This window comes from Podarcis raffonei, chromosome 5 (genome assembly GCF_027172205.1).
Source record: "Podarcis raffonei isolate rPodRaf1 chromosome 5, rPodRaf1.pri, whole genome shotgun sequence".
NCBI classification, from domain to species: domain Eukaryota; kingdom Metazoa; phylum Chordata; class Lepidosauria; order Squamata; family Lacertidae; genus Podarcis; species Podarcis raffonei.
In genome coordinates, this window is record NC_070606.1 from 26999745 (window position 1) to 27060692 (window position 60948).

General features: G+C 44.0%; 1 protein-coding gene and 3 long non-coding RNA genes across 4 annotated transcripts; 2 read left to right on the forward strand and 2 right to left on the reverse strand.

The window, feature by feature from the left end:
- Positions 1 to 3507: 3507 nt before the first annotated feature.
- Positions 3508 to 10899, reverse strand: LOC128413853 (uncharacterized). The gene is made up of 3 exons (XR_008330492.1): positions 7848 to 10899; positions 6909 to 7005; positions 3508 to 4210 (listed from the first exon to the last, which is right to left on the reverse strand). It is a non-coding gene; the product is annotated as an uncharacterized LOC128413853 (long non-coding RNA).
- A 20911-nt stretch (positions 10900 to 31810) lies between these two features.
- Positions 31811 to 42322, reverse strand: LOC128413854 (uncharacterized). The gene is made up of 5 exons (XR_008330493.1): positions 42206 to 42322; positions 38671 to 38756; positions 33896 to 34077; positions 32414 to 32760; positions 31811 to 32009 (listed from the first exon to the last, which is right to left on the reverse strand). It is a non-coding gene; the product is annotated as an uncharacterized LOC128413854 (long non-coding RNA).
- Positions 35125 to 35625, forward strand: LOC128413852 (60S acidic ribosomal protein P1). The gene has a single exon (XM_053388296.1). It carries the CDS (start codon positions 35239 to 35241, stop codon positions 35578 to 35580), a length of 342 nt encoding a protein of 113 aa, XP_053244271.1. The 5' UTR covers positions 35125 to 35238; the 3' UTR covers positions 35581 to 35625.
- A 4218-nt stretch (positions 42323 to 46540) lies between the features above and the next one.
- LOC128413411 (uncharacterized) lies at positions 46541 to 56336 on the forward strand. The gene is made up of 3 exons (XR_008330330.1): positions 46541 to 47139; positions 54106 to 54253; positions 56095 to 56336. It is a non-coding gene; the product is annotated as an uncharacterized LOC128413411 (long non-coding RNA).
- The last annotated feature ends 4612 nt before the right edge of the window (positions 56337 to 60948 follow it).

Sequence of the window (60948 nt, forward strand, 5' to 3'; positions counted from 1 at the left end):
GATGAACCTTTCCCTCAATTTTGCCTTTTAGTCTACTCTCCTTTTAATTTGCTTCTCCCGTTTTTCCCCTACTTCAAATCCCTTCTTTCCTTTCTGTCAAATAAAGCATTTTTCTTTCTTCCCTGTACAGCCTATTGCCCTATTTCCTGAATTTATCCTATGTCTATTTTTATAATTGTATCCAAGTATTTTTTTTTAATAATTGTATCCAAGTATTTTTTTAAAATAATTGTATCCAAGTATTTCCTTGTAATTGTATCCAGGTAATTTTAACTTGTATCTAGGTATTTTTCTTGTAATCGTGTCTTTACTACTTGTAAATGTGAATCCCTAAGGTGACCCTTATGCAATTGTTACATTGGGCGTCTTTGCAATGGAATTGGCCCCTTTGTATCCTTGTGCCTTATCAGTGTTTGTTCAACTTCTCAATGATTGTAACTACTTTCAGGAAAATAAGAATTGGAACCCATGTATTCAAATTGCATCACTTTATTGTAACCACGAATGTTATTTTTAGCCTCAACCTAATCACTTCCACTCAGCTCCTCTTCCTTCTTCCGTAAAGTGCCAGACGACTAGATCCATTTCCTTTGACCCTGTGGGAAGAGGAATTCCACTGTTAAATAAAACTCTCGTCCCTATTGTTATTCTAAAAAAAAAGATTACTATATCATTTGCCATCAGTCCCTGGATTTGTAGATATTACTTTACTCATGTAGATAGGATTTGCACCCCGAACCTCCCTTTTGCACCCTGCTCACATGTACCTCCCCCTTACCTTGTAAACTGATGAACCTATGACAAATAAGACCACCCGCAATTGCGACTGTATAATTTCTGGACTTACTTTGGGTGGGTTTCCTCATACCTCTTGTCACCTTTGCGTAGGGAACCCGGTTGCAACCAGATAAAGGATCTTTGCTTTTAAAGGACAACTTGCTTCTTTCTCTCCTTGGTTGGACATCACTAGTCTTCTCCAACCGTAGCAGACCCCTTTGGGGCCCCGAACCAAATTCTCTGTGTATTACATCACATCCCCACACACTCCTATGCATATTTACGCAGAAGTCCATTGCATGGAAGTGAGAGCTGGACCATAAAGAAGGCTGATCGCCGAAGAATTGATGATTTTGAATTATGGTGCTGGAGGAGACTCTTGAGAGTCCCACGGACTGCAAGAAGATCAAACCTCTCCATTTTGAAGGAAATCAGCCCTGAGTGCTCATTGGAAGGACATATCCTGAAGCTGAGGCTCCAATATTTTGGCCACCTCATGAGAAGGGAAGACTCCTTGGAAAAGACCCTGATGTTGGGAAAGATGGAGGGCACAAGGAGAAGGGGACGGCAGAGGACGAGATGGTTGGACAGTGTTCTTGAAGCTACCAGCATGAGTTTGACCAAACTGCGGGAGGCAGTGGAAGACAGGAGTGCCTGGCGTGCTCTGGTCCACGGGGTCACGAAGAGTTGGAAACGACTAAACAACAACAAGTCCATTGTGTTCAGTGGAGAGTACTCCCTAGTAAGAGTGAGGCTTGTCACCTAAAGTTGGATCTGAGGCATATAATACAGCAGGAAATGCGACTCGGCCAAAACACTGGCCTTGAAATTATATTAACACAAGTGTTCCTCGCCACTAATTCCCTGCACAACTGCTAAACTAGAGCATAGAAAGATAATCAAAGAGATTTTCTAGGTAACAAGCCAAGCCAAAAAGATTACAGAGATTTGGGTGGAAATGTTAATACTTGCTTCTTCCACAGTTCAATAAACGAGACTTACTTCACGCCCCATGTTAGAAGAGGAAGCTTTGTATTATCTGAACATGAGAGAGTTTCCATCCAGTGATGGTTTGAAGATTTTAAGATGGAGAATATCTGGATTCCAGTTTAATACTGTAATTTCACTAAAAGCAGCTCGTTTGATGCGAATATTTCTCCACTGCTGCTTCTTTTTCTGAGTGTCCACTGCAGTCTTTAAAAATTATTGCAGAACTTGCTACACGAAGAATTATCCTGAAATAAATTCTCAACACCTATTGGAAAAGAAATCTCAAACACTGCAAGCTTTGCTGATGGATACTGCATAGCATGCCATTGGATTAACGGCTACTGTCCACACTTGGCAAAGCACTATAGCATGTGTTTAAATTAGTAAGTCCCAATCTCAGCCTGGGAGGTGCTGTAACACAACAAGGGACTTTAGCGGTGGTGGGGAGGCAGGAAAAATCCCATTGAAGCAGCTAGGGGCTGGTGCCTGTAGTAGGTACCCGAAATTAGACCCAGTGGAGGCTGGTCCACTAGGGTGAATTGAGAACTGCCCCATCAAGGTCAGACTGCCCTCAGCTGGCTTCCCCCAGCCTGCATTCTTACAATGACTGAAGAGAGCGGCAATGCCTCTCAACTTCCTCCATCTTAGTCTCAGTGTGCCCTTTGTAGATTCAGCAGGGAGAAGGAGGAGGACAAAAATAGAATTAGTTTGCTCTGCATCTTGTTGACTCTGGCTTACCGTGCTCCCTACCTACTTCCCTGCCAAGCTCAACAGGTGTTAGCCACCACTGATTACACCTCGCAAGCTTACTTGAATGGAGGAATCCTGCCCTCTTGCAAACATGTCTTGCGGGAACAGCATCTCTGCAGTTCCTGATATCTCAAAATATCATGGAGGGAGATGAGAACTGTAACAAGGGGATATGCCTGGAGAAGGCTTTAGTTTTAATAATTTTAGGTCTTTTAGTTTGCTGTGCCTTATTATACAAACGATGTTTTCATTGTACCTTATATTTAAATTGTCTCATCGAAACTAGAACTGAAGCAACTGGAGCTGGAATGGTCTATGAGGGTCATCTAGTTCAACACCTTGCAATGCAGGAATCTTTTTCCCAGCATGGTGCTAAACCCACAACCATGAGATTAATAGTCTCGTGCTCTATTGACCGAGCTACCCCAGCTTTGGTTGTTTTTCATACCAGCATTTTTAAAAATGGGTTACAGAACCTTTATTGGCTTGAATGGGAATCAAAGCCTGAATGGTTTGACTAAAACTTATTTTCCACTGCAAATAAATAAGTTTTTGACTAAAAGTTATCTTCCACTGAAAATGGAGGCTTCTCAGAAGATCTGTTTCATCCAATGTGTTGACAGCTAGCAATGGAAATTTGTCTGCATGTTGATTCTATTTTAAAACATTTTTCTCTAAAATGATGGGCGCCTTTTATTATATCCTTGCCAGTAGAGTAATTTATGTTAAACTCACAGTTTTCATTCCCTAGCAATAAGGGAGCCCCAGATTTGTACCAGAGAATTTATTAATTCAGTCCAACTGTTTAGTTGAAGTGTGAATTCCCCACAATAATATAGATCTTAATTTTGTACCCATACTCCTGTTCTCATATCAGAACTTGTTAGGTTGCAATCCTAACATAGACAGGGGGTAGCTCAACCTAACCTACCTCATAGGGTTGCTTTGAGGATAAAATGGAGAGCAGGAGCAGAACCAAAATGGAATTGTTTGAATGTGTCATTTACCTTTTGGTTATATTTTAAAGAAAGTTCTGCATGCAAACTTTGCATAATATTTTCATGGGTCTGGACAATGTTTTTTACTCCATGAGGACTCCATGAGGATTTTTAGCACCTACTTGCTTCAAACTGTGCAATATGAATATCTGCAGTCCAAGGCCTATGGAGGGCACCAGGTTGGAGAATCCTGGTGCTAAGCCACTGCTGCTGCTGTGTGTGTGTGTGTTTGAGGTGTGGGAACTCTCGTCTCTCCTGACGGAGCTAGAAGACTCTGGCTGCTGTGAATACGCTTATCTTTGCATTGTGTATAATTGTGTATGTTTGTCTGTATGTCTAATGCATCCATAATAACCTCAATTACCTAGGCTGTTAGCGTTATCATTGTGATTTTAGGCTAGCAGCTCAGCTCTCCCCCTGACTTTCAATGATCCAGCAACTGCAATACCGCACCAGAGATTGTAGGAATACACGCAGCAGTTACTTACAAAGCATCAAGGCCAGACATTGAGCAAAATGTCTTGGCAGCACATAATCATAGACTATAGCAAAGATGATCCTTTCCCTTTCCCTTTCCTGCATGAATTTATTCACTTCACAGTTTGTTTCCGAGCCACCCAGCTGAATCTCCTTTTCTGACACCTTCATGAAATCTTTACTGATTGTTCTGTTTCCATGGATCTTTGTGTTTGTTTCTGTGCATGTGAGATGAAAGGAATATAGAGTCTAGTATATTTCTAGTATCTAGCCTGAAATTGCATCTCTGCTTTTTATTATTATAAAACAATACCATGCATCCATTTCACCTGCCTTCATTTAATCTCATTAGGCAACTAATTCACCATCTGAACTACACACACATTTAAAGCAGAATCTTATCACTTTAAACTGTCACTCCTTCTCCCAAAACTATCTTGGGAAACAGTAGTTTGTTAAGAATGCTCACAGTTGTCAGGAGACCCTTCCCCACCCCCCTCACAGAGCTATAAATCCCGAGAGCTCCCTGAGAAGAAGGATCGATGGATAAACTACTCTGAAAATTGTAGTTTAGTGAGGCATGGCCAAGGTGGTATTTGAACCTTCCTCAAGCATGTGTCTCACATGCCGGCCCCATGAAGCCTTATGCCATATCCGGTCTATTTGTCACAACAACCCTGTGAGGTGACGTTCCATGACAACATGCGGCTGGAGATGTAATAAGGAAAATGCTTCTTTGAAACATAGGCTGATTCAGTGTCTGATGCTTACAAATATTTGGAGGAAAATACTAAGATGTAGATCAGGCATAGGCAAACTCAGCCCTCCAGATGTGCTGGGACTACAACTCCCATGATCCCTAGCTAACAGGACCAGTGGTCGGGGGTGATAGGAATTGTAGTTCCAAAACATCTGGAGGGCCGAGTTTGCCTATGCCTGATGCAGAAATACTACTTTGGGGGAAAATATTAAATTGTCAGATGATACTATTATCCAAACCACAGGTGGTTTGACAGCAGGTCAACATAAATGTACTCTTCAGGCTCTGACTTTTAAAGACTGATATTGATTCATTGGAAAGATAACACCCTGCCCCCCTTTGAATGATGGATAGAAAATATGACTACTCTTGCACCAGAGTGAGAAGGGGGGGAGGGAGAGAAACAGCAATGTTTTGTCTTTTTTAAAAAGCAAAGTTAAGCGTATCTGTAGCATTATACCTAACACCTAGGTTCCTACAATTCTGAAAATAATCTCTTCGAGTTGTAATATAAAACCAGTGAGTAAGCCTGAGACCTACAGTGTGCCCTTCCTAAATGGTACCCATGTCTGCTAATGAAGATGACATTTTGATCAGATGGAGGAGGACAGGGGGAGGGATTATTTTAAACTCAAGGCGCTGATGCCAGTTTGACCTTGTTCTAAATATGGCCACGTTATGAATAAGTCATCCAGATGACTTGCTTTTTATACTTTGTCCCCAAATGCTAACCCACACAGGAGTATCCTTTGTCTCATGTATCAGTTAATCCCACTTAATTGCTGCATTGCCACAGTAGATTCAATAGCATCAAAACCAGACTTCTGAAAACAAGGTTATAGGCACATTTGGGAGCTGTTATTGAGGAACAGCACCAAATAAAAGCAGACAAACCATGGTAGAAATGGATCTTGTTAGTCTGAAAACCCAACTCAGCAAGGCAGCTAGCAAAGAAAGCTGTAAGCTAGCAATGGGTAATGAATTTGTGAGGTGTTAAAGAAGCATTTGTCCTTTTAAAAAAATAATGCATTTTCTGTGTGAGTCCAGTATCTGCCCCAGTGCATGAGTATTCTCATGTGTCAAGATTAAAGGATGTACTGACTTTTCGACTGAGCAGTGGTAGCAAAGAGCTAAAAGTTGTGCAGGAAGGAAGTAAATGGCTGGATTTCCTGGTCCATGCACTGCTTGAGTGTTTTCACCATCACAGAAGGCACAGAGAACGCATCAGTTAGAAAACAATACAACTTTATTGCCTTGAAGAACACAGAAAATGTTTGCCTCCACCTGGATACAGCTAAATCCAGTGCCACCTCATGACTAAACTACATAATGGCACTATTCGCTCCCTCAACATGCACCTTTTGTTGTTTTCCAGTTCTGTAGTTCACCTTCTGGCCTCACTCATAAAGGAAATTCGGTACACAACAATTCAATCTGGAAGTTGCCTGAGCATGGAGTACAGAGGCCAAGTCATTTCTCTCCAAAAACAGCCAGAGCATTCCTAGTCACCAAGGCCACCAGAGCCTCCAGCGACAGTGTTGAATCCAGCAGCACCCCTAGGACTGCCACATGTCTGGGTTTTCTGGGACATTATTCATTCAGGAAAATGGTGTCCGGGTGGATTTTTGCTGAATTGGTAAAACGTCTGGGAAAACCCGGATGTATGGTAAGTTGGGCTATTTTTATTTTTACAATTCTTTAAAAATATAAGAAAAGCCCCAAAATGAATGATTTTTGGGGAGCTCAACAACTTTGCCCCCCCAAAAAAAACTCAACAACTCTGTCTGGATTTTCACTTTTGGGAATATGGCAACCCTAAGCACCCGTAAAGCTGTGGTCCTGCTCCTTTCAAGGTAGTGTAACATTGTCCAGAACAGGATGTCTCGCCGCCTCCCTGGGCTTTGCTGGATTCAAATGAAACGGCAGGATAAATGTGCTGAAAGAGACTTTTATTCTACTTGGTGCTGATAAGAGCTTAGTGATTTAAGAAGTCCCCAGAAGGCCAACTGCAGAGATTTTGAATTGCTTGTTTGGAAATAATGCAGGGTAAAGCTGTGATTTATAATCTTTCTGAAATTTTGCTCTGGTTTTTATTTTATTTTTAAAGACAGAAATCCCATTCTACTCACTATGACAGCCTATTGTTTACAACTTACCCCTCCTTTCCTTTTTCTGACACCACCGGACGGCATTCTCGCATTCTGATTTCTTCCACCATGTTTCTCTCTTACGCACAAAGTAATTACAGCCAGCCTAAAACACACTGCCTGTGTCACAGTCTTAAAATTAATAGCATTGATATCCTAACATACTTCCCTAATACCTATGGAAGTGGCTTTTTACCCTTCACTTGACAAAACTGCATACATCACACAATGGATTAGATCCCAGAGGTCCTGTGTTGTGCCAAGAAAATTTTCCTGGGATTTCTTGTGCTTTATGGATCTCACTCTATCTCCCATCCATTGCCTGTGATGATTTGTACATTTCTTATTTTGCCATTTGAATAGGAAGGCTGCATAAAGTCAAGTCACTGGAAATTATTTATTGTTTTCTCTGGATAATTTCACTCCAATGGAGCTGAGAAAGTGATATCTGCTCCGCACACTGTTGCTAGTTGCAAAAGGAATCTCCAGCAGTTTTAAGTGGAAAATCCAACTGCTTGATAGGTGCAGATGGGCAAAATTCCCAGTTTTTCCACACCTCAAATGTGGCAGCAACCTGTTATTCTGAGGCTCAGGGATCGCGGGGGAAGTGGTAGCAGCCTTAAGGAAGGTCACATCAGGTCAAGTTCATATAAGGTCAGGTCCCAGTAAGCAGGTTTACATCAGGTCAAGTTTGTAGGGTGGGTTTTTAATGAGTAAGAGAGGATATATTAATTGCAATTTATCCCTCCAAGTGCCCACTTGTGTGAGTTGAAAAGAGGTTCAAAATCCCATCCTTGGGAGCAAAATTAAAAGTATAGGAATTAGGCTATAAAACCTTGTTTTGAACAAGTTCAGCTATGGATTAAGCCGGCTCCCCTTTCTTATCCCGCGTAACAAAGAATCAGGCAACAATCTGAAAAGTGAATTTAAAAATTAAGATCGACTTACTTATATTCTTGCGCTGGTTCACAGCGATGGCATTAGTCAAAACTATGTGGGCAAAATACTCATATTTACAGTATGTGCCTAAAGCTGGAACAAGCACAAGGCTCGGCTGCCCTCATGGCTGATCACTGGAAGAAAGAGAGGAACAGGAAGTACTATATGCTCCTTCTTCTCCAGGAAAGGAGGGGAAATGACATCACACAGAGACCACTCTACCAGTTGTATTTCTATGTTCTGTGTACCTGCCTATCACCAATAGAGTTCTGTGGACTTAGCACTTTCTCATGCTAACTAGCAGGAATCTACTTTAGTTGGGTTGGACTGCTAATCTCCCACAAAGTCAGATTTAGAAGCACTTTAAGGTGGGTGGCTACCAAAGAGAGGGTCTTTTCAGTGTTGGCACCGTGGTTATGGAATAGCCTCCCTTGTTTGGATTCTTGTTTGGGTTTTTTCCACAGTGAGCTCTGCTGCTTGTAGCTCTCCCTCTACTGTAGATAACATGAGAATGTTGCTTCAGCTAAGCATTGAAGCATCATAAAGCTACTGCCTGTTATGCTGCTGGCACTGTCTCCCTAGAGCTTCCTCAAACTCAACCCTCCAGATGTTTTTGGCCTATAACTCCCATGATCCCTAGCTAGCAGGACCAGTGGTCAGGGATGATGGGAACTGTAGTTTCAAAACATCTGGACGGCCAAGTTTGAGGAAGCCTGCCCTAGAGGATCTGTCTGTTCTTTTAAAAGGGTTTATTTTTGGTTCTGCAACTGCAAAGAAGCAGGAGATGCTACTGAGGGCTCTGAGTCTGAGGAAGGCAGAATTTCCATGTCCTCAGGCTTGAAAAATGTGAGATGCTGAAAGTCTATCCACTGGGTGGAGCAGTGTGAATCTTTTCCTCATCTGGGCTTCCCTTGGAGGCAGTGCAAGTTATCAGGTTTGGGAGGCCATGGCAAACCCATTACAAAATCTGATATTTTTCTAGCTTTTGGAGAACACAAATGAAGAACACAAGAGCTAACTGGTATGAGCTATTTCCAGCTAAGGCTGCTTATACATTATACCTTAAAAGCACCTTCAAAGCACATTCTTTTACTCAAGGAATTCTGGGCTCTGTACTTTAGCCCCCACAGTTGTAATCCCCAGCAAGCCTTAACAAACTGCAATGCCCATAATTCTTTGAGGGAAAGAATTAAATGTATAATGTGCACACAGCCTAACAGTCCCTGGTTGTAAATTAAAGGTAAAGGTAAAGGTACCCCTGCCCATACGGGCCAGTCGTGTCCGACTCTGGGGTTGCGCGCCCATCTCGCTTAAGAGGCCAGGGGCCAGCGCTGTCCGAAGACACTTCCGGGTCACGTGGCCAGCGTGACAAGCTGCATCTGGCGAGCCAGCGCAGCACACGGAAACGCCGTTTACCTTCCCGCTAGTAAGCGGTCCCTATTTATCTACTTGCACCCAGGGGTGCTTTTGAACTGCTAGGTTGGCAGGCGCTGGGACTGAGCAACGGAAGCGCACCCCGCCACGGGGATTCGAACCGCCGACCTGACAATCGGCAAGTCCTAGGCTCTGTGGTTTAACCCACAGCGCCACCCGCGTCCCTAAGGTTGTAAATTAGCTGTGTTTAAACATTTTTTAAAAAAATTTGTATACCATCCCCCTTTAGTCCCCCCCCCCCAAGTTTTATTGTCCCTTTGCAAAACTTGTGGTTCCATCAAACCTCCGGATAGCTCCCTCATGCACAAGAGTGTGTGTCCTTCTGCCTACATAGACAAACCACACACATCCTGAACACTGGAGATATTAGTATATTAGGAAACTGGCCCTGTAATGGCTTCCCTTGGAACAGCCTTCTGTTCAAGGTCGCAGAAGGAGCAAAGGACTTTCTTGCCATCATGTTTCTCTGAAATAATGCAAGGCCTGTGAGAATTCTGTCAAGTACAGGCACAAGACAATAATGAAGCTGAAGACAAAGAACTTGTAAAGAGAATTTTGAAATGATAATGTTTTCAGCTCTGGATCCTAGGGAGATTTGACTTCTACTGAAGGATGCTTCCTGTGTTAAAAATTAGCCTTGTGGGAGTGTTCTGGAGAGCTAATTCCCTTCTCAAAACATAGCATGGAAAGAATGAGACTCTTTCATTAGGCCCCCTCCTCCCCCCTGAGATGTGGGCACCTGAAGAATCCCACTCTGCCAATGTTGAAACTTAATTATTGACAAAAGTTCCCTTTTCCTTTTGCCGTGGAATGAAATGTCTAACAAACCCCAATGAATAGTGATTGTTTAGTAAACAGCACAGCCCCAGATTATCATCACTCTGTCAGGTGGAAGAGAGCATCACTGTAACTTCCTTAGCCAGAGGAACGCAGTGGTTTTTAATGTGGTTCTAGCAGAATACCAAAGGCCATTATCCCTGTCTGAAACATGATGTGCTTCAAAGAGAGATATTCACTGAGAGTTATTCACACACACAGAGAGAGAGAGAGAGAGAGAGAGAGAGAGAGAGAGAGAGAGACCTAGGGATTGAGGCAGGGGGCAAAGGAGAACAAAGGGGAAACTAACTGAAATTAACTGAAATTTTGGGGGATTGTCTCATCAGAAATATATTCCAAAATGCATGGGTGCCTAGTGAACAGATGAAGGAAAGCAGGGAATTGGATGAATAAGTGCGTCAAAATCAAATGTTAAAGAGCTTGGCTTGCAGCTGGTACCCAAGAAAATGCCAGTGTGATATTTCTAATGGGAAAGTCTCGGCAGATTAACAGTAATTAAAACAGAGCTAAATACTCTCTTCCTTTCTTCCACATATTTATCCAGTGAATAATGTGTGTTCAACTCTTACTAAGTCCCAGCACAATGCAGAATCGTATTTCTTTGTCTTCCTATTCCTTAATAATTGGTTACTCTTGCTCATGAATTTTACTCTGAAATGGAGCCAAAGTTAATGTATAAAGAATACCACTGTTGTCAACTTCAGTGAGAATGTTTTGCAGGAAGGGGGTTTGTTTTAGAATGTCAGCTTTCGCACAAGATCTCTCCTACTCAGAGCAGCAGCTCCCACACTTTCTGAAGGCTTTTCACCCTTCATTTAAGTCCTTTTCCTTTTCCTGTTACCAGATCCTAGGAGCCAACTCCTAGGAGCTGAGGTCCCTTTGCCCCCCCATAAAATATTTGAGGGGACCAGGGGCCCCCCAAGCTAATGGATATTGCCATTCAAATTATTTGTGTGCACCATGTCCTGTGATCAAATGGGGGGCAGATAAACCCCATATTTTATTCAGAACAGATTTGAGGGCACAGAGGGAGAGGAAGTCTCATTGCACAGGCAAAAATCATTAAAGTGATGGGATGACTTCACTGGCTACAACACAATGTTGAATTGATAGTAACCAGTTAGAGAATTTTTAATGATTAAACAGTATAGAAATCCTGTTAAATAAAACAAACAAGCAAATAAAATCTGGCAGAATCTTGTTGGTCTAGCACAGAGTGTTGCAGGATTTGATGTTTACTCACTTTTACTTGACTGAATGCAACCTTGCTGGAAAAGTCCTGTGAAATGTTGACCAGTTGACAATCCTTGCATATGCTCCAGCACTTCTCTGAAGACAATAGGGATGTCCCATTCCATATTGATAATTTTACTATTTATACCCCACATATCTTATTGGGTTGTCCCAGCACTCTGGGCAACTTCCAACAAATATAAAAACATAACAAAACATTAAACATTTTTAAAAATACCTTCCCTATACAAGGTTGCCTTCAGACAGCTTGGGGGTCAGATAACTCCATACCCTCCAACATTTCTCCAATGAAAATAGGGACATCCCACCACATCGTCCAGCAGTTCTCCGATGAAAATAGGGACCTCCTAAGGAAAAAGTGGGACATTTCAGGATCAAATCAGAACCCAGGATGACTTCACTAAATCAGGGACGTCCCTGGAAAATAGGGAGACTTGGAGGGTCTGTTCTAACTCAGGCCAGGCAAAGAAAACTGAAAAACATGTGACTGTCTTATAGATCCAAAGCAATGAACCACAGATAAATATTGACCGATGAACTAGAAAATTACACACAGAGACACACACACATGTAAGGTGGGATGGGATAGAGGTGTCCTAAAAAATGAGTTGCCTGTACTCATATATTGATCAGTGTTATGGGTGCCCACATAAATAGCTGTACTGGTGAGAACTCTCTCACACACACCTTACACACAAGCCTGTTGTTCAGTGCAGACATGAAGGATACCAATCCAACCGAGAAGTATCTCTAAGATATTTTTTTCCTCGGCCAATCATTCCCAAAAGAAAGATTTGTGTTGACAGAGCTTACACTGTGCAGTGTATTTGCTCTACAATATTTCAGCAGTTAAGCTGCTACAAACGATACAAAGCCTTCAGTGATCCTTTGCAGGCTTCCACTCTCCCAGGAGATATATGACTTCTGCAACCTTTTAAGGTGCTTTTTTTATAAAAAGGAAAAGAAAAGAAAAACTGTGGGACCTGAACGAAGGGGGACCACAGTGCCCCAAATAAGTGAATTTGACATTGTGTGGTTTGATTATCAAGCTCTATGGTTCCCTCACACCCTTAGGTGAGAAACATCTGTAGTTATTAGAAACTGCTCCAAGCATGCTCTCAGCTAGATCATTATGTTATTTTAACATGCCTCATCCAGGATTTGAACTTCTGGAGGGCATAGCATGCCCCTATTTATGCAGGTGCAGTAAAAGATTTTGCTGCATTTCATCTCTCCCTGTCTCTCTTCTCCATGCAAATGGGAATGCTCTCCCATGGAGCTCCCTGGCTTCATGAATTTTGACAGCACTAGTGATGTCTCTCCCATGAAAACCCATGAAAGGAAAGAACACCTGCACGGTAAACTTATTTGCAGTAAAATATCTGACAACTGGAGATAAATGGAGGTTGCGACTGTGTCCTTCTGTGATATCGTTTTTACCCTTTCCAAATAAAACTTTGTATGATTGCTGGATTTGCTAAGCAGAGAGAGAAGCGAGGCCAGGTGTGTATTATATTCCTGTCATTACTAAGGTGTGTATTCATGGATATCTTTGTATTGCAAGAAGACTGGTGGGACGCGTTCCTACACAACTGTCAACAGACACAGGGTTAACCTGTGATAATGAAGGCGGTGATGGTGATGATAGAACAACAATTTCTGGTGCCCCACCCATCTGACTAGGTTGCTCCGGCCACTCTGAGTGGCTTCCAACAGAATATAAAAGAATGCAACAAAACATTAAAAGCTTCTAAAGCACCATAACAGAGTACCAGTCACATTTCAGTGTTATGTGGTGGGAATATGTGTGCCTCCCCACTCTATTACAGACCTCCCTGTGTTTATAGCAGGGAAAGTGTGTTGAAGGTTCCAAACTGTTTTCGCTTAGCTAAAGCGAAGTCTTCACTTAATTGAAGTTTTCAAGCTATAATACAGGGCTCCTATGTGCAGAGGTGTCTACACTCAGTCAAGTAAATTCAGGTAAAAGCCTCATTCAGACGTCTCCTGCTCAACCTGGGAAGATCTGGGGCTGACCAGCATGCATGGCTCAATACCCCAAATCCAGACTGCTATTTCTTGCTCAAGCATGATGCCTGAATGAGGATAGAGTTTGCTAATCTTATCAGAATCATTTTTGCTGCCTTTAAAATCCCTGCAGAAGATTTTACAGGTTTGACTGGAGTCTCCCAGGCAATGTTTGGTGACGGCCTTCAAGTTGAACAAATTCAGTTTCCACTGACATTCTGTGTATGAGGTAACGGTGCACTTGGGTCCTGTGACAAAACTTTCAGCGTGCCAGCCTATCTCGTAGCAGATGCTCGAGTGGCAATAGAAAATGATCAAAGTTAATCCTGTTCTGAGAAATAATGAGCACAAACAGTGCATAACAAGCGTAAGCTTAATCCCTTTCATCCAAAAGGGTTATTAGAAATGGATTCTTACATTTTCCACCAGTATTTGAACCTACAGCTATGTTATCCCATTTCGACTCTTCTCTGTGCAAATGATCGTTTCTAAAAAATCATCTCACTCCTCATATATGCCAAATTGTTCACTGTGATCTATAGGGGAAGGCATCTAATTAGGAGGTCCATTGCATATGATACAGGAATCAGGCCTCTAGCATGGTGGCTCCTACCCTTTGGAACTTCCTCCCAGGTCCGGCCTACCCATGAGGCAACAAGGTGAGGCAACCGCCTCAGGCAGCAGGATTCACAGGGGCAGCAGATCAGGCATCCAAGGAATGCATCACCCACTGCTGTGGCTGCCACAGTGGCAGCTGCAACGTGCTCCTTGGAAGCAGGTCTGCTGCCTCATCAGCAGTCACCCCGCTATGCCACTGCTACAGTGGCCTCTTGGTGAACAACAGATGCTTCTGGTCTCCTCCCACCCTTGTTTCTGGTGTAGATCTTCACTCACCCCTTCTTCCTTGGTGGGGGAGAATCACCAATGTGTCCTTCACCTCAGATGCCAAAATGTCATGAGTTGGCCCTAGTCCCTCTTGTTGCATATCAGACAGGGGCTGTCTCCATTGTCCTTCAGGGCCTAAGGCAGCCCTTTCTTCTTCAACAAGCCTTTTAAATGGAGATCTTTAGCCCAGCCAGTATCTACATTGGATCTGAAATTGTTTTTGCACATGAAACTTCCTTTAGTTGGTTTCATACATGAAACGGCCCATTGGCTTTCACTGCTGATGTTTTTATTGTGAAATCTCTTTGAGATAATTGAATTCATAAACAGAACAAAAATAAGAATAAAGAAGAAGAAGAAATAAGAAAGAAGAAATAAAGAGATTGCACCGACCTCCCTTTTCCTTGCTCAAAATACACTTTCCCACTTAGGAAGGAAGTTCTAATTACAGTGACCATCTAACGTTTTAATGGCTTTAATGGTTTTTAATGGCTTTAATGGTTTTAATGGTGAAGGCTTACTTTGGGAGATGTGGTGATGCTGTAGGCAAATTTTTCAAGGTGGAGATGCTCTGGTAGAAAGGATGAATACTCCCATTGCCAGAAGACCACATGTAGAGGTAAACAATGTTCTTCATTCTGTGTTTAAAGACATGATGCTGAGACGGCTGAATCATGCTCAGGTTGAGCTAGGGATTTGGTGTTTTTTTTCTTCTTGATTTAAACAATGAATCCTTTCTACCAGATGAACAGTAGAGGAAAGGATAGAGGTGGAGGAAACTCCATAGATCAAGAATAGTCAACTGACAGCCTGCAGACCAAATCCAGCCCTAGAGCAATTTTATCTGGTCTCTAGTGGTGGTACCAAAATTTAATCATGGTGATAGAACAGGTTTGCTCACAGCTTCATTCCCAAATAAAATAAAGTGCTTACAATTTGTTGGGGAGGAAATATTATAGAATTGTAGAGTTGGAAGGTACAGTGATGGTCATCTAGTCCAAACCCCTGCAATGCAGGAATCTCAACTAGATCATCCATGACAGATGGCCATCCAACCTCTGCTTAAGAACCTCCAAGGACCCTTTTAAAAGGGCTAAGGAAATATTGAAAGAATTCTATGAAATAAATGAAAATCAGGATACGGATAAAAAAATTATTTGGGAAGCAAGTAAAGCCTATATGAGAGGGTATGTAATACAACAAATGGGAAGGATGAGGAGAAATAAAGATAATAATATTATGGAAATAAATAAATAAGAAAGAAAGAAAAAGATTTAGTGAAAAACTCCAAAAATGAAGATATCCTCCAACAAATAAAGAACTTACAAGCCCACCTATCGAATTTAATAAATAGAGAAGTTGAGAAAAAAATTACATGGACAAAACAAATATATTTTGAACAGGCAAATAAACCGGGTAGGATGCTGGCATGGTTCATTAAGGAAAGACAGGTAGAAAGAGTAATAAATAGAATTATTGACGAAGAAAAAGAAATTATTGACCCAAATCAAATCAAAGAAAGACTTATAAAATATTACAAAAAATTATATAAAGTAGAATTGAAAGAGGAAAAGAAAATCCAAAAATACCTATTAGAAAATAGATTACCAGATATAGAAGAAGAAGAATATGCAATTTTAAATTCAAATATTGAACTTGAAGAGATTAAAAAAGTAATTAAAAATATGAAGGATGGGAAATCGCCGGGACCAGACAGAATTTCGGTAACATATTATAAAAAAATAGAGGAAATAATAACACCCAAATTACCCAAATTTTAGACAAAGGAGAAATACCCAATTCGTGGCAAGAAGCATTGATAACCCTTATCCCAAAACAAGGTACAGATTTGAGACTTATATAAAACTACAGGCCAATATCTTTATTTGAATATAGACTATAAAATATTTACTGGAGTACTTGCAAATAGAATGAAAACTCTGCTAAAAAGGGTAATTAAAAAAGATCAGGCAGGATTTTTGCCAGCCATACAAATAAAGGACAACACTAGAATAATTATAGACTAAATAGAATATGCCAAAATGAATCCAAGTAAAGAAATTTCAATGCTTTTGGTAGATGCTGAAAAGGCATTTGACAGTGTCTCTTGGAAAGTTATGATCAAAACCTGTGAAAGTCTAAATTTAGGTAAAAGAATTATGAATGGAATTCAAGCAATTTACAAAAAACAAAGAGCCAAATTAATCCTAAACAACGAAATTACAGAAGAATTCAACAGCGAGAGAGGGACACGACAGGGATGTCCTTTATCCCCACTCCTATTTATAACAATATTAGAAACCCTATTAATAGCTCTGAGAAAGGACGAAGAAATAAAGGGCATATGTCTTGGTACACAGTGTTACAAAGTAAGAGCATTTGCAGACGATGTGATCATTACAACCGAAACACCAAAACAAAGTATAAAAAAGCATTAAAAGAATGAAAGAATTTGGCAAAGTAGCAGGATTCAAATTGAACAAAGATAAATCGAAATTGATAACTAAAAATATAGGCGAGAAAGGGAAAAGGGAATTAGAGGAAACAACAGGACTAAAAATAGAAAATAAAGTGAACTACTTAGGGATATGGATTACAAATAAAAATACAAATTTATTTAAGGATAATTATATCAAAAAATGGAAAGAAATTAAAGGAACTATGGATAAATGGGGGAAACTAAAATTGTCATTAGGAGGAAGAATATCTATGATTAAAATGATGATACTCCCCCAAATTCTATTTTTATTTCAAACGATTCCAATTGTAAATATTTTATAAGCTGGCAAAGAGATCTTGCAAATTTTATATGGCAGGGGGGAAAGGCAAGGATAAAATTAGAAGTAATGACAGGCCCAAAGGAAAGTGGAGGATTCGCAGTGCCAGATTTAAGAAAGTATTTTGAGGCAGCGTGTTGGTGTTGGATAAAAAAATGGATATTATTAAAAGATAATGAAGTCCTAACACTAGAGGGCTGGGACAAAATATATGGCTAGCACGGCTATTTATTCTATGACAAAAAAAGAACAACATAAAAAAATTACATATCACATAGTAAGAAAGGCTCTATTGGATGTCTGGGAAAGAACAAAAGCAAAAATTATTGAGAAAATTCCCCAATGGGTTTCACCAGTGGAGGCAACCACAACATTAAAGAGTAATGCAAAAGAGACTTGGCCAACATATAGGGAAATATTAGAGGATGCAGACGGAAATATTAAATTAAAAACTTACGAACAATTACAAACATTTGGAATAAATTGGTTACAATATTATCAATTAAAAGCAACATATGAAAAAGACATAAAAAGGGGGGATTTGAAAATAAAACCTCAAAATTAGAAAATTAGAAAAGCAATCAAAAAACACTTGCAAAAATGTATAGATTATTAATGAAAACCACCTTAGAACTAGAGACGAAAGGGGAAAACATGTTAAAATGGGAGCATGATTTGGGATATGAGATAGATCTGGAAAGATGGAAAACTTTTTGGGAGAAAAACATAAATTTTACTGCGTGTGATTTATTAAGGGAGAATTTTAGAAAAATTTGCCACAGATGGTACCTAACCCCTGACACATTGTCAAAAATAAATAAAAGGAACAACAACAAATGTTGGAAATGTAACAGAACAAAAGGTACATTATACCACATGTGGTGGACTTGCCCAAAGATTAAAACCTTTTGGGACATGATCCACGATGAAATAAAAAAATTGATAAGGACATCACACACAAAAAGGCAGAGGCATATCTATTAGGAATTCTAGATAAAGATATCCCAAAAGATAAAGCTAATTTATTTCTATACGCAACAACAGCGGGAAGGATTTTGATTGCTAACTATTGAAAAGAAGACAGCATCCCAACAAAAAGAGAATGGTTGGGGAAACTTTGCGAGTACCTGGAACTAGCAGAACTGATGGATATAATAAGGAGAAAATCCAAAACTATGGTTATGAAGCAATGGGAGTTCTTAAATGATTATTTAAAAAACCAGAGCTCGACTACAAAAATATGGTTGTGTTTAGAATAATCTTGTGCGTAATATAAAAAATACAAAGTGAGACATTAAGGATATCCAAAGGGAAAATATGAAGAACAGAGGTTCTGACAAACGGATTATTAAAAACGCATGAGGTAAATGGTGGAAGTCTTTTTTAAAAAAACAACAACACACACACACTTTATTTAAAGTAGATAAGGACAAGATGAAATTATACAATTGAATATAAATATAGATCGGAAACGGCTATGTATTGTGAGTACTTATCTACTTTTAAAAATTTTCACCCGTGATCTTTTTCTTTTACTTCTTTATTTTTTCTGTGTTCTTTTTTTCTTTTTTCTGATATCTTATCTTTCATTTCACTGCTTTATTGTGAATAGCATTTTATAGAGGTATAAATAACTGTAAATATGAAAAGAGACAAAATATTCTCTGTTTTTTCCCCCTTGGTTAGATGTATTTTCTTTTTCTTTTGTATTTTCTTGTGAATATGTATGTTTTCTAATTTGTACTTAATAAAAATATTTAATAATAATAATAATAATAATAAAAACCTCCAAGGAAGGAGAGTCCACCACATCCTGAGGGAGTCTGTTCCACTGTCAAACAACTCTTAGCATCACCAAGTTCTTCCTGATAAGGCTTGGTTTCCAGACCCTTGATCATCTTGGTTGTCCTCCTCTTCACATGTTACAGCTTGTCAATATACTTCTAAACAAGGACTTCTACACATGATAGTATCTGATCACTTTAAGGCCTCAATTACACTATATATTTGAAATAGTATCCAACCACTTTCAACAGTCATGGCTTCCTTCAAAGAATCCAGGGAACTGTAGTTAAGGATGCTGAGAGTTGCTAGGAGACCCCTATTCCTCTTCCAGAGCTACAGTTCTCAGTGTTCCCTAGGAAGAAGGATTGGTTGTTAAACCACTCTGGGAACTGAAACTCTGTGAGGGGAATATCTGCTGTGGAAATTTTGTGCCCTATCAACTGAGATTGGTGGCATGCCTTTAAATTACCACACTTCTCAGTGGCATCGCTTCTGACACATATAGAAAGTGCAAGTGGTATAACTCTGGAGGAGAATCCCAGGCTTGGGGAAAATGGCTTCGGCCTAGCTCTCCCATGTGCTAGCTTTCTACATGCAGAAGGCATGTAAGCTGGCCCTACCATTAGGCTGCCTGAGGCAAAGGACAAGGTGGTGCCTTCCCCAGCCCCAAACCTCCATTTCACCTACAGAAGTCATCCAGGATGTCATCTCCCGAGACAACTCTTGCAACCAAGCAAATTGTCTGTTCCACATTTCCAGAGGTTATCTGTTAGGATGTCCTCACTGATGTTATTAGGGTAGTGGGTGCTGCTGTGGTCTAAACGACTGAGCCTCTTGGCCTTGCCAGTCGGAAGGCTGGCAGTTTGAATCTGCGCCACAGGGTGAGTTCCCGCTGCTCTGTCCTGGCTCCTGCCAATCTAGCAGTTCGAAAGCATACCAATGCAAGTAAACAGGTAACACTGCAGCAGGCAGGTAAACAGCGTTTCCGTGCGCTCTGCTTTCCATCACAGTGTCCCATTGTGCCAGAAGCGGTTAAGTCATGCTGGGCACATGACCCGGAAAGCTGTCTGTGGACAAACGCCGGGTCCCTTGGCCTGAAGCGAGATGAGCACCACATCCCATAGTCGCCTTTGCCTGGTATTAACCATCCAGGGTCCTTTCCCCTTTCCCCCTTTTACTGATGTTGTTAGCATAAGCAGCATGGAGAGATGAAAATGTAATCGGCACATATATACTTGTTCAATAATGTCTCCATGCTCTGCAAATATTAATTAATAGGGATAAAGGGGCAAAAGTCTGTCCTCACCCTGATGTCCCGCTGTAAGATGCAGGACTATAAGAAGTGGGAGGAATTAGTGAAAGATTGACTCTTAACAACAACAACAACAACAACAACAACAACAACAACAACAACAACAACAACAACAACACATTAAAAATACATTAAAACATCAGTCATTAAAAACTTCCCTAAAAGTGTTTCAATCCAGGGTCTTCTTCTTGCCATTTGAGACCATGCAGCTGTAATAGTTTCCCTTGCTGGGCTTGGGAACCTGTGAGAGGTTGTTATAATTTCATACCAGCTTACAAAGTCTAGTGCCCTTATAGAAAGAGCAATTATATCCACCCTTTAAGCGGCAAGCGGCAAAAATAATTAAATGAGTAATTACATTCCCACTTTAAAGCTGTCACACAATTAAACTTAATTAGACATTCTCTATACTCCGCTAAACTTATACAAACAGCAGAAGGTAAGATGGGTGGGGCAAGGAAGACAGGAAAGGGGTCTTGGCAAAGGAGTCGAACTAAAAACTTATTATCTCTGTTATGGTGAAAGAGGGGAGCTGTGCGGATCTCCCTAGAACAACCGGTCTGCCTCTGTAGTAGCGTAATAGATGAGGAGGTTCCACATCGGAGGAGCAAAAGTCATAGTTACATGAGACAAAGCAAATCCTGGAGGAAGCCATGAGGACATAGCCTAATAGCACAGGGCAGATTCAGCTAAACAGTTATTCTAGAGGGAGCAGTGCAGTGAGTCCCACTAGTGCAATGGAACCTCCCTACCCTCTTCCCCACAAATTGGTTCAGGGGGCATCAGGCTCTCTCTCTCTCTCTCTCTCTCTCAGTCTCTCTCTCTCTCTTCCCACCCCCATAATTTTTATTTAATTTTCTGTTTTACATTTTAGAATATTCATTTAAACCAACTTAAAATATCAGTGACTTCCCTTCTCTTTCCATGGTTCATTTTGCATAACATAAATCCCTGAATATTTTATATAAACTAAATCATTCAGTATTCCATTATTACATCCATCAAAACTTATTTACACTGTTGCATTTATCTTAATGCTGCCAACATTCTCAAATATACACAATCTCCCCCCATATATTCAATAAACATTTTCCAATCTTCTTTAAACGTATGTTCTTCTTGTTCTCTTATTCTGTATATTAGGTCCGCAAGCTGTGCATATTCCATCAGTTTAAGCTGCCATTCTTCTTTAGTTGGAACTTCACTCGTTTTCCATTTTGGGGCTAATAAAACACTGGCCGTGGTATTGGCATACATAAATAACCTTTTTTGACACCTGGAAATTTCCACCTGAATTATCCCCAGCAAAAGGGACTGGGTTTTGTTGTTTTTTAAAGTACCTTTAAACTTCTTTTTTCTATTCGCTATGAATTATTTCCCAATACTCTTTTACCCTTTTACATGCCCACCACATATGATAAAACGTACTCAGTCTCATTGCATCTCTAACACTTACCTGATTCAGTCTTATGCATCTTAGCAAGTCTACTCGGAGTTAGATACCATCTGTAAATCATTTTGAAGTACCAGGTAGTTCTCCCAGCAGGCGTCAGGCATGAGGCAGGGAGTCTAGCATAGGGCAATCTTCCTGCTTGCCTATGCTGTCCCCAAGGCCACATGCTGGAGCAACCTTCCACGAGCTCATCCTTGCTATGTGGCATCATTCACCATTAAGCCCCTATGGCATGAACATGGACCTACAGAAAAGCACTACTGTCTAAGGGCTCGTCCAGCCTTCATGTCTGGCACAGGTCCATGTTTTAAAGCTCCGTATCTAAGCACTTTTCTTTCTTTCTTTCTTTCTTTCTTTCTTTCTTTCTTTCTTTCCTTCTTTCTTTCTTTCTTTTGTCCCAGCAACTTCATACCCTCCAACATTTCTCCAATGAAAATAAGGATGCCCTGGGGGGCCACCAGGGGTGCATTGGAAGATGGCCGACAATACCATCTCTCCCGCTCACACGAGGTAACTAAGAGGCTGATATGGGAGTATGCAGCCTCCCTTATTCCCCAAGGATATGGGGAATACTGCCTTGCCTGCTGTGGCCATAAATTACCCCCAGATTCGAAAGAAGGGGGTGAGGGCACTAGGCACAAAGCCCTTGTGTGGGTCCGGCTCTCCCGGACACTGTCTCTGATTGCGCACTGGCTGCAGCAACTCAAAATAAACAATTGGAAAAGAAGCTGTTATGTACTGAGTTGAATAGGATCCAAACTGCAGCAGTCTGATTGGTCCTAGAACAATAGGATCCAAAAGGCAGCAGTCTGATTGGTCCTAGAACAATAGGATTCAGAATGCAGCAGTCTGATTGGTCCTAGAACAATGCAGCAGTATGATTGGTTGGCAGGAACTACCCAATCATGCTCCAGATAGAAGTGAATCCACAACCTGATTGGCTTACAGTAGAATTCCGGAATTAGCCAATCATGTGCAGCCCATTGTGTAAATAATGTATATAAAGCAGATACTTTGAGGGGACTTTCATTCATTCCTCCTCACCACTATGAGCTGAATAAAGAGCATGAAATCACTTCGCGACTCTGAGTATATTTCACTGGCGACGAAGGTGGGATCCCGCTGAGCTGACTGCCACACACAGCACCGCAGCACCGCCACCTGCCACACCGCTGCCTCGCACCGTGTTCCAGGCTTCAGCTCCGGGACACAAGGAACTCAGAATGGCAACTGACAACAGCTTCTCGCCATTCAACCCAGCATCTGGAGACTGGGAAGTGTACGCCTCCCGTTTCACCTTCCTCCTAGAAGCCAAAGGGGTCACCGACGAAGAAGACGCCAAGAAGAGGGCGATATTCTTCAGCGTCTGCGGAGAGGAGACGTTTGAAATCGCCCGGGCTCTCCTTGCGCCTGAAGACGTCGCTACTGTTCCATACAAAACAATAATGGAACAGCTGAAGGGGCACTTTTCGCCGCAGCCCTCAGTGGTGGCTCGTCGAAATGCCTTCTACGCAAAGCGGCAAGCCCCTGGGGAAACCATATCTGGGTTTGTGACCTCTCTCCGCCAAGCCGCCCGGTTCTGCAACTTCTCAGAGCTGGAGAACATGCTTCGTGACCGCCTCGTCGGTGGCCTGAAGGATGAGAAGCTGCAACGACGCCTCTACGCTAAGAAGGACCTAACGTTCCAGGTCGCTCTGGAGGAGGCCCTGGCAACGGAAGCTGCCGAGAGGTCGACGCAAGAGGCACGGCCGAGCCAGCTGTCCCAACCGAGGGTCCACCACGAAAACCTCACCGACGACTCAGGATCTGACAGGGAGGAGGTGCACCGAGTACAGCAGCGCACTCAAGCAGCCCACATACCACAGCTGCCTCGACGAGAAGGAGGGAACTGCGCAAGCTGTGGAGAAAGTCACGAGAGGAGGACCTGCCGTTTCCGCAACGCAGAGTGCAGGCAGTGCAGAAAATTGGGACACATCGCCCGGGTGTGTCGGGCTCGGCCCACCCGACGCCAGGCATCAGATGACCAATCCAAGAGCCCCAGGTCCCAGGGCCCAACGCACCAAGGCAACTCGACAGAGCTCACGGACTTCCAGGTATACCAGTTGCCCCACCCCAACGTAGAGAAAATTTATGTTGACGTACAGATAGAGGGGGCCCCATGCCGCATGGAGCTTGACACGGGTTCAACTCTATCCATAATCTCAGCAAGGACCTTAAGGAAACTGTGTCCTACTGGGGGTCCCAAACTCAGGCTGGCCCCATTCACCCTCCGGGACTTCCAAAAACGTAAGGTCCCCACAATGGGGGTGGGGACCTTCAGGGTGCAATACCGAGGGTGGACGTGGCAACTGGACTTGCTTGTGGTCAAGGGCCCCTACATTAGCTTACTGGGATTGGCATGGTTTGGACCACTGGGGCTAGCCGTCACCGGGGTGAACCACACTAGCTTACAAGTGGACGTGGACGCCATATGCAAGGAATTTCCGGGGGTTTTCGATGGGAAATTGGGACAGTATACGGGCCCCCCCATTGCTCTACAGCTTGACCCCGCAGTACGACCGGTCAGGCTCAAGGCCCGCCGGGTCCCGTTCGCCCTGAAACCCCGTATAGACGAGGAATTGGACCGGCTCGTGGAGCAAGGAGTGCTGGAGCCGGTGCCTAATGCCCCCTGGGAAACCCCAATCGTCACGCCCGTCAAGCCTAATGGTTCAGTCCGCATCTGCGCAGACTACAAATGTACCATAAACAAGGCCCTCACGGCCCATGCATACCCAGTGCCAGTGGTCAGCCATGTTCTTGCCACCCTGGCTGGGTCGAAAATTTTTGGCAAGCTGGACTTGGCCCAAGCATATCAACAGCTGCCAGTAGATGAGGCCACAGCAGAGGCACAGACGATTGTGACGCACAGAGGAGCATTCAGGGTAAAGCGGCTGCAATTCGGTGTCAGCGTGGCACCAGGCATATTCCAGAATCTAATGGACTCTCTACTTAAAGGGATTCCTGGTGTCACCCCCTTCTTCGATGATGTGTTGATTGCCGGGCCCACACCAGAGGAGTTTGAGGACCGCCTCCGCACCGTTCTGCACCGTTTCCAGACGGCGGGTCTCAAGGTGAAGCGGGAAAAATGTCTACTAGGAGTGCCTCAGGTGGACTTTCTGGGATTTATGGTGGACGCAGAAGGGGTCCACCCGACTGGGGACAAGGTACGGGCCATTTGTGATGCCCCAGCGCCCAAGAACAAGACTGAACTTCAGGCCTTCTTGGGACTATTGAACTTTTACCATTCCTTCCTTCCCCACAAGGCGGCGGTAGCGGAGCCCCTACACAGACTCCTGGACAAGCGGGCCCCTTGGGTGTGGGGCCAGCGCCAGGAGGCCGCATTCCAGGCAGTCAAGGACTTGCTTGTCTCAAACTCGGTCTTGGCACACTTCGACGAGAGGCTGCCGGTGGTGCTAGCATGCGATGCCTCGCCCTATGGAATTGGCGCTGTCCTGGGACACCAACTCCCGGATGGAAGAGAGGTACCGGTGGCATACTTTTCCCAGACACTCAACGCAACCGAGCGGAACTACTCGCAAATCGACAAGGAGGGTCTGGCAATCGTGAAGGGAGTAAAAAAATTCCATGATTCCTTCACCGTGGTGACTGACCACAAGCCGTTGCTTGGCTTATTTGCCCCTGAAAAGCAGACCCCCAAGTGCTGTCTCTTCGCGTCCTCAGGTGGTCAATTTTCCTTGCCAGCTACCAGTATGCACTGATTCACCGTCCGGGGGAGGCGATGGGCCATGCGGATGCCCTCAGCAGGCTACCACTACCGGAAACAGGCCCCGACCCAGCACCTGCACAAGAGGTTATGAGCCTGGAGCTGCTTCCCGACCGCCCCATTCAGGCACAAGAAGTTGCACACCATTCCAAGAAAGATAGGGTCATCTCCCGGGTCCTGGACTGGGTGTGGAGGGGATGGCCCAGCAGCAGCCCCGGGCCAGAATTCGCCGGCTACACAACCCGCAAACATGAACTGTCGGCCCACAAGGGGTGCCTGTTATGGGGAAGCAGGGTCGTTGTTCCCCAGCCCCTCCGCAAAAGGGTCCTCACAGCCCTACACGAGACACACCCAGGGGTAGTAAGAATGAAGGCCCTTGCCAGGAGTTATGTGTGGTGGCCGGGGATCGACGGAGAGATAGAGGCCTGGGTCAAACACTGCCAGGCCTGCCAAGAATCCCGCCCAGATCCCCCAAGGGCCCCAGTCCAGTCCTGGGAGTCCGCCCGAGCACCATGGTCACGCCTGCATGTGGACTTTGCTGGCCCCTTTCAGGGGAAAACATTCTTCATAGTGGTGGACTCCTACACCAAATGGCTGGAAGTCGCACTGGTACCGTCCACTTCTACGTCCGCAGCCATCCGGGTACTACGCAGGCTGTTTGCAACCCATGGGCTCCCTGACACTCTCGTCTCAGACAACGGGACTGCATTTACATCAGGAGAATTCCAAACCTTCACAGCGCAGAACGCCATCCGCCACATCCGTTCGGTGCCATTCCATCCGGCCACCAATGGCCAAGCAGAACGCATGGTGCGGACCACCAAGGACACCCTTCGCCGCATGACGCAAGGGGATTGGGAATACCGCCTTGCCACATTCCTTCTAGCACAGCACAGCACCCCCAGCTCAACGACTGGCCGGAGCCCCGCTGAACTACTAATGGGTCGGCGCCTTGCAATCAGATTGGACCGCCTTCACCCCGATAGAGCTCAGGATGAGGTAGTGGTGGGGGAAGGCAGGAACCCCCGGACCTTCGAGGCCCAGGACCCAGTGTACGCAAAGAATTTTGGGGCAGGCCCAGCATGGGTACCCGCCACAGTCACCAGGGTCACTGGCCCCGTGTCGTACGAGGTGCTAACAGATGAGGGGCAATGCTGGCGCCGCCACTGCGACCAGATACGGCGACGATTCCCGGGAGAAAACCAGGAGGAGGAAAGGTCAGAGGAGTCCCAAGGGAACAGAGGGGCAGTGAGGCCCATAGAGCACGAGGGGCCAGCAGGAGAGGCAGAATCAGTAAATACAGAGAGGACCTGCGAGGCCGAAAGGACACTGGAACCAGAACCACGACTGAGCGAGCCGGTTGCGCCAGACCAAATAGCCCCATCACAGCCAGCATCCTTGGAACACGAGCCAGAACCTGAACCCCGGACCAGGGAACACCCCAGGCCACAACGCACACATAGGCCGCCAGCGTACCTCGAGGACTATGAATGCGACCTCCCGGGCAGGACTGGAACTTAGAGGGGAGGGGTGTTATGTACTGAGTTGAATAGGATCCAAACTGCAGCAGTCTGATTGGTCCTAGAACAATAGGATCCAAAAGGCAGCAGTCTGATTGGTCCTAGAACAATAGGATTCAGAATGCAGCAGTCTGATTGGTCCTAGAACAATGCAGCAGTATGATTGGTTGGCAGGAACTACCCAATCATGCTCCAGATAGAAGTGAATCCACAACCTGATTGGCTTACAGTAGAATTCCGGAATTAGCCAATCATGTGCAGCCCATTGTGTAAATAATGTATATAAAGCAGATACTTTGAGGGGACTTTCATTCATTCCTCCTCACCACTATGAGCTGAATAAAGAGCATGAAATCACTTCGCGACTCTGAGTATATTTCAGAAGCAAATGCACATATTTCAAGTGAAGAACGGGAGTGAAGACTGCTAATTAAAGTGATCTCTGTGAATGTAGAGCGACGGGTTGGATTTAACGGAATATATCATGAATATATCATGAAGAAGATAAGGTTCAGTATGCCGGAACGGGACTGGATGGGGGGGGGACTTTTTTTCTTTTCTTCTATGTGATTAACCAATAACCCCTCCCCAAGAAAGAACTGTCGCATAATTGACCTAAGCAGGATGATTAAAAACTGTGTGGAAATGATTTACTACCAAAAGTTTGGCTTATAGAGATCGAGAAAAGAACAAGGGCTTTTGATGACGCAGCAATAAAAAGGGAGTCGCCATCTTGGCAGGTCTTGTCGAAAGACTGATGATCGGGAGGAGGAAGCTTTGTTTTCATATTGGATTCTTGGCAGAACCTCCTCAGAGGACTGAGAAAGGGAGTGACAGACCTGTGAAAATTTAATGAGTAGACGACAAGAATGTTTTTCTTTATGGAAGTGATGAAATAACGGTAGCCGTCTGAATACGACTCTTGGACGAATGGAAAAACCCACACAGGATTACAAATTTGTTTCAACCCGCTTGTGGAAACTATCAGAGGTCACAAAGACAAAGAGAAAGGAAAAATATATGAAAATAACAAGAAGAGATGTGGAAAACAACAAGAAAGGATTGGATAGAATTGTGAACATTATTTGGACAGATTTGTGGACATTAAAGCAGCAGCAACAAGAGGATTGGATCCCTTTCGGAACTTGAAATATGGGTACCCCCAACAAAAATTTAAAATTCAGCTTTGTAATTGGGAATTTATGTGATTTGATTTGATTTGATTGGTCTGTTAATAAAAATTATTTAAAAAAAAAGAAAAAGAAAATAAGGATGCCCTGTTCCATCATAATAATAATATTAATAGCCTAACCACCTCACTGTGTTGCCCCAGCTACTCTGAGTGGCTTCCAACATGTATAAAAATATAATAAAATATTCAACTTTGAAAAACTTCCCTATACAGGGCTGCTTTAAGATGTCTTCTAAAGGTTTTATAGTTACTTCTCTCCTTGGCTCGGGGGTTGCATCACTCCATACCTTGCAACATTGAAGATAGGGACATCCTAAGGAAAAGTGGGACATTCTGGGATCAAATCAGAAACTGGGACAGCTTCTGTAAATCCAGGACAGTCCCTGGAAAATGAGGACATTTGGAGGGTATGCACTTACCTGGCAAAAACCTGCTCTTCACCACTGAATCAGAGACAGAGGCAGATTTAGGGGAATGTTACCAATTCAGTCACAGAGCAAGGAACCTTAGGGGTGCCATGGGGGATGCCACAACTATCATTTAGAACAGAGCGCAAGAGGCAGAGGGTGCCAAATTTTAGCATCTCACAGAGTGCCACTGAAATTTGAGACACCAAGATCTCTGCGCAATCCACAGAAAACCTGAGTTGCCGTTTGTTCAGATTCAGCATGAACAAGTGGGTTTTCTTGGGGAAAGTGGAGCCGGGGGAAGCCTTCAGGCACGGAGCTTTGAAGTGTGAATCTGTGCAAGGCATGGGGCAAAAAGGAAGTTTGGATGAGCACTAATGGGACTTCTGCTGTGAAATTTACCAACCATTCATGCCCGCTATTTCTAGGCCCAAGACTTAACTTGCGTTGTTTTATATTCTAAGGAAAAACTTGCTAGAGAGATGCAGACTTTGATTTGTTGTTTGAGTTAGGCTCATTAACCAATTTGCTGAAACAACTGAGCAGGCCCGTTCTACACAGAACATGCGTCTTTTCTTCTCTATCCTCTTCTCTCTCTCTGACTTATATTACCATTTCATTTATGTGCTAATTAGCTCTTGAAAAACATGCTTGGGAAGGTTCCCCTTTAATTAAAATTTTATCTGAAGGCTGAAGAATCCGCACCCAGAATGTTATCCTTTTTGCTTTTCTCTCTCTCTCTCGGAAATGCATGCATCCCATTATAGTCTGCAGAGCAATGTGGAAGCCCTTGTGCATTTATGACAGCTTTCCTGTTCCATTTCCACACTTTGCTGCTTTGCACGCGATAGGAGGGCCTGTTTTTCATCCACTTAATAGAGACAACCACAACAAAAGTCCACATGACGATGATTACATGGCTGTTGTATCAGAGGTTTGTCAGTAATCGTATTGCAGTCGGTCCTTAGCCTGTCAGTGGCCTCTACATATTTGGAGAACATGTAAAAGGGGGAGCATGGCTGCATCTTCAGGCCCTGTTTGCAGCATGAACATTCGCAGTGGCTCCGATCTCAGACATCCATGCATTCAGCAAATGTCTGAAGTGGTGGCCTGTGTGCGCGTAGCCAGGTACATGTAGGTAGAGGCGTAGCTAGCTGCTTGGGTGCCTGGTGCGGGGATGTGTCCTTCAGCCATGGACAGGGCGATCCACCCGTGGGGGCAGGATGATCCACCCACGGGGGCGGGGCAAGCCTCTCCAACACTTGGAGCCTCTCCGCTGCCTCCCCCTCAGCTGTAGGGCGGCTGAGAGAGAGGTAGTAGGCAGGCGCAAGTCCCATGCTGCCATTTCAGACAGAGCAGAACCTGCAGGCGCCGAAGCCACCACGGCATTCCTAAAAAGTTTCGTGAGCCCAATTTGGTTTTTGTAACTCATTTTGTCACACACACACCCTCAGTGATGACACCCAGGGCAGACCGCACTCCCTGCACCCCCCCTTCCTCTGCCACTGCATGTAGGCTTTGCCATGTGATCAAGAGCCGCTGTCATGTGTGGCTCCCAATCTTGTGCTCAGGTAGAGCTATACACACACATAGTTCTCCCTTTAGATCTTCACTGGAAACACAGAGGTGCAAAGGACAGAGCCAGGAACAAGGCAGATTTAGAGTAGTACAAGCAGTTCCGCCCAGTGGCATAGTGTGGGTTGCTAGCACCCAGGACTGCGTGGAGGCAGGAGTGGGTGTGAGGGAGGGAAACAGGTGGAGTATGCATGCCCATTCAACTGCCTGATGGCATTGTTCCATTGTCTGGCAAGGTCACTTCCTGGTTCACGCAGCAAAGCCATTTTCAATGGAGCCCAGCCATGGAAGCATGCAGCTGTATTGAAGCAGCTCCGAGTGTTGAAATTTTGCTCCCTGGGCAACTGCCTCTGTGACCCCTCATGCTATGCCACTGGTTCTGCCACACTGTATGATGCAGAGCCTAGAGGGCACCACAACTATGACATGGTGAACTGAGCAGAAAGGAAGGTGAGAGGCAGGGGGCGTTGCATTTTGGCCTCACACAGGGCACTGCTGAAATTTGAAAGAGTCAAGTCTGCCAGGGGTGGTAATGTTTGCACTGGAGGCGCAGCCTGCGCATATAGCCAGGCTCCCCAGGGCCAGCCTTGTCATGTGGCACAGGAGGTGCATAAGGAGAGGCAATGAATTGTGCCCTCCCTCCATCTGCTGCATACAATTCACCAGCTGGATAACGCTGCCTGTTCACTGGCGCCACTCTTGCCTCCTGCTGCCCCACCCACTCACACTGCAGTGGCGGCAAGGGCGTTGCTGGCTTTGCTACTTCAGAGTGTCACCTTCAGAGTAAGGTTGCCCAGGGAGTGCCAATGCCACCGCTGCCTTGAGGCATTGTAAAGCTGTATTTCTGAGACCCACCGAGTGGCACAGGGGCTTTCTGGGCAACTTCGCCAACAACACCGCACTCTGAGCAAAGGCCCCTTCCTTGGAGCAAACCTGGCAGTGCCCACGCTGCCACTGCTTTGTCAGAGGCCAGCTGGCTGGTGTAAATAGGCAAATGGAAGGGTCAGAGGAAGCCAGGAGTGGAAGGAGGCAGGGACAACTGGGTCAGCCTCAGACGGCACAATGTCTTGCACTGCCTCTGCTCTCATGGACCGCTGAATGCACAGAGGCAAAATGCCTGAATCTGGCCCATGCCATAAGCATTTCCTTCCCTTCCCTTAGTTCTGTTGCCTATGTTGATTCCTCCTCTACATTCTGATGCCTTATCTGTCTTCTCTTCTTCCCTAACCTCACACTCCTGTGCATCAGAGGAGGCAGACTGCTGCTGGAGGATGACAGGAAGAGATTGAGGCAACAGACACCAAATGAGACATGGGCTTTGCTGGCGCTGCAAATCTCTCCCACAGGCTTTAGGCTGCCTGCTCAAATTGCTGGGTTCTGGAAGAATGAAAAGGAAGTCACCTGCTTTGAGATGGTAGGAACCTGTCCTCTTGGCAGATGTTTTGGGGAAGTTGCTTGCAACCTATGAAGCTGTCGGGCAAACAGCTTAATTGACTTTCATGGGAGCCACTTGCTTCCCTTCGATGACATTGCAGGGACCTGGATAGGCTGTGACAAATTTAGATAGAAAGCGCTGGACAGGAGCAGTTTTCTTCCATCCTAATATTTATGATTGTGGTTGTGATTTAGACTAATATAGTACTTGTTATAAAGAAGTATGGCATAAAATACAAAAAGCTGAAAACATATCAAATAGAATAGTTAAAAAGCTAACTGTAACAGAATTAAGACAACGCAATAATAAATGTATTAAAAGACAGATAGCAAAAACAGCACAGCGCTATTAAAAGCCCTTTCCTTAAAACAGATAATTTCCAAAAGCATGACAGAATAAAATGATTTTCACTTGCCAGCAGAAGGACAGCAAAGAGGAAGTCTAGCCTCTCTAGGGAGTTCCAAAGTCTGGGAGCAGCCTCTGAGAAGGCCCTCTCTCGCATCCTCACCAAGTGTGCCTGTTCATATTCATTGTTCACATTAAGTAACATAGTTAATAATGTTAAGGTAATTGTCAGTGGGCCAGTAATAATAATAATAATAATAATAATAATAATAATAATAATAATAATAATAATTTTACGTGGCTGGTTTCCCCAGCCACTCTGGGTGGCTCTTTATCCATAATGGAGAATTGTATGGATTTCCATGTATAATAAAATAAACATGAAACTTCTCTCTGTGAAGATATAGTCTACAGCGGATGAATATTAAGGTGTGAACCAGCCCAACCTCTCCTGCAAAAGGAGGGAGACACTCCCTGTGCAACACTTACTTGCTCTCCCATTCAAGCCGACACAAATTATGACAGAAACTCACAAAGCAGGCTATCGTTTCATCAGCACTCAACTTTTCCTCTCACCTTTTGCTCTCAGAGATTCATAATTGGAAGTGGTGCAGTTGTAACTCTTCCAACAGCAGCTCTCCAAATGTATCGATCAGAAAAGAATTAGACAATTAGACAGGCTCGCTTGGCGCCATCATTATATAGCTTTAGGTGCCAGGCAAAAACTTTCCTCTGTAACCAGGCCTTTAACTATCAGTGGCCTTTTAGACAAGCGGAAGGATGTTTTTTAATGTACAGGCCTTTCATCTGCTCACCTGTGGCAGGTGAGATTTTCTTCCAGCAGCAAGGCAGAAAAGCCAATTGACCGTTCCAGTGTTATGGGCTAGTGACTCTTGTGAACATATTTGCAAGGCTGATCTAGCCTAGGAAAAGTGATACAGTAATAATTGTGGCACTCATAATAGACTTGTCTCACAGCTTGGTTCCCATTGTTAGGCAATTACTTAACATGGAAAGGACATGATCTGTGGTCCCTCATCACATCACTTTTTTTTAATGATCTCCTTATGAAAGCTAAATTGTGGAAAACTTTTTCATTCAACCAAGCCTACTCAGACACATAACTCAGTTACCTAAATTCATTTGCAAAGTTTTCCTGTTTTCATATGTGTTTTAATGGCGTCTATTTTAATAGTTTTGTGAACTTTAGCTGTGTTTTATCTACAGTTTTATTTTGCACAGAGCTTAAAGAGCTCTCTGATTAAGTGGTCTATAAACCTTTCTAAAGAAATAAATTAACTCGCATATAGAATGATGCCACCTACACATTCTGAACTTTTTGTGATGTGGGGACCAATAGGTGGGGGCGGGGGGGGGAGTCAATGCAAGCCTCACTGTGATTATTCATTCTTGGAACTCTACACTATGAGCATGCCAACTTTCTGCTGAAAGGCAGCTCAAAAATAGGAGGAATCATAACTTGAATCCAAATAATTAAGCAATCCAAACAGAAGAGGATCTAGAAGAGGGGAACATGATGTCAGGAGATTGATAGCTTGAACTAGATATTGCAGCAGTGCTTGAATGGGGTTGGCACAAAGGTCCCAATACCTTCTGTGGTGCCTTAGCTACTGATTTTAGCTACTTTTTTTTAGTATAACTGGAGCAAGTCTGAGGTTGAGGCTTGTGGATTTCATTTAAGCCCCCCTCTACTTCCTCTCAACTCAAGCACTGTGAGCAGGGAGCAGATCGGTGGCTCTGATGTTCAGCCGCTGCCACATATGTCATACTATCTAAATGTGTATTAGTGAAAAGTTTTAACGTGGGTGGACTCCACTGAAGCTTTAGAAAAGCAAGCAGAGCTCTCTCTTTGCTTTTAATGAGTTGATAATTAACTAACTGCTGTTTCCTGCTAGCTAACACATTAGTGTTCGAAACTTAGATCAGGTGACAAAGGTATTTGGTGGCAAATCTCCATTTTGAAGGGAGTTGCCAGTTTAGTGTCCCGCCCCGTCCCCCCAACACCACAGCGAACAAAAACATGCAAAAATGGCTCACCATGAGCTGCACAGTCGAAGGCCAATGGAGGCTGGAATGTAGGCTGGTGGGGAGAGACACAGTTTGGATTTTTGGAATTGCCTTTTATTTCTAAGATGCTGAGCCTGTGCTGGACAGCACAAGATACTGTATGGATATTTTTGGATGTATCATTTGATGTTTCTGTTTTGTTTTGAAGAGTTCTGAAAGATAAAGTTTGAATAATATTTTTGTGGGCCTGGACATTTCTTCCAAAAGGAGTAAGTTCTTATGATTCCAGTTGCTTCAAACTGCACAATATCAATATATGCAATACTCCTGACCCTCCCAGAGCCAATCTTTTGGGTGTCCCACAACCCAGGGAGAGGAGGGGAGGGGAGGGGTTGAATCGAGCCCTCAGCCATTTATGACCCATCTATCGTAACTTCCTTGGAATGTCCAAATGGGCTTTAAGTCCAGAATAGAGAGACATGATCAAGAGCTGGGGTCTCCAAACTATGGCCCACGGGCCGGATCCAGCCCACCAGGCTTGTAAATCCAGCCACCAGCCAAAACGCCGGGCACCTGTCCTGAGCACAGCGCTTTCACCGCCTGCCTGGCTCACCGGACTGCGGCGGCGGCGGCAAGAGCGTGGAGAGCAGAGGAGCCTGTGCGAGCTCTGGCCTGCCCAGAGGAGCAGGGATGCCAACTGGGGAGTGGCAGCCAAAGAGCAGGCCTCACTCAGCAGCCTGGGCCCTCCACTGGCTCAACCGCTGGGGCTCCTCATTCGCCACCTCCCCCTGCAGACAAGCAGCGAGTTGTGGCAAGCGAGTGGGCAGCACCACCTCACACGTAACCCGCCACCTGTCCTTTGATGACGATGCCTCACTTTCCCTCTGCCTCTTCCGCCAGCTCGGGCAGCAGCCTCTAACGAGCCCAGGAGGCCCGCTCCGGCCTGGCTGGGGGCAGGCGCACGTCATCTGGCCAAGCACTCCGGAGAAGCGAGGCCACCCAGGGCAGAATGGAGGGCCTCGGGAAGAGCGAGTGAGGTAGAGAGAGAATGGCTTCTCCAGGCAAGGCATGCCACCCCCCACAATGCTCAGTCCGTTCCCACACATTGAGGTAAACCCAGCGAGGTGAGGCATTTCCTTGATGTTATGTATTGGGTTTAACACATTTTATGTTACAAGGCACGTTCTAACCAATCATAGAAGCGTTGGTAGACGAACGTTCTAAGGGCAAGTAAGTGCATGCACTTTCAACTGTCAATGGTCAGGCCCTTTCTCCAAGCTCCCTCAGCGAGGCGCGCAAGGTGCTGTGTCCTTCAGCAGAAGCTAAGACCGATTTCCCAGCCGGCGACTAGCACCGCGCACCGACTGCCCGCCATGGCCTCCGTCTCCGAGCTCGCCTGCATCTACTCCGCCCTCATCCTGCACGACGACGAAGTCACCGTCACGGAGGACAAAATCAATGCCCTAATCAAAGCAGCCGGAGTGAATGTTGAACCTTTCTGGCCTGGACTATTCGCAAAGGCCTTGGCCAACATTGACATTGGAAGTCTCATCTGTAATGTAGGAGTTGGCGGTGGTGCTCCAGCGGCTTCAGCCCCAGCAGGTGGAGGGGCTCCTGCTGGTGCTGCTGCTCCCGCTGAGGAGAAGAAAGAGGAAGAAAAGAAAGAAGAGTCAGAAGAATCCGATGATGACATGGGCTTTGGTCTCTTTGACTAAGCAGACTTTTTGTACTCTTTGCTAATAAAGATACAAAAGCAAAAAAAAAAAAAAAAACCAAAAACTGCCAACGGTCAGTTCATGCTTGGGATTATTATCGTGTTATCTAGTCAGTTTGGTTCTTGTGTTCCTATGAGTGAGCTGTTGTCACTGACAAATGTTGAATAAACTTAGTTGAGGAACTTATACTGTCTTGGGCTTCTGACTTTTTCTAAACATTTAACACTTGAAAAAAATGTGCGCAATGGCCTCAGGAGCCCAAAATGTGAGTGGGGTCCGCCAGCCCCTCAGCGTGTTTCTCTGGCTGTGTGAGCACCAGCAAGCTGCCTCCTCCCTCCCTGCCTCCCTCGCGCTGGTCACTGAGTGGAATGGAGCCTGAGCGGAACATGTTTGGTTAGTGCCCCTGTTATGGTGGCTCCCAGTAGCTGCCACTTGCCTGGCAAGAGGCTATTGTTAGGGTGAGTCATGGCTAGCAGCTCTGGGGAGGCCTGTGGCACCCTGGGACTCTTTGTTTGTGTGTGTGGTGCCATGCCATGTGGTGCCCTGGCTGATGTGCTCTGCCCGAGGCTCAGCCCGGGGCAGCGGCGCACACCATTGCCAGGAACAGGCAGAAGTTGTGCGTGGTGAAGCTGATTGTCTGTGTGGCCGGCAACTGCCCTCTTCCTCCATGTCTCATTTCCTCCTTTCCAGCATCATAATATGTCCCCCCCTGTGGAACACCCTCCCATCAGATGTCAAAGAAATAAACAACTATCAGACTTTTAGAAGACATCTGAAGGCAACCTTGTTTAGGGAAGCTTTTAATATTGGATGAATCATTGTATTTTAATATTCTGTTGGAAGCCACCCAGAGTGGCTGGGGAAACCCAGCCAGATGGGTGGGATATAAATAAATTAATGATGATGATGATGATGATGATGATGATGTTGGCATATCACAAGGTTTAGCTGGAGATACATTTTGATGTTGGAAAGCAGGTATCACTCAGCCCTAATGTCAACAACTCCTTCATCCTCATTAAACAACAAGATGCAAAATACCTTTTTAGATTTGGTACACCCAACCCTCCCCTTTCCTTTGCATCTTCTAAAGCTTTATAGGTTCTCCCCTTGCTATATAAACCTACATAAATATTTTTGCCTTTGTTTGAACTGCAAGTCATTAGCTGTAACACGTAATGTGCATAGGAATTCGTTCATTTTTCCCCCAAAATGTAGTCCGGCCCCCAACAGTGTCTGAGGGACAGTGAACCGGCCCCCTGCTTAAAAAGTCTGAGGACCCCTGATCAAGAGCATTGGGAAGGCACCTTTAAAATTTTGGTTTTCAGCTGTGCATTTTCATCTCAAACACGAGACTATTATAATACATTAATGGCTCCGAGCATTGTGGTAGAAAATCACCTTGGACTGCAAACCTATTAACTGCTCCATACGCATTAGGGGAGAAAATAAAGACATGGCTATGCACTTCCTGAAATAGTCACTCTGTCACATCACGATCGATGAAAGCAGTGAAATAAAACCCCTGGCAGTTTTGCTGGCCTGGAGTGATATGCGTAAACTGTTAGCAGAAGCTTTGCTTCTGCAAATATTTTTTAAAAGGACCCTGCAGACACACACACAAACACACACACACACACACACAGAGAGAGAGAGAGAGAGAGAGAGAGAGAGAGAGAGAGAGATGCTCTTCAGCTTACACTCTGCATCTTTCAACAGTGATCTATAATGTTATCAAAGAAGCTTGAACTTCCTAGATCCCAGTTGTTCTTCTCCACTTCCATATTCAGAATTAGACCAGGTTGTTCCATGCACAGGTAGTTCATGAAATCTAACCATCAAGAGTTCTCTTCTCAAAAATGCACCTCGTTTCAATTGCAGAACGTACTTTAAACATGGCAAACGCTAAGTGGGATAGAGAACAACCAAGAGTTGCCTAAATAACCCACTGCGAAAAGTGAGGTTACAGGGAACCAGGCAGAGGGTCTTCTCAGTAGTGGCACCCACCCAATGGAACACCCTCCCACCAGATGTCAAGGTAATAAACAACTATCTGACTTTTAGAAGACATCTGAAGGCAGCCCTGTTTAGGAAAGTTTATAATGTTTGAAGTTTTATTCTGTTTTTAGTGTTCTGTTAGGAGCCACCCAGAGTGGCTGGGGAAACCCAGCCAGATGGGTGGGTTATTAATAATAAAATAATACTTCTTATTATTATTATTTTCTGTGAGGAGATGGAAAAAAGATAAGAAATGGCTCCATTCAGATAAGGAATCTCTTTGGTGTGTGTTATATCTGCTTTACTATTATCCTACTTGGGTAAGCATATAGAAAGCAAAAAGGCAGTAGATTCTCTGACTTTTCTACATTCAATGTTTCTGAGACATTTTGAGTGCTTTTATAGAAGGAAAGTGATAGAAAATGATTGACAATATTAACATTGGAAGTGCAGGCCAATTTTTAAGAACATTCCTAACCCTCAAGTATCTTCCTGTGTCTTTGGTCAACCATTTCAAATAGTAACTTTTATTCCTGGTTTGTAAAGAGTTTTGCTGCTTATTGAAGTCATAAAGAATTATAGAGAAAGAAGAAGTTGTGCTGAAAGAACCAAGTTCTTTTTAGAATAAATTTTGTGAACAATTAAAGAACCAACATCATATGTTATTATTTTCTGTTTTTAGTGTACTTTACTATTTTGTTGACATAACATAATCATGAAGTTACGTTGAAGGCATAGGATGTAAATAATGAAAATAAATCAAGTCTTTTCTGTGTAAAAATAAGAGAAGTTAGATTTAAAAGTGAGGGGCCTTTATATACGCTAGCAACTGATTAAGCAATTAACAAGCAGATAAAACCATTATTTGTCTACAGTATTTTCAACTTAATGTTTATATGAATAAGGGAGGAAAAAAGAGACCCTGTGTGTTTCTTTAACAGAATTTGAAAAGAAAGTTGTAGACTGTAAAAAGCAAAACCCTGAAGGTGTATTATTGAAAGATCTAAACTGATTACAAGCATGGTGAATTAAAAAGGAAACACTATATAAGGTTACTGCCAAAAAAGGCACCCCTTTGTCACATGTCCTCACCCCAAAGTTACTTGCCCGTAGTGTGCCATCATAACTTCATCATAACTTCCTGTCCCACTCTAAGTAACTGGTATCAGTTGTGAAGTCTGGAAAACAAAAGGGGAAGGTCAGCCTAAAAATACCTGTTCAAAGAAAGAGAGTGGGGGGAGACTCAATATAAGGCTTTCAATTTCAACAGCCCTGCATCTAGTACTGTCTTCATTCAGCCACTGGAATCAAGCAAAACAATAGGAAGGCTGGTTTGACAGAGCTAACAGTGGTTGGTAAACCTACGATTCGGTGCATTTGAAACATACCCTCATTAGAAAATCCTCACCCTGGTTCAGGTCAGCTCCAGTTCCCTTCAAATCTGCATCCAGCTCAGATTTGCTCCCACAAGTCACACCCAATCAAGCCGCTACCACTTTGCCCAAGAGGGAAAATCTTATCTGAGCAGGCCCAGGAAGAACATTTCCTGCCACTGAGTTTCTCCCTGGGAATACTCCACTAGCATTATCTCCTGTAGAGACCAGCAAAGCCTCTCTGCCACTGCTTATAATACATTTCCTCTTCTCAAAGTATTTTTTTTATTCTTACATTGCACAGGGAAACAAATGTGGGCCAGCATGCTTCACTCTTATTTTTTAAATTTCATTAAGAATACTGTCTTCTTTCTCAGTATCTCCAGAAAAAGTGCCCCCGCTCAGTCATTTTTGAGGCAAACCAAATAGAGTCTCCCACCATTCTAGAAACAGCTGAACGAACCTTGTTTACTTAGCAAATGTTCTGCTTAGTTTCCTCTTGACCCGGTATTATCCTTCAGTGTGAGCAACCGAAAGGGAGGAAAGAATAAAATAGGATGTAATCTTTGCTAACTGTCAGTGCTATTGATAAAAGTATAGATTTTCCATTACAGCCTGCTTCGGCAATAAGTGTTAAAATCCATCCCTGGATGCTAATCCACCAAAATAAAATATGGGTTGCCTCAGAAGCTCTGCACCTGTCTTTCTGCTGTCTGTAGCTAAAGAAATAGTAAAAAGCATGCAATCCCCTGCTTACAGAACACCCACTGATTTTAATGGGGCAGGAAGGACTGCAGTCAAGTATAGCAGCTTATTGAAGTACATGATTAAAAAGCAACTGGCATTGTTGGGAAACCTATGTGAACACTTCACAGCTTTTATTAGAAGCAGGGTTATCATTCACATATATTGACTTGGCTATCACTGTCGTGCAATGCTATTCACAGGTTTTCTCTCGGCAAAATTCACAATCTTCTGAAACCACGCACAATCGGAGCAGTATATCTTGATATCAGTAAGGCAAGCGAGATGATCAAGTGTCTGGAAACTGAGCCTTGTGAGGAATGGTTGAGGGAGTTGGGTATGTTTAGCCAGGAAAAGAGGAGACTAAGAGCAGATGTGATAGCCATCTTCAAATAGCTAACGGGCTGTCACATGGAAGATGGTGCAAACATGTTTTCTCCTGTTCCAAAGGGTAGGACACACACCAAGAAAGTAAATTCCAACTAAACATCAGAAATATCTTTCTGACAGTAAAAGCTATGATCTATAGCTAGCTGTGATCCATAGCTGTTCTGCTCCATAGCTATGGAGCAGACAATGGAACAGAATCCTTCAGAAGGTGATAGACTCTTTTTCACTGGAGGTTTTTAAGCAGAACTTGGATGGCTATCTGTTCTGGATGCTTTAGTTGAGATTCCTGCATTCCAGGGTTTTAGTAGGTGGCCCTAAGGGTCCCTTCGAACTCTACAATTATATGATTCTGTGTTTACCCACCTCCTCCTGAACTGCTTTGCTGGCACAATCAGGAGAGGGACTATTGGCAAGTTGTGAGGGAAGGGGATATTATAGATTGTGTTTTGTGGAATCTGTGATATGCACATGAGAGAAGGACTCATCGAGATCACACCCTTCCCCCTAAGGAGCCACAAAAGACCCTCACACAACCCCCCACTATCATCTCAGATCTGATTGGTCACCAAGCAAACTGCATGCCTCACACTAAGGTAAGGAACCTTTAACAAGCCTGGAAGAAAACTGTTAAAACTTAGAATGAAGAAGTGGAACCTGCAAGCAAATGCTGCAGTGCCTCTTCACTCCCTAACAGGTATGTTTCTGTTCTGAGAGCTTGGTGGGCATGACTTCTTCTAGAATAAACTGTTTGGGGCTCAATCAGGTGTCATGGACTGGCTGCACACAGAGGAATGGTGGGAGGAACCAGCTGGGGAACCACCAGAGAAGAAGACTCAAAGCCCAGAGAGTGGTGGGACGATGATGAGTGATCAGAGGGAGAAGACAGGGAAGAGGTGTCAGAAGCTGAATAGATAACAGGGCTTAGTGAGCTGGGAGAGTCTGTGGTAGAGAGAAGTCCAGAATCAGAGGCGGAAGCTGAAGCAAAAGAGTGGGAAGAGAGAAGCCAAGAGGCAGAGATGAGTCTGAAGAGTCACGGGTGTCTCCTCCTCCTGCTGTGACAAGCTCCCCTCTCCACTTGTCTCCCAGGAACAGAAGAGGCATGAAAAGGATGGGGCAGCAACAGGCTCCCATCAGCCCCCTTCAGCATCGCCAGTGGTCAGGGATGATGGGAATTGTCTTCCACATGATCTATGACAATATATTTTACTCTATTGTGATGTGAGGGTTATAAAGGAAGCCCCTTATACACAGAAAAATCAGGAAGTGAGAAGTAACCAGTATTCATATAAAGAAACTCATCCTCAAGGGCCGTAAAATCAAATTATAAGCCCGGCTAGGAAGACTCTGGATCTCTTAACATTTATCGCAAGTGCTAAATTAGTTAAAACATAATTGCATTTAAAACGGTGAAAGTCAATTGAAGATGGAGATGGAGATGCTAATTATTCTCCCTGGTTTATTTTATAATTATGGGTTCATTGAGTTAATGATAAAGAGACAGCAGCTATATTTTCTATTTGAGGACTACACTGGGGCTCAAGCTTCACATGCTCTCTGTACTTAAAAAGATAGCTCCCGCATCCAAGAATTGATTGAATGCTTGTGGCACTCTGCACATAATTATTATTATTATTTACACCCAATCCATTTGACTGGTTTGCCCCAGCAACTCTGGGTGACTTCCAGCATAACAAAAACACAGCAAATGTCAAACATCAAAAAGCTTCCCGATACAGGGCTGCCTTCAGATGTCTTCAGAAAGTTGCGTAGTTCAGTGAACCCTCTTCCTTACTGTTGTTTCACATTTTAGTGCCTGAGCTCTGTATTTGTAGACACAATGGATTGTATTCACCTAATTTTTACTCAGAGCAGACCCACTGAAATTAAGGACCATGGCCAACTTAAATCCATTTCAATGGGTCTACTCTGAACAACAGTTAATTGACTACAACTCAATCTACCCTGGCCCTATGGCTCATTTGACTGAAACTCCTGAGTGGTTAGAAGTTCATGGGAGAAACTACACTGCCCTAAGCTTGTTTCATATTCCTGTGTTTCTTTTTTCTTTTAAATCAAAGGGGCTAGCACACATGCAGTTGAACTCTGCAGGGTAGCCTTACCAGATCTCCAGCTTCAGCTCAGACATTCCAGCCTCAAAGCCCAACCTTCTGAGCTCTGGGCCAACAGCAGGTTTAGGAGGCCCTGGAAAAGTTGTGCTGTGCTGTGCTCTCCAAGCACACACATGTGGCAAACTGCCAGCAGTCAGCGAAGACCCTGATGGTTATGATGTAACAATCATCAGGCTCCACCTGGCAGCCTCATAGGTTCTTCCTCTTCCATGTCACAATGCTTGATTCTTACAAGATAGCATATGCAATGTCTGGGAGGCTTAAGATGCACGATGGTGTGGGGGTTAATGTGTCAGATGAGGCTCTGAGGGACCAGAGTTGAAATCCCCATTCAGCCATGATAACAACGACGATAATAATAATTTTATTATTATACCCCGCCCATCTGGCTGGGTTTCCCCAGCCACTCTGGGCAGCTTCCAGCACATATAAAAACATAATAAAACGTCAAACATTTAAAATTTCCTGATACAGGGCTGTCTTCAGATGTCTTCTAAAAGTTGTGTAGTTCTTTACCTCCTTGTCACCTGAAGGGAGGGCATCCCACAGGCAGGGCGCCACCACTGAGGTGGTCTTCTGCCTTATTCCATGTAACTTCACTTCTCGCAGTGAAGGAAACGCCAGAAGGCCCTCAGAGGTGGACCTCAGTTGTCACGGTCCGGTCTACGGGCGATCCAAGTCCCAGCTGAGGACGTCGGGACCGGGGGCAAGATGGCGGGGTGGGAGCAGGAACAAGAGTCCAGAAGCCAGGGATTTGAGGGTCAGGAAGCAGAGAGTCACGAAGTCAAGGGTCCGAGGGTCGAGAAGCAAGGAGTCACGAAGTCAAGGGTCCGAGGATCAGGAAGCAAGAAGCCAAACGCAGCAAGGAAGGAGGAAGGAAGCGTGTTGCTGTGGCAAAGAGCCGAAGGGAAATGCTTACATATCCCTTCCCGGGTCTTGCCACCAGGTGCAGTGAGTTACCAAGCGGCCTCACCTGTGCGGCCACGTCTTGCCTCTCCAGAAAAAACTTAGGAAGGCCCCAGTCCTGCGAAGCCCTACTGGTCACAGGGCTTGGCTCCTGCATGCACTCCTGACATCAGTGTTCGGGTTGAATGATGGGGGGGTGGAGATGCTCCTTCAGTGATCTTCAGCTTGTCTTTCTGTCTCAGCCTAGCCTGCTTCACAGGGTTGTTGTGGGGATAATGTGAGGAGAGGGAGCAATGTATATACTACCCCAAGCTGCTTGGAAGAAAGGTGGAGGACATACCTTTAACTGATAAGTTTGGTTGAACTTACTTAAGTGCCACACCAGAAACAAATGAACGAGGTCGTTTTTTCTTGGTGCTTGACTTTGTCAAAGCAACAAGCAGAAGGAGCACTAAAATCTGTTTTGTGCCTATAGTTATTATCTGTAACACTCGCCAGTGCTATCAACACCGTCTCTTTAAAGAAAGGCACCACGAGTGGTCATCAAGGTAGTGGCATGAATTCGTCAACAGCAAGAGATTGTTGTCAGGGAAACTCACCAGAATGAGCTGTGCGGGGTAGGAAATCAAACTTCACCTTAAAAGGATAACTAAAGACACTTCTTACAAACTCAAGATAAGGAAACAAACTACAGGACATTCTGCAGAGACTGAAGTGCCCCTTTGTGGCGTACAGTGGAACAATCCAAGCAAAAAATTTGTGGGTGCCTGGGTCCCCAGGCCCCCCTGGAGATGGTGCCAGTGACGGAAAACCAGTGTGGCCCTCCAGGTGTTGTTGGACTTCAGTTCCCATCATCTTTGACCACTTACTTGCCATGCTGGCTGAGGCTAATGGGAACTGGAGTCAAACCACATCAGGAGGGCCACATGTTCCCCATCCTTGTGGAACTGACCTTTCCCCCCTCATCTGCCTTGGGAATTGCATACCCACAGAGCCCTCCATCAGAGCTGTCTTTGCCTGCAAAAAAAAAAAGGAGCTACAGTCTGTCCAGCTACATAGGTGAAATATCTTGTCTCTCACAGAGTCAAAAATGTCACAGTAACCCTCCCTGCTGGATCAGACCAAAGGCCCATCTAGCCCAGCATCTCGTTCTCATAGCAGCTAACCGGATGTTGGTGGGAAGTCCGCAACCTGGACATGATCACTAGGTACCACACACACAGGGAGTGCGAGATTCCTCCATGGTTACCAGGGAACCCACAAAGAGCATCATTTGAAACAGCCGCAGATGTCTTGGGATTAGGCATCGTCCATAGTTGTTCCCCCAGAGCCTACACAAGCCATCGCTGCCTTAAAAAAATAATAACCTTATTATATGTACATAAGTTTTCACTTGGAGCCCCACTGTCTAATAGAAAGGCAGGCTATAGAATCATCCAATCAGTTAATTGTATCCACGTACAGGCTCAAATGCCCTTATTATACAAGACTGAATATAGCAATCTTGGCTTTCAAGAACATGTTTAGGGGAAAAAAAACTTCTCATGTGGGGCCAAGAGGCTGTCAAAGATGTCCCTTGCATTGTCCTAGGATCATCCTGAGAGAATGGGCATCTGATATTTCTTTGCCATGCCATTTTGAAGCTGTCAATTGAAGGATTTAGCAGCAAGACTCCCATTGCAGCCAGCAGGAGCCGAGCGGTTAAAAAGCCCTTGTGAGAAGCTTTAGAAGTAACTCACTAATGTCCCCATTTCTGTGTCCAAACAGAACGGTTATCTGTCAGTAAGGAGGCTGCGGGTGGCACATCAAAACTTGGCTCTCCTGGTCGACAGCAGCTTCCATTTGCACACAGCAGGATAATTTGGGTTCTCTCAAAGCTTGCTTGGAAGTGTTTTAATTCTTCTCTGAGCGGACATACAGATAGGCCTCCCAGAGCTGGCCAAGGCTCCTGACCCCACCGCAAAGCCTCAGTCCCCCTTTGCCTCACAGAGCTGCCTTCCAGTGACCAATTGATTTGTTCCTTTCTATTCCCGCCACTTGCCCTGTACTTTTCTAGTCTTTCCCTTGAGAGACAGCCTCTTCAGCTGACCAAAGCATCAGGTCCTATTCTGGGGAGAATCAGAACAAACTACAATTATGTCTGGGAAGGAAGGAGCGACGGTGAAGGAGAAATGCTGACAGATCTTATGAGATTTTTGTAGGTAACTGTGTTCACATCTGTGTGATGCTTTGAGTACAAAGTGGCTGGGGAAACCCAGCAGGATGGGCGGGGTATAAATAATAAAACAATTATTATTACAAGGCTTCTCAGCCCTTACCCAGCCCTTAAACATACGACTTACCTTTTGCAATCAATCCCTCAGGAATCCTCTCCCCTTTCTCTTCCATTTGCCGCAATCACATTATTCATATTTTCATTGTATTTTTGTTGCTGCTGCTTTGATTTGGGGCATCACATGGCAGAACAGAGTCTCAAACAAAGATGTGCTCCTCCAAGCCCACAATCTCAGCATGTTTGCACTCTCGTCTCAGTGATGTCCACGCTGGCTTGGTCATGTGCACAGAATGGAAGATGTGCTTTAAGGGGAGCTAGCTTTAGGCACCAGGCCTGTTGGCAGCTGAGAATAACTTTTTTTCTTTAATGCCTTCATTGGCATTCAGTGTTGGTGCATAAGCGCTCAAAATAGTAGCCTGTTGGTTTTTGGTAAGTTTTATTTGAAAGGTTGAAAGTTGCTCATTAATGCCGGTAGGGACTTCTGACAAGAGCTTCACAAGATCGTTTTTGATAGGAAAGCCTACTCCATGTATTCAACATTCTTGTTCAAGTAGACCTTTCCAGAAGAATGCGTAGCCTCCTCTTTCTTCCTTCAGTTGTCCCTCTCCTGCTCTTTGAGTTTCTTGAAGTGCTGCAATATCGATGTTAAAACGTCACAACTCTCTTGCAATGATGGCAGTCCTGTGTTCAGGACACTCATTATCTTTGTTATATTGTTCTGTGTATTCCATGTTCCAAAGGTCAATTTTTACGACCGCTGGGTGGTGACCCCACTGAGTGCAGTAATGCAGTCAGGGGAAAAGTGAGGCAGCCTATGTTTAGGGCACCTTTTCTAGCCCCTCCCCCTTTTTGGGGTAAGCAGAGTGGATCCTAAATAGGGCTGCTCAGTCATGGATACAGCTGCCGAGCTACTCAACTGCCTTATTCCTTGAGTCAGAACAACTGAGTCTGTATCCACTGCCCATGTGCTCGTTCATGACTAGGAGCTTCCAGATTTCATGGTCCTTTCCCCGTTACCATGGGACTTTGTGGGGTTTGGGATGGGTTTTTGGAAAATGCCTGTGCATGAATTTATTTGTGTATTTATTTATTTGTGTAGATCAGTGCACACTGACCAACGTATCGTCTTCGCAGTAAGGCTCTATTCTGATGGCATGAGTGTCACAATGACTGGTAGATTCTTATCTGCTGCAGCCTTCATCCGCCTTCACAGCCATTGTAACATACCACTTGCTATCTTCTGCCTGTGCTGCCATTGAGAATTTCTTGAATCATTCTCTGTCTAGCTCCTCCCCCTTGACCTTACCGCCTTGGGTGACCCTACTGGGAGTACGAACTCCCGACAGCTTCGCTCACAAGGATCATAGGAAGGTGCAAGTCCACTCACCACAACAAGGTGATGATCCAGCGAGTGATCCAGATGCATGCAAATTCCGAAGAGAGATTTTTGCTTAACTGAGCTTCAAGTCAGTGGATAAGATTGGATTATTGCAAGGCGCAGAACAATGAGGAAAGCTCTCGGATGCTGGGGGAATTAATTGGTACACAATACAATTAAGAAAACAGGCCAAGCATAAGTGTGGATGAGCACTCAGTAGAAAATAAAGCATTATGGATATGCTCAAATCCCAACTTTGCTTCTGATCTTCCAGGACTGTGTTGTGGCTCAGAATTAAAGCCTCATTATACTATTCATCTACTGACTACAGTTCTACATGACTCCTTCATCACATGCTCACACAAGGTAAGAAAAATTGCTCTCCTTAGTTATGTGTTCCCTTTCCCCTTGCCAGAAGTTCAATCAAAGCAAAAGCTCTAGCTAAAGACAGACTTGGAAGTCAGCTCCTGGAGTGACCTTGAACTTCTTGACTCTTCTCATTAAGCAGCTTGGCTCAGAAAGGGCAGACTGACTGAAGCCAGCACAGTGCCCCTTCGTACAATATCCAATTACAGCCGCTTCTCTTTCAGTCTTGCAAACTACTAGATAGCGAGGGGCGGAAGGGTGCCACTCAAAAGCTAAATTTGGCACCTAGGCAGAGACATTATGATCTCCCCGCCGTCTGATTCTTCCTTAGACACATGACATAATGAAGTGGCAAGGTCTGAAATGTCTGACTTGAGTTTCTACCAATTACAGCAGGCTTCCTCTGACATACAGACCCTCGCTGCGGGTGTGACGGTATGATAAACTTGAAACAACCATCTGCATGAAGTCTGAGCCTAGGCATGCACCCCATAATACACTCCATTTGCATCTCAACCTCAGATTAGTTGACCTGCAGAGGTCAAAGTCTGAATTGCTGTCACTGGGTTAAGATATAAAACCTGTCTGCACCAGGTATTCTGCTCATATTTGTATCTCAATGTGCTGCATGCAGCTTCTATGCTTCCGCCACAGGATTTTTTTTCTTGTATGAAATTCAGCATCTCCTGAAGCATGTAGTAACCTTAATGTGATGTCCCTTAGGTTAGGGTGGCATAACACTATTTCTTGCACTGTCCCCACATCCCAATCATTGCCCCAGCTCCTTCTCTGCTAACTCTCCAGTTCTTCTCTATAACTATTTCACCATGCAAGTTATCAAGACTTTGAACAGCCGCTTCCATTTCAACCTTGTAGAACATGTTGAAGTACGAAGAGTGAAATCACAGCTAAGAAGCTCAAATCATACACACGACTGACACTCTTCTTTGGAATATACAGACTTTAACATTCAAAAACTTGCATGTTACACTAGGGTAAAGTGTGTATGTAAATGTGTAGCTCAATAAAGCCATAAACAGAAAAGGTTGTGGGTGAGATGTTTTATTGACTCCTTCTTTTTCACTCTGAAGGGACAGCTAAAAAACAGTTGGTCATCCTACCTCAACAGGACGCAGCCTCAGAAAACATATTTGGAACAAATCTAGGGTTATCTATTAGCCTAATTCAGTTCAGGTTCTCTCTTTCAAATCATACAGACTCTGCACACACAGTTAAATGCACCTCAGAAATGCCCTTCTTGACAAATTCTTACAAGTAACAAGGGTAAGCTAGTTTTGAAACTCACTGGGGGAAATGGTAACAAAGAGAAGAAATCAGATATCCCTGACCGATTTTTTGGTGAATATAATATGCCACACCTTCAGCAGGAGGTTCCCAGATAGCTTACAAACACAGGAGAAAAATATAAGACCATAAAAAAATCAATAAAAAGCAGAGGTAGATCAGCAAACTCAAGAGGCTTTTAAGCAGCTACAATATATAAAAAGATGAGGAGAATTTTTAAGTGCTGGTAACTCACCAAACCAGGCCCTGAGTCAACAACTCCAGAGATTATAGTGATCAGAATCTAGGGGTGTGAATTTAGACCTGTATTTGGCTATACTTGTACACCAGTATTACGAATGTGTATGTGATGAAGGCGTCTTCTTCTATTTGTCCCTGTGTCAGTTTCAGTTTATTGGTTAACTTTTCTAGTAAGGCTGTTTCCTATACTGTCTGATACCACTGGTCCATATTTACTCCTGACAGCTCTCTCCAGTGCCTGGCTATGATGTTTCTGGATGCTGAGAGTAGGTGGGTTATGAGCTCTTTATAATGTGAACGGACATTGTTATCTTGGAAGATGTTGAGTAGGGCCAGTTCTGTGGTTACTTCTAATACCTCCTTAGTTATTTTTGTATTTCTTATATGACTGATGTCCAGAAAAGTTGGATTTGGGGACATTCCCACATGTGGAGGTATGTGCCTGTGGAGGTGCAGCCTCTCCAGCATTTTGGTGAGGCTCCTGGGTGTATCGACAATAGTTTCCTTGGTGTTAGGTACCATCTTATCCACTTCTGCCTTTCTAGCTTTCAGCTGCTCATTCACCTCTTCCCCCCTCTCTGCCGCCTTCTACCTCCTGTTTCCCCTCCCCAGCATGAAGAAGCAAGCGCCTGAACAATGTTTTCTTTGAAAGTGAGCCCTGCTCACACGAGACCAGAGAAAGTCAGGCCTGTCCGCACACAAGTGTCATTGCCTTCTAAGCCTTCAGTTCCCATTTTGTCTACAAAGATGCTTGCACAGGTCACCCAAGTTCAGCATTAGATGGAGGGACTGAAAAGAACACCATCTGCCTACTCTCAAAATGGCTTCAAAGTTTCTGTGTATGCCAGATACGACCAAACCCTAGTCAACAGGGTTGCAATTATGTGTTTTCCACAACAGGGAAACGCTGAAGTCAGTATCTCTCTCTCAAAAGAAAGCATTCTTCGGAAAGCAGTAGAGTTGCTTTTCTCACTGGTAAAAATGCTTCTGCAATTCCCTGCTGTGAAATATTTGCTAGCAGCGGTGCTCTGTCACTACAGAAGATAGGCCGTACTGTATACTGTATATTGCAAAGGAGATCTTGTTATTTTGGTATATTTTGTATTCTGTCATTCTCCTTGAATGGTGATTTAGCCTTCCTCCTAAATGTTAGGCTGGGAGATAGCGGCTTTCCCAAAGCCATGCTGTGAGCCTCTTATCGGAACATGGATTTGAAACAATTTTTCCAGATCTGAAGCCACATCTAGGCCACTCAGCGCACTGCAGCACAAGCTGTTGATGAAATGCAGCCCTCTCAAGTGAAATCTCCACTTTGATATGAATTCCAGAAGAAAGGTGACTAGGGAACTATGACTCTAGGCACTGATCAGAGCCTTGCCATTCCTTTCTACATTCTACAGCGATTCCACTCCTTAAGTTGAAGCACATTAAAAAAATGCCTTGCTGGATCCATCCAAAAAGTTTATGGCTTTGGAAGCTCACAAGAAGAACTCAGAGGTGGCCAACTTCTCCTGTGGTTTGCCCCAGCATCTGGTACTCATAGGTAGAAGGCCTCATAACCTTATATTTCAAATTATCTGTTAATTCATTGTTGAGAACTCACTGCTTGATAAGATACTGGAAAAACCATGATCAGGAAGGACTCTGCTTCCCTCATCAGGACTGTACGTTTGTCTACAAAGGCTATTTAGTTCCTCTTGAAGCTACATGGTAGAGAGTAATTAGTTACACATGAGGGAAAGGCTAGTGTATGGCTTAGAGGCCTAGCTGGGAGGATGCTATATTCACTTGACCAGAGCAGTGAGGTGTCAAAATTCTTGCAAACTGAGGCCAACAGAAATTATTGTACTCCAAATAGGTCACTTAATTCTAAGAGTCCATTAACTCCTGCTTAACTAGTGATGAAGAGGGCCGTATAGATAGAACGGTAGAGTTTGCCCGAATACTAACTAATAGATTAATTCATTTATGACCCAAGCCATTACAGTAAAGGGAAAATGAAATCTTTTTTTAATGGAGCTGTAAAAGTATTATAGGCACAGCAGATGAAAGGAGTCTTTGTAATAAAATGGGCATTTTGCTAGCAACCAGTGACCTGATTCCTCCATTAAGTCTAACATTAGTTATTACAGAATGACAAGTGTTGGAGCCAAGTCCTGCAGGTTCCTCAAGCTCCAGCTGGCAGAGCAATTAGGTACTTGCTGACCTATCAGAACCTCCCTGCTTGCATTCTCCTCTTGTCAGTTTTACCTATAGCCATCCCAGCAGCCTCTCACACAGAAAATGAGGCACACATGATGTATTAAAATATCTCCTTTTTTTAACCTTAACCTTATTTGTTGGTTTTTGAAGTGCCTGAAAGAAAGTTGCAAGATAAAAAAGAAAATAACAGGAAACATTTAAGGTACAGTGGAACCTCGGTTGTCGAACGCTTCGGAAGTCAAACGTTTCGACTTTCAAACGGCAACAACCCGAATGTGAATGCTTCAGTTTTCGAACATGCCTTGGAAGTTGAACGGCTTCTGAGGTGCATTTCTCCATTTTTTCAATGGATTTTGCCAAACAGCAATTGCGCCTCAGTTGTCGAATGTTTCGGAAGTCGTACAGTCTTCCAGAACCGATTACGTTCAACAACTGAGATTCCATTGTAAACACACACACACACGCACACCAGAAGTGCTAATCCAAATTGTCTTTCTTTCTTTCTTTCTTTCTTTCTTTTTCTTTCTTTCTTTCTTTCTTTCTCTCTCTCTTTCTCTCTCTCTCTCTCCCTCTGTGTGTGTGTGTGTTTGTGTGTGTTTGGAGCAAATCCTCCCTATCTCACTTAAAGGATGAGCACAACAAGAGGCTGCATATGACTAGATATCCTCCAAATTAAATAAAAACGTTTTTACCTGTCACCTAAAAGCAATTGATGGCACCAGACGTTCTTCCCTGGAGACAATGTTCCACAGATGGGGAGCTGAAAAGGCCAGATTTTTTTGTGATCACCTCTCACACCTCCCAGAGAGAGCACATGGAGAGGGGCCCATGCAGTCATACTAAGATTGGTGATGCTCGGATTGTCTTGCCCCGGTCAGCTACTGAAATCTGAGCTGCAGTTTCCAACCATCTTCAGAAATTCATCAAGGTAATCTAACCTGGAGGTTTTCTGTCAGCCACAACTGTACTTTACACTGTTCTGTTTATGCAAAGTCATGCTTATGTATTTACCACACATATCAGGATAGTTGAATTGTCTGTGTGGACTTTTGAGACAGCTATTGTGTTGTATGTGTAATTCTTCAGTAAGCCAGATATCTGTATTGTCTGGAAGGAGAATTTCCCCAAATATCATGTGTGGCAAAATGTATCCACTCATGAACCAAAATGTTACATGTACACTCTGTAATGCTGCTACACTACACAAATGTCTATAACATACCCTCCAACATTTCTCTGGTGAAAACAGGGACGTCCCATTCCATAATAATAACTCTACTATTTATACCCCACACATCATACTGGGTTGCCCCAAACACTCTGGGCATCTTCCAACACATGTAAAAACATAATAATAAAACATTAAACATTAAAATAACTTCCCTATAAAGGATTGCCTTCAGGTGGCTCAGGGTCAGATAACTCCATACCCTCCAACGAAAATAGGGATGCGCAAAGGAAAAGTGAAACATTCCAGGATCGCATCAGAAATAGTGACGGCTTCTCTAAATCAGGGACATCCCTGGAAAATAGGGACACTTGGGTCAAAAGTTCCTGTTTCAATTAATTGATAGTGTAGTAGTGCATATTGAAGGGAAACAAGTGCTACTATCCATAGCAAGTACAAAAAAGTTTCCCCATATTTTTATGAAGGTGAAACTGTATGACTAAACTTAAGCCAGACAGGCCTGCCTTTAGTTTAAAAGGGGGGGTGTTGAAGGGAAATCTTACTTGGTTTTCCACACATGGTTAGTGGACTCCCCCCTCCCCCAAAGGCAGATGAGATCAACTGTGAAATGTCATACACTGTGGAAAAACAACTTGGTTGGTATTCAACCAAGTTTTATCCAGAGCAGTCTTATTGAAATTAACGGAAATTAGTCATTGATTTCTTTTTGTTTGTTTGTTTTGTTTTGTTTATACTTTTCAAGTGTTTATACATTTCAAAGTTTGACTTCACCCTCTTTCTGCGGTTCCTTAAATTTATTTTTTAATATCTGCAGGTTTTTTAGTAACTGCAGCTTATTATAATAAACCTGCTAATATTTTTATCTGTTTGCAATTTATCTGTAAATATTCAATAAACCATTTCCATTCTTTTATAAACAGTTTGTTATCGTGATTTCTTATTCTTCTGGTAAGTTTCACCATTTCTTCATATTCCATAAGTTTTTGTATCCATTCTTCCTTTACTGGGACTTCTTCTTTCCACTTTTGGGCAAGTAGCATTCTTGGTGCTGCAGTAACATACATAAATAAATTTCTATACAATTTAGGTAGTTCTGTCCCTATAAGTCCTAAAGAAAAGCTTCTGGTTGTTGTTTTTTTACAAAAGTTATTTTGAACCTTCTTTTCAATTCACTGTATAGCATTTCATTGTATATCATTAACTGAAATCAATAAACATGTATAATGAACAGGATATACAGTATTTTTCCATGTATAAGACGCCCCCATGTATAAGATGACCCCTATTTTTTAAAACCCAAAATTAAGAAAATGCACTATGCACTATCCGTGTATAAGGCGACCCCTTATTTTAAACTTCAAAAATTTAGGAAAAAATATAGTCTTATACACGGAAAAATACGGTACATGTTCACTAATTTCAAGAGGTCTGCACTGAGTGAAACTTCACTGAATATCAGGTAGTGGGCAAACATCAAGAAAGAAGTGTTTTTTGTACCTTGTCTGTGAGTTGTTTGGAGACAACTGCTGGACCTCTGTTGGCTAGCAAACAACCCTATGCATGTTTACACAACAGTAAGTATTCAATGAGGCTTACTCCATTGTATAGGCCATAGGGGATTGCACTATGCTGCAGGAAATGTTTGGACTGTCAACAACCACACTTTGATTTCTGGATAGTTCTGGTTGAAGTAATCAGGATCCCACGGTTAAGGGATACACAAACATCCTGATCTCAGAACCCAACCCAGGCCATCAACATTTTTTCCACCAGTTACCAGTAAGAATATTTTTTCCTGTAAGGGTTCAGCATCTACTGCAGCATTGCCTGGCAACCACAACAGAGAGCCCCTGTGTTCCAGCTGGGTGGAGTTAAGTCTCCAAAGGTGTTGATGAGATTATTCACATTTTATTGAAGTAGATTAAAGGCAACCCATGGAGATGAGATCCTTTTATCAAAGCTGCAGAGCTGCGGAGATGAGAAAAGTAACTGAAAATAAATTCTGACAATGTTTGTTCTGTTTGTCTAAGAAATAAACCCAAACCCCCAAAGCACAGAAAAATTAATTATTACCGTACCTTTGATGGAAAGAAGACCGATGCTGGGGGCTTCCGACGGCAAGCAAACACCTCCGAGGAGCAGGAACATTGATGAAAAACGATTTCCATGGTTTCACTGGTAAGAGGTTAATTCAATGTCAATTTATCTAATGCTGATGAAAGGCTGGTGTCAACCAGAGTTATGATGATAAAAAGCTCAGCAATACTTACAATACCCCAGGGTCACCATGCAAAGGGGTAATTTACAGGCATCCAGCAAGTCACAAGATATAATCAGACTTCTGAAATGTGAGTCTGGGGGAGGGACAATGGCACAAGCGAGAGCTAGTGAGAACAGGAGTTGGGGTATGTAACTGATCTCAAGTTAGCTTTCTAAAAATGGAGCTGAATAGGCACTCAAAAGCCATTCTGTGGCAGTCAAACAGTGATTGTGATGGTGCTTACTAGCCTGGCTCTATGATGGGTGGTATGTATGTGAAGTGCTACGTACTAGGAACACAGGAAGCTGCCTTACACCGAGTCAGACCATAGGTCTGTTTAGCTCAGGATTGCCTACACCAGCCTTCCACAGCTTGAGACCTTCCAGATGTTTTGGATTACAACTCCCATTATCCCCAGTTAGCATGGTGCATATTTAGGAATTATATAGGAGTTGCAATTGAAAAGGAGAGCAACAAGCTGAAGACTGGCAGACAGTGGTTCTCCAGGGTTTCAGAATTGGGTTTTCCCCTGCCCTTTTGGAGACAGGTGCCAGGGATTAAATCTGGGACCTACCGCATACCAAGCATGTGTACTACAACAAAGCCTACAGAGTCTGTCCAAATGGATCCTCCTTTGTGACCCCTGTTGGTGAGCTAGTGTTGACCATCAGTGGAAAAGTAACTCATGGCAGAGGAGGCTCACTAAACTCCTTTCCAGCCTTTCCAGTACTGGAAATGGTGCTCTTAAGGCATGCTTTTGTTGAACCTTCTATAACTTGGCACCCCCACCAGATGTTTTGGACTAAAACTCCTGAACCATACATTCAACAGTATGCCACGCTGCTTGGGACTGTCCTGAGAAATAGGCTCTGATATGATTTGGAGAAAAGCCTAACCCCGAAGGGACATGGGTGGCGCTGTGGTCTAAACCACAGAGCCTAGGGCTTGCCGATCAGAAGGCTGGCGGTTCGAATCCCCGCAACGGGGTGAGCTCCCATTGCTCGGTCCCTGCTCCTGCCAACCTAGCCATTCAAAAGTGTATCAAAGTGCAGGTAGATAAATAGGTACCGCTCTGGCAGGAAGGTAAATGGCGTTTCCGTGTGCTGCTCTGGTTCGCCAGAAGCGGCTTAGTCATGCTGGCCACATGACCCAGAAACCGGCTCCCTCAGCTAATAAAGCGAGATGAGCACTGCAACCCCAGAGTCGGCCACGACTGGACCTAATGGTCAGGGGTCCCTTTACCCTTTACCTTTAAGCCTAACCCCGGCTAATGCTTCATTGCATGAGGGGTGGTACCTGTAGTTTTGAAAGAGGCAGTGGTGTGGTTGTTCCCAAAGAAATTAGCTCTGGACCCTTTAGACTGAAGCAACTATCAACCCCTATCAAATATACCCCTTTGAGGAAAGGAGAGGGTTGTGGTAGGGCCACTACAAGCATTCTTGGATGGCAGAGATTATTTAGATCCATTCCAATGTGGCCTCAGGCCTGATGGATGATATTTGCAGAGACTGGGACAGAAGGAGTGTGACTTTGCTCCTGTTTCTTATCTCCTGTTGACTTTTGATACCATCAGCCATGGTATCCTCCTGGACTGGCTCTGGTTAAAAAAGGCAGCCTAGTTCTTGTTGAATGGTATGCAAGTAGCACTTGCCTTATGAATCTCTTCCTCGCTGGTTCCATGTCGACATCCATTTCTCACGCCCTCCATGGAGAAATCCATCTTTCCAGGAAAAAAACCCAGCTGCATTTTTTCCTGCAGGTCAGCTCAGCAGGCTGATGCAGTAATCTTCAAGCTCCACAGGAAAGAGCAGAAGTTATGACGAGTGCCGGAGGCAGAAGCAAACATTTGGTCATATTCAGCCTTGCATATATCAGAAAACTGCCAGACATTCATGCAACGCTAAGAACACTGTCCTAGTTTGGGGAGAGAATAGGCTATTTGGAATGTGGAATAAAGAGGATTGATTTTTCTCTCTCAAGACTGTCAGCACTTTTCTAAAGAAGCGCAACGTCGGGTAGCTTCAGATGGAAGCACTTTAAAAGGTATTTATCAAAATGTATTATACAGGGTGGAATTATTGACTGAATTCTGTTCTGTGCAAAATGTAAACAAACAAACCAAACTAAAAGAGACTTACATAGTTTATGGCCTCAAAGACTGGTGGTGCAATTATCTCATTCAGCCCAAAGCACAATAAAACACTGCTTTCAACAGGTGAGAGCTCTTAAGATGCTTCCAGGCATCAAAATTTGGAATGATACTTGTAGCCTTTATGTTCTAGCAGAGGATGGAGTTGCTTTTCATCCAGACAACTGCAACTGTATTGATTAACATGTAGAGAGGGTTAGGCAAAAATTACTGCGCTTAAACAGCAAAAATCCTTTGGAAATTACATATATGTGAAAGTTTTCTACATTTGCTAACCAGTGAAAAAGTCCAGGTCATAAAATTTATATGCTATGGAAAGCACACCTTTGATTAATTTAAAAATATAAATCTGCCTGGGGGAATAGGTCCCTCTGGTCCAGAAGCCCCACCCCTGAATCAGAAAGGTAATTTGGTTCCCGATTGATACATTATGGGTTGGCTGTAGATCAGTGGTTCCCAACCTGTTTTTGGCCATGTCCCACCTAAGCATCTCTAAAATCCCAATTCCGCCCTCCCCATGACATAAAATTCTTATTATTCCAAAAGTGAACTCCTATTCACGTGGAGGAACCCTAAAAGGCCACTCACTGTTAATAACTCATTCTCAAATTGCCCCCCTGTGGGGCGTGTGCCCCACATTGGGAACCACAGATCTAGATGTACAGAGTAATCGTATGCATATCTACCCAGAAGAACAGGGTGCAAGGACACAATCTCTGCCACCCAATTTGTTGTTGTTTTGTTTACCCATCAGTTTCTGTTGCACTCACTCCCTGTATATTTTAAGACACTGGATAGTAAGGATTCAAAAACAAACAAACAAACAAACAAACAAACAAACAAACAAACAAGGAGCTTTGCAGAAGGTTCATTGCTTGTAAGGTCATCCTCTACAAGTTGGAGAGTGACAAAAATGAGCTACCATGTTCATCTCTAGACACCCATACCCAAATGTGGAGTTAACCTTTATGTGTAACTGTAGCCATCTTCAGGCACTGCTACGAAGTCAACTTTATTCCAGTGAAAACTAAGTTGAGACATGACTATCTTTCCCCACTGGTTTAAGTAGGATCTATATGCTATGTGGGACACGGGTGGCGCTGTGGGTTAAACCACAGAGCCTAGGATTTGCCGATCAGAAGGTTGGTGGTTCGAATCCCTGCGATGGTGAGCTCCCGTTGCTCGGTCCCAGCTCCTGCCAACCTAGCAGTTCAAAAGCACGTCAAAGTGCAAGTAGATAAATAGGTACTGCTCCGGCGGGAAGGTAAACGGCGTTTCCGTGCTCTGCTCTGGTTCGCCAGAAGTGGCTTAGTCATGCTGGCCACAAGACCCGGAAGCTGTATGCCGGCTCCCTCGGCCAATAAATAGTGAGATGAGCGCCGCAACCCCAGAGTCGGCCACGACTGGACCTAATGGTCAGGGGTCCCTTTACCTTTTTATATGCTATGTATTATTATTTTTTTGTATTTTACTTTTGTTGTAAGTTGCTTTCAGACTTCCTCGACTGGGGAAAGCGATGAATAAATTAAGTCTGGATTCAACTCCATAGGCTGGATCCACTAGCAGAAGCCAGTACAAAGTCTCCTGCTAGCGCAATGGGGCTCCCCCCCCTTCTTGTCCCACATCTGCTCTGAAGGGTGGGGAAGAGAGCGGAGAGCACTTCCTTTGGCAAGCAGAAATGCTTGTGCTTATCATCTTAGAACAACTTATCCCCCCATGAGTCTACCCTTATTTATGCAACACCTTCATACAAGTTCCTTACTCACCTGTAAAACAGGGAAATTGTGCAATTCAGTGGTAACGTATATGTTTTTTGCAGGAAGATAAATGTTCAATACAGATCGTGAAGCTGAGACTCCAGTATTTTGGCCACCTCGTGAGAAGAGAAGACTCCCTGGAAAAGACCCTGATGTTGGGAAAGATGTAGGGGACAAGGAGAAGGGGATGACAGAGGACGAGATGGTTGGACAGTGTTCTCGAAGCTACCAGCATGAGTTTGACCAAACTGTGGGAGGCAGTGGAAGACAGGAGTGCCTGCCTGGCGTGCTCTGGTCCATGGGGTCACGAAGAGTCGGACACGACTAAACGACAAAACAACATCAAATTTGTTCAATCTGCAGCTTCTCTGGGGACTGAGAAAGAGCAACTTGGTTGTAGAACATACAGTAGGGTGGGGTAGAAGAAGCTGGCCCCGAAGTTTGCAATTTACAACAGTCTTATATTGGACTGCAGAAGGATTTATGAAGATTTTACTGGATTGGCATCTATTCAAAGTGAGGAGAAACCCTCCCAGCCCCGCAGTATTCAGCCCTCTCCCCATGTCTTTTCTTCCCATAGCTATGAATTATAAATGCAACCAGCTGGAAATATGAGGCCTATGAACGATATACATTAATAAACATTCTGTTTCTAATTACAAACATACTTTACCTGGGTTATCAATCACTCTCTGTTTCCCTCCTCCCACCAGAGTAATGACAGTTTCTTTCAGCTGAAGAGTTGTGGCTGAGCTAATTTGCTGCTGCTCACTGTCAAATAGATTGTGAGTGGGGGGGAGAAAAATCAGAATACAGTTATGTGTTTAATTTGTGATCCTCCCAACAGTGAGAACAGGAGACGTGAGGGGTAGACTGCAGCAACCGCATTTGTCAAGGACCCAGTCATTGCACAAAGAAACTGTTTTTAACGCAGGCAGGAGTTTCACACACCTTTTTAGAATTCACTTTTCCCCCATTTGCTTGCATCACAGTGCCCTCTGCTGCACAACAGCCAAAGCAAAGCATTTCTCTTTCTCCCATAATCTTTGATTTAAAACAACAAGTGGGGAAGACAGAAAGAACAGGCCTGCCCACTGGCACTACGAAAGCAGTTATACAATTTCTGGGAGGTGCCGAAACTCATGTGGCAATTTTACTCTGCTCCTTGTCATGCCCAGGTTCTCTGTGTGTGAAATAGAAGCTAGATTGTGCTTCCTATGGTAACTGTTCAGATTTTCCTCTCAGGGGCTATTCCACACAAGTTGCAAAAACTGAGTACAGTGGTACCTCAGGTTACATACGGTACAGGTAACAGACTCCGCTAACCCAGAAATAGTGCTTCAGGTTAAGAACTTTGCTTCAGGATGAGAACAGAAATCGTGCTCCGGCAGCGCGGCAGCAGCAGGAGGCCCCATTAGCTAAAGTGGTGCTTCAGGTTAAGAACGGACCTCCGGAACGAATTACTGGTAAGTACTTAACCTGAGGTACCACTGTAGTAAGATCACCTTGTGAGGACTACCTAGTCAAAAAATGTATGCTATTCAGAAGCACCGGCACTGGAGACCATCGCAGTGCTGTGAAAAAGAAAGGCCACATTAACAAAAACAGCATGGTGAAATATCATCCCCTTCTAAATCATCCATTACCTTCTCTTGCCTCACACTCCCTTTTCCACTCTTGATTTGGAGAAAAGCAGGTGCTTCCTGGCTTGAGGCACATCTGACAACAGCACAGCCTGCTCTTTCCAGTTTAAATAGTAGTAGTAATTGGAACTGAATTGAACTAAGTTACTTGGCTTGGCCAGAGGGACTAAATACTAGGCGCTTTGATTAAAGACTGGGTGAAGGAGGAACAGCTTCCTCTTGAACTGAGATGGATTGAGTGCCAGGGGTGATGCCTGGTTTGATTATTTAGTTGGACTCAGGCTGCCATAGTAGATCTTTCTCTTTCTTTCTTCCTCTCCTGCAATCAATTTGTAACATTCGAATAAGGGTAACTAATGTGGTGCCTTTCCTGATGTTGTTGTACTACAGTTCCCATTAGCCCCTGCCATTATGGTCAATGGTCATGCATCATGGGAGTTGTACCACGTGGGCTATGGCTGCATTAGAGCTCAGACTTCTTAGGGCTAGCTCAGAAACGGGCATGGGCCCACTTGCTTTGTGAAGACACAAGCAGGAAACAGGAAGCAAGCAGCCATCTTCCTCAGAGTTCTACTATTTGTGGAAAGAGAGTTGGTACTTTGCCTCTTGTTTGTTGCACAAATCTCAGCCTTGACTTCAATCCTTACCTCTAGGCGATTTAGTATACAGTAAGCCCATAACTTACATGCACTTAACTTGTGTGTATTTAGCTTTATGTCCCTGACCTGTTTCTTTTTCTTTTACAATTAAAAAGTAGACGGGTGTCGAGGAAATAGACTTTGGCAATCCCAACTGCCATTGCACCCCATTTGTTTTGACTATATGGGATTTTGGCTTAAGGAGCAATCCATGGAACGTAACCCCCACATAAACTGAGGGCTTACTGCAATCCATTATGGGCTGGGGTAGACCAGTTCCTCTCAAGCTGCCTCTTCCATTGGGTGCAGTGGTTTGATTGCTGGGCCTGGACATGGGAAATTCTGCTTTAAATCCTTTATGTGTTCAATGGGTGTCCTTGCCCAAGTGACTATCTGCCTAATGTACCTTAAAGACGAAGAGACGTT

What these genes read in the sequence shown, in the direction of transcription:
- LOC128413852 (XM_053388296.1), top strand. Translation starts at nt 35,239, where the DNA reads ATGGCCTCCGTCTCCGAGCTCGCCTGCATCTACTCCGCCCTCATCCTG.